At 57.4% G+C, this 70424-nt stretch overlaps 1 pseudogene; it reads left to right on the top strand.

Annotated features, from left to right (window-relative positions):
• Positions 1–15091: 15091 nt before the first annotated feature.
• Positions 15092–15210, top strand: LOC118611086 (annotated as a pseudogene).
• Positions 15211–70424: the final 55214 nt, after the last annotated feature.

Genomic DNA, 70424 nt, shown 5'->3' on the forward strand with positions numbered 1-70424 from the left:
TTCTTATGATTATAATATTGCTTCAAAGATTAATTAACAAAACATACAATTTGACGCTTTTAATGAATAGCCTGTCTCAGGGCAAACGCCGCGACAGAACCTGATGGTCGGGATGTACCACTTACGGACTATTAATTCCCCATTAACTCATCCTCTCACATGGCCTGTTGACCCACCGGCTTGACTGAGAGTAGAGACCTTCATGATCCCAAAAGATATTTTACACAACTTTAAAAAAATTTACAGGGAAAGTTGGTCCTGGGAGGAGAAAGGGAGGGGGTACAAGTTCATTAACTTCCAAGGACGGTCCTGCCCCTCACGTGATCTTCTGAACTGCGTCCTGTTCTCGATCATCCCCCTAACGTGAGGTGACACAGTGGACTCTTTTTATTATTATTATTATTATTATTATTCTTAAAAAAGTAGGGGGCATCGAACATGATTTTCCAGATCTTTGGAAAGTGTGATATCCAGCATAAATTTTAATTGGGCTTCATTTACTAAGTGCTGTATTACCTCATCCTTTAGTTTAACTATGGATTTTCCATAAATCTTCATAGGGCCAAACATGATAAACTGCTCAACATATCATGGAAGGAGGCAGGGCTTATTAGCGCTCGAGAAGTTATCGATTGCTCGTCTTGATTAATCTTTTATGGGTCTCCGCAGTATTAATTCCAGAGGAAAGACCCCCGGCTCTGCGTGGGAAGGCTCATTCATGCTTCCCACTTCAATTACAAGGTTTTTGGTGCCCACAGCCATTAGTCTAATTATGACTTTTCCAGCACAGATTTTTTTTTTGTCTCTGTGAACAATGAACATTTTAAAATTAATATTCTCGATGTGCCAACTAGATGAAAAGTGAGGCCAAAAAGTGTGTTTTATACTTAAGGGTAAAAAAAAAATTACTTATGTTTTAAAACAAATAAAGTTTGATTGTCTTGACTACATTAAAAATATATATATTTTTGGCGAATGGGTGGTCTTTAACCCAAGAAATCAGAAGTTTTTTAAATGAATAATTTGTGGGGCTTTGATGCTGACTTTTTTTTATTGTAGCATGGAAAGTCTTTTAAATTTTTTAAATTTTTATTTGTCAGTTACGGTTGACGTGCGACGTTAGTTTCAGTGCACAGCGCAGTGGATGGACATCTGCGTGACTTTGGAAGCCACCGCCTGGCTGGGTCTCCGCCCACCTGACACCGCGTGCCGACTCGCTGGCGGTCGCCGCCTGAACTAGAACCGCGATGCTCAGCACAGTCCTGGGGAGATGCGAACGTCTGGGTCAGCGGCCTCGAACGGAGCCTGAGGCTGCAGCTCCTGGTGCCGCCGGGGTGTAGGGCAAGGGGGGCCAGGACAGCCCCCTGGTTTGTGGCAAGGGCAGCGTGGGGACGTGGTCCTGAAGTTGCATCTGCAAAGCACGTGACTGAAGACTTGGGGGCCAGGGAGCCAGCAGATGCCCCCACATTCCTGCTTCCCTGTTCCCTTAGGCGTGGACAGCTGACCTCATGGGGTTGTGGCCGATGATGGGGCCTGTTCCGCCCGGGCCTGTCCATTCCCCAGAGCGGAGCGTCTTCCCAGTTCCCAGTGACGTGCACCCCTCCTGTGTGTTGAGGGGCGCACCTCAGGCCTGCGTCTGCCGTCCCAGCACTCGGCACACGTGTGGCGCTCGGTTGAGCCCACGCCGGAGTCGGATCGGTGACCATTACTGCCGCTGCAGGTCGCCTCAGGCGGAGGCCAATGCAGACGGGAGTGGTGATTTCCAGACTAAATTCTCTTTACTCGGGATGAACAGTGACCTGGGCGGGCCGGCCAGGTTCCGGAGGAGGTGAGGAATCGGGGCCCCACACCCCAGATCTGCTTCAGTCCGGGAGTGTGGGAAGGTCTCGTGAGCTGCAGGAGGTCAGAGAGGCGGGGCAGGGGCAGAGCGCCAGGGGGCACAGCAGGCGGAAAGGGCCTGGCGCGCACTGGCCGCCCCCCACCCCCGCCCCGCGTCTGACTCTGTGCTGGGCACTGGCCGCTCCCCGCAGACGCGCGGCGTGGGCGAGCGTCATTTGAGTGGAACGTGCTCTTTTCATGAGAAAGCACTTGCGAGGGAGCAGGGGAGCCGCGTCACCTGTGGACGCGTTAAACTGATTTCCACCTGAAAGGCCGGCTCGTAATTCCCACCAGCTTCGGTTGGGTTTAATGCTTTCCTGTCTTCTAATGGACAGTAATTGAAACGGATTTATTATCTAAATTATCCCTTAGTTCAGGATATCACTTAGAAAAACGGGCCCATAAAATGAGCTGTTCGCGGCCCAGAGCAATGTGGAGCGCGTGAGCGCGGAGGCCGGAGTCCTCCAGCCCACTCCTCCCCGCGGAGCTTAAAGTGGGTTTTCAAATTTGGAAAATTTATCATATTGCAAATTGGGTTTAATATCTTCCTTTACCTAATTCAGAAAGACCGTCAGGAGAAAGCGCGTCTGGCTGCAGGCGGCTTCAGACGCAAGCACTTCTGCGGAGGAGCGGGCCTCTGCGTGCGTCGTGCGGGGCGACCACAGCTCCCTGCGGTCCACGCGTCACCCCGCAGAGCCCCCGGCTCCCCGCCCCTCACCTCCCTCACGCGCCTGCCTCGGGAGAGCACCTGGGGGTCATCGGCACAGCTCCTCCCGCGGACCCGCGGGTTCGAAGCCCCTTCGGCCCTCGCCACCCCCCTTCCTGCCTGGCCTGGCACCGTCGGAAATCCCTGGGGACCCGCTGGGGTCGCCTCTGGAACGCGGTGAGTCTCGTTCTGGTTCACGCGCTGTTTGAGACGGGCCTGCAGCGGGGCGCTTAGGAAGTGGGTCTAGGTCCCAGGGGTCGCAGGTTCAATTACGGAGCCGCCCGCTGCGGGGAGCCCACTGTTCGCGGGGGGCACACAGGCCCAAGGTCACAGTCGGGTAATCGTCTTAGGGCACATGGACTCTGAGTGGGGGTCCCCGGTGGCCTGGGGGAGGAAGGTGGCTACAACAGAGAGGAAGCCATGTCACTGAAACCTGCCAGCGGAGAGAGCAAAGGGGCTTTTCCTGTGGCCCGGCTCCCTCTCTCTTGGGAGCAGCAGGTGCACGTGTGCTGCCCTCCCCCGCCCCGCCCCTGCCCCCGCCCCCGCCCCGCCCCGCCCCCTCTGCTCTGCGCTGGGGCGCGTGAATGTGGACGCTTTCTGCTGGCCTGGCTCCCAGGTCACAGACCCCGTCTGCTGTTGAGCACCGTTCGCCGTTGAGCTCATCTTTGGAGTTCTGCATTTTTCAGTTCCAAGTTTTCCAGTTGGTTGTTTTTAGCAGATTTCAAGTTTCTGATGAGATCTACTTTCCATTTTTCCCCCTCCATCTTTTCCTTGGACACATCCGTAACCATTTTAAGTGCCTTAGCGGATAATTTCGGTGTTTGCCTCGAACGTGGGTCTGTTTCTACTGGCTCGGTTTTCCTTGATTTTTCGGTCAGATGGCTCGTCCCTTTGCAAACCAGGCGTTCCCGTTCCCCGGACGCTGAATACGAGCGACTGTGACATCTCTGACGTCACCTTCTCCCAGGTGGGTTTGCGCTCTGGGAAGCCACGTGGCACGTGACAGCCTTGATCCGGTCACGGCTGGGCTGACTCGAGGCAGGCCGTGCGTCTCTAGGAGGCCCCTCTCCCAGGCGTCTGCCTGAAACCCCAGGGCGACCGCCTGTGTCCCCGCCCACTCTGCGCCCACCTCGGACGGCCGAACGTTCACCGTGTGGCCTGCACCTCCCTGCCCTTGCGCGTCCCTGGCCAGCACGTGTCCGGAGGGAGGAACTGCCAGGCCACCAGGGCCTGTCCTCGATCCTTCCTGTCTCCCTGGGACCCTGGTCCCCACGCCTCTCGTTTCTATTTCTCCAGGCATGTGCCACCACCTTGGCTGGCTTCGGCGGCTGTTAGCCGTGGCCTTCGAGCTGTCCCTTTGCTCGGGTCCATCGTCCTGCTCTGCAGCGGGACCATGAACGCCTCTCGGGGGGAGCTGCAGAGTCTCCCTCCCCTCCCGCCCTCACCCCCCACCCCCGCCATGTGCTCCCCTCCCCAAGTCCTCACTGCCTCGTGGCTCTCCAGTGCTTTTGAACAAAACTTTTTGGGGACTTGACCCCAAATTTTCTGTTTATTCTTGGCAGGAACATTGGTTTGCCACAAGCTCCTTTGCGATAGCTGGACGGGGAGCCTGCTGTGGGCTCTTTATTATCTTTTTTGGGGGGAGGGAGAAGATCTAATTAAGGACGTTCCTTTCTGTTTTCTACATTGTTTAGACATATAAAGGATGGCTCATTTTGTAAAGTGACGTCTCTGAATCAATTGAGGTGATCAAATGGCTTTTCTTCTGTCATCCGAGAGGCTAATTTGGCAGATCACCTGATGGAAAATTCTGATGCCGAACCACGTTCCGTCCCTAGGCTCGAGTCCACTTTGTCGTGGTGACTTATCCGCACGCGCTGCGGATGGGCTGAGGCTTCATTTGGGATTTTCGCGCTGGGCGCAGGAAGGGCTGGCCCGGGGGTGCGCCCGCCGCCCCGCGGCTCCTTCGCTGATGGTTCGCTGGCCGCCTCGGGTGAGTCACACGTCCCCAAGGCTCCTCTGCTGCTCCCTCTCCCCCCCGAGGCTGAGTCACTGCTGGCACTGTCCCTAGCCCGACTTCCGGCAAGCCGGTGGCTTCCGTCCCTCGCTCGGCTTCCCCTCTGAGCATCGCCCTTGGCGCACGGAGGGACTGAGCTGGTTCTGAACTTGATCATGTCTTTTCATTCTTGTTGTTTTTTTGCATGGCAGATCTTTTTTAATAAATAAGTTCCAGGACACAGTGCTATAACGTCGCCCGTACACTGCACTGTGTGCTCGCGCCCCAAAGTCCCGCGTCCCCCCTCGTGGAGTGTTTGACCCCGTTGTCCTCTTCACCCGTCCCCCGCCCCCCCGTACCATTGTCTGTGCCTGTGGGTTTGTTTCCTTTCTGTACTTGTCACTTTTCGTTTCATATCTGACATGCGAGTGACGTCCTATGGTTCTCGTCCTTTTCCATTCGACTGACTGCACTTAGCGTGATGCTCTCGAGAGTCCTCCGCGTCGTCGCGAACGGCAGTTTTCATCCTTGTTCATGTCCGAGCATACCTCCATCGTCCATATGCACCTCGTCCTCCTCATCCGGTCACCCGTCAGGGGTCACTTAGTGACAGTCCCTCCCTACGCAGCATCGCGGTACCCGGAGGTGACCGTCGCGCTGTGGGCGGTCGAGGAAGGCTTGTGTCTTTGAACGTCACGCGGCACGAAGCGTGGTACTTAACGACGACACACGTGCTCTGTGTTTCGACAGCGACTGGAATAAAGACGACTCAGGAACTGTAAATACTACAGCGTTTCTGCAGCTCCTGGCAGCCGTCAGGCCTTATTCTCTGGGCGAGCAGGCCGCCCAGCGGGCGGGTTGGTGGCGGCCGGAGCCGGCGGGGAGCTGAGAGCAGCCCACGTGCCCCGTGCACCGAGCCACTCTCCGCATCGCCAACGCGCTCCGGGGCTTTAGCGCGCATGGCATGGGTGCTGAGCCGAGTCGCCCCGCCCCGGGTCTCTGCCGAGCGGCGGGGCTGCCGGACGTCACTCTGTGTGGCGCGGAGAGCGCTCGCGGGGCGCGGTAATGCCTGTAATGCGCTGCATCTTTAGCCCAGGGTGAACCCCTCAGACAGCCGGTGCGAGACATAAATCAGAGCGGATTCCTGGGGAACCTCGGGTGCAATAAATCAAGGTTCTTTTTTCAGTCAGCTCTCCAATCATTCTTCCCAGTCACCTAGAAAATACGGCCCGCGCTGTATTTACAGTTCGATGGTAAGGAGATGTTTAACATCAAAGTAGGAGATTAAAAATGACAAGTTATATGGTGAAGAGTGTGAAAAGGTGTTTACAGTGACATGTAATATGTGGGTTGATCTACAACTCCATAACAGACCCCATCAATCTAATGCCCGTGAGACCGCGCGCCGGAGAAGCCAGCACTGCGGGTCGCCCCACGCGCAAGGCAGGTGTCCCCGAGCAGCAAGACGGCGCGGCGGCCGGCCTGGCGGGGTGTGACGGGCGCGACTGCCCGTCCTGCTCCAGGGGTCGGCGCCCCGTCTCCCCTCCCCGCCCAAGCCGGAGTGAGCCGACGAGAATGAGCGCACAGCCTGTGGACCGACACCCACGGTCGTCTGCGCTGTATGTGTGCGCGCACACGCACGCACGCGCACGCACGTGCACACATGTGTGCACACACACACTGGTCACGCTCTCTGGTTCACCTGTGTTACAGGTGGACGGTTTTCGAATTGCGATGGGAAATGGGCCGACGCCAGTCTATCCACACCCGGGACCCCGCTGCTCAGCGCCGCCGGGCGGCCCCCCGCTGGCAGTTCTGCGCATTGCATCTCGCTGCACCGCGGCCGCCTCCCCGCTAACCCGCTGGTTCAGGAGGGACAGCGCCAGCCCCACCCAGCCGACCAGCCAGCAGCCCCGCAGGCCCCAGGCGCGCTCCCCTGTGATTCCTGTGGATGGGACGCAGAGGCTGTGTGCTTCGCAGGGCGGGCGCGGAGGTGACCATCCCCGCAGCGGTGGACGTGGGCAGCCGGAAGCCCCGGGCCAGCTGAGGGGGCGCAGGGAAGAGGGTCACCAAGAGGGAGACGCAGCGGGGAGGATCGGCCACGGGAAGGGACAGGAGGCCCCGTGCGGCTCCGGCGACCCCGCCTGAAGTAACAGTATGAGGAGGCCAAGCACAGGACCTACGTGACCGAAGCTGTCATTTTGCTGAGAGGCAGACAGAGAGGGAGACCAGTGGAGGACCAGCCTCTGCCTCGGGGCGGGCAGGTGTCTCTCCCTCCGGAATGAGCGGTCAGGGCTATGCCGCTCGGTGAAAACTGGGTTTAGAGCCTCTTCTTTGTTGTTTTTTGAATTGACAAAGTTCTTTTGAAGTTCAGAATAAACGTAATAAGCAACAATACAAAAAATAACAACCAACCTTTCTTTAGCGGACCGCGCCCCACAGATCTCAGTTCTGGGGACGCAGGCGGCTGCCACGCCCTGCGGCCGCCACCTGCCTCAGCTTCGGGGCACCCCTCGGGGCCGCTCCCAGCAGGTGCCTGCGGCGGGCGTGGACACCCGGGCCTGGTCGCTTCTGCCCACCGAGCTGCGGCCCCGTGGGCCGTCTGCGCCGGTAGGGCCTCAGCCGCCCTCCACCTCTCCTCCCCGGGGTGTTGGCCCGCATGCGCCTCGGCCCAAGGGCTGCCCCTGCCTCCTCCGCTTGGCAGGAGGCCGTCCCAGGGGAGCAGCCCCGGTCTCTGTGGTGTATGATGAGGTGCAACACCATGGTGCTCGGTCCCATCTTACAGCTGAGAACATCGAGGCAGGAGGAAGGAAGTGACCCGCGCATGCCGGCCCCCTCCCATGCTCTGTCCACTAGGGGACGCTGCCCTGTCACCCGCTCAGAGTAGACGGTCTCCGAGGATGACACACCTAAGAAAAAGAATCAAGCATCCTGGCCGAGGGCAAACACCCAGGGGTTCGGGGTGCCGGGCAGTTCCCTGGGGCGGCCCGGCCTCCCTGCTGACAAGGCGGTTCTGGGGTGCCTGCCGCCGTGCTGGGTGGGTCTCTGCTGGGAACACAGGGTGGGGAGCCGGGGAGTCCTCGGCTCCGGGTGAAGGTAAGGGGCTCCCCGAGTGGCCTAGGCACAGTTGAGCACGTGGAGCCTGGTCCGGCATTGTTGATCCGCGGAGGCTTGCAGGAGAATCAGGTGCCCAGAACGCATCGCCTTAATGAAAACCTCCTTCCCTGCCGCATAAACAGCAGGAGAGGGTCCCCTCCCGGCGACCGCTGGCGCCCAGAGGTGGTGGCTCCCGTCTCCTGCCTGTCGTCAGGTAGGCTTGGTTTTTAAATGCTTTCGTCCCCTCTTCATTGTGTCGCAGCTGGCTCTCTCCTCGTCCCTAGGCTTTTGCGGGACAGGTTTTGGGGAGGGTGCCGGCCGTGCACATCCCATGACTTCGGTTTTGAGTCCGCAGTCACATGACATCAGAGTCACTGTGCTGGGTCGGCCAAGTGACGGGAGCGCGTCCCCGGGTGGCGTAGCCTCGGGCTGGCGCGAGGTCGATGTGGGCGTGTGTGGCCCCGTGCCTGTGTGGCAGGGACCCCCTCGTCAGGGCGTCTCAGCGGGCAGGTGGGGCGGAGGAGCAGTGTGAGCGAGGAGGAGGGTGTGGCGCCCGCAGGGGCCCTGCCCAGCTCCACGCGCCCCCGGCGTGGCCTCGGCAGGGGCTGGTGGTGTCACTGGGTGAGGTCCCCCTGCACCGAGGGACCTGGAGCTGAGCGGGACTTGAGCGGGGGCCGTGGGCAGGTCCAAGGTTACAACCGAAAGCGGGAGCAAGAAGGGGAGGCGGAGGCCGCGGCCAGAGGCCAAGGCCGGCCAGCGGCCCGCTCCGGGCGGTGTTTGCCTTGGCGCGCCCTCTGAGGACTCTGAAATGTCACGCTCAGGCGCATGCCTGTGTCTGGCTCCGAGCTGCTTCCTCGAGGCGGCGGCGACACAGCTCAGAGCGGGACCCAGCAGGGAGAGTCCGCCTTGCTCTGTCCGGACGCAGGGAGAATTGTCCTTCGGTTCTTCAGCGATAGACAAATCACACGGGAACGTAGATGTGGCCATCTTCTCTCGGCCATCGCGGGAAGCTCTGTTAATGGCATTAGATCTCTCAGCTCTGCTCTTGCAGTTTATGCATGATGGCACCTGGAGGATGTGTGCGGATTGAGCATTATTGATGGGATACTTTGTTTGTTTGTTTGTTTTCAATTTATCATGAAAAGCTTCAGGCACAAAGAAAGACCCGCAGGGGAGCGGCGCGCGCGCTTCCGGCCTCAAAGCGCTGCCTGGCGCTTCTGCCACGGCGCCGTAAACGGCAGGTGTCCGCGGCGGCGGGGCGCGGCGGCCCCCGAGCTTCCGCGCACGGCTGTCGCTTCCAGACAAGGGCATCGTCCCAGGTAGACACGAGGCCATCATCACAGCCGCGACGGCCGCCACCTAATGCTCGGTCCACGGTCGTGTCTCGCTGACCGCGCCCTCAGAGGTCGCTCCGGGTCTGCCTCCGGCAGCGTGGCCTCGCGTCTGTCCCCTTCGGTCACTGAATGGTGACATGATACCCGCATTTCTCGTTTCGCCGGAACATTCTGAGGATATGAAACAGCGGCCGTGGAGTTGCTTTGAAAACCGAAAGCGCGTTTAACTTCGGGGGTTATTTTTAAAGAGGACCTGAGACTTCTCCGGGCTGAGGAAGGCCGGACTTGGCCGGACTTTGCTGTCACTCCAGCAGAGAGGATGTGGATTCGACAGACGCCTTCGTGTTTGGGGGCCACCGGGACAGGAAGCCCCCGTCGCCAGCCCCGGCATAGGACGGGCACGAAGCGGAACCCGAGGGGAAAACGCACGCCCCACGGTCGGCGGCTGCGGGGCAGTCTGGGGACCGGTGACCCAGGCGAGCCGCCGGGCCTGGGGGCCCCCATGGGACAGCGTGTGTGGGGGGCACCCCAGGGGGACAGCGTGTGTGGGGGGGGCGCCCCCGCTGGCGCGGTTTCGGAGGAGGGGGCCTGGCCGGGCCGGAGGCCCCGCACAGCGCCAGGGTCCCCCGGTCTCAGCGCGGCCGCAGCCCCGCGGACCAGCGCGCGGACCCGGAGGCGCCGGCCCCGCCTCGGCGCCTCCTCCCGACGCTCCCGGCCCGCGCGGCTCCTCGCTCAGCATCGATCGCGGTGCCGCGCATTAAACCCGAGGACGGTCTCCCTGCGCATGCGGTGAAGGGCCCGCGTGGGCTGGGACCTCGGTGGCCACCTTGTCGCCGTGGGCGGTCCCACGCCGTGTCTGGCACGCGGGGATGACGACGGCGCCTCCGTTCACGTGGCGCGGGGCACGCGGCCAGCGCGCACTGGACGGTGGCGGTCCCCAGGGCCAACACGCGGGCGATTCGTCCCAGGCCTCCGGGGCCTCGCTGTATCCAGAGCCTCCTCATGCCTGTTCGGTCCCACGCTCAGACCCATCATAAATAGAGGTGATGACGGGGGTGTAAGGCGCACTGGGCGAGGGCGGGACCGGGAAGCCGCAGACCTGATTGCGGTCCTGGCGCCACCGCGCGTCCCTGGGTCCCGGTGCCCCTCCCCCACAGTGTAGAGGGGTTCGTCGTGAGCGGCCCCTGTCACCTCCCATAGGACAACAGCCTGCGACGTGCTCTGTGGGGCAAGGGCCTCAGGGGCACACACACCTGGGAACAAACCTTTGTCTTTAAAAAAAGAAAATTCGGAAACCTGGTTGATGTGGTTAAACTCAAGATTTCCTGAGATTATTCATCTATTGATCCTTCCCTCTTTCGAATTTGTATGATACCCTTTAACCTCGTGCGAACATAACATTTCACAAACCAGTCTTTAGAAAAGTGTTGGATTAGGTGATCCTTCAAGTCTCTTTGAAAAGTCTATTTTTAGGTACTACACACAATTAACACTTTCTCCCTTTCTCCGTTCTAATCCCTTTTCTGATTTCCTCACGCTTGAATATCCTTCTCAGTTCTCTTCTCTCTCTGAGACCTCAGATCAAGCTGTGCTTCTAGAAAGGTCAGTCGCACCAACCTTCATTCAGTCTACCGTTTAGATTTTGCAAAAGTATGAGTATGATCAGGATATAATAAAATAGAATTACAAGGCAATCATTATAGAAATGGAATTATTAATATTCCGTGATGGAGGAGAAGTCAGGACCACAAAATTAGCCCCCGTCAGCTTGGCTCGTGGTTTGAAAACCCACTGGCAAAGCCTGGTACGTGGCCATCTAGAGCAATGACTTGAAATAATTACAATAGTACTTATTTTGCTCTTAAGAGTCAGAATTTCAAGGAGAAAAGCAGAGGATCTATTTATAACTTCCTTTGACTGGAGACACAGTTATTAATGTTAAGATTTAACTAGTAAGCTCATTTAATCATCTTTTAGAATCCATGGGCCAGCAGAGCCTATTGGAGATGAAAATTATTTTAATTTTCCCCACATGTGAAGAGAGGGAAACTGGCGTCGGTTACAGGGGTCAGTAGGAGCAACTGTGTTGCCGTGAAATTCTATTTACCTAGAACTCGGGGACTGTTCCCGCTCAGGCATCTGCTGGTAATCCCAGGACCGATTTGGAACCCCGTTATTTTCCCTCCCCAGTCACGGAGGTTCTTGTCAAAAGTGTGAACTCTGACATTGTTTTTGTTATAGGAAGTAATAGCCAGTGAACAAAATCCAGTCGTTCCTGTGCATTTTCTGCGTTATTTCGTGATTATCTGGCTGCGGGCGTGTGCACTCCTGGAGGCCGGGCACCTGCGTTGTGCGCGGGCGTGCTCAGCGCCCCCTGCAGGACGGATGCTGACCGGCGTTTGCTAAAGGATGCGCCAAGGCGTTCTACTCGCCTCAAGGTCGCCACGTGAAGGTTGGATGAGATGCTACGTGTGGAGGCTTTTAAAATGTTCAGTGTTCGGATGACTGACGTTCGTTGAGCGCGTCCCTGTGCCGGACACTGTCCCAAGCGCTGTGCGTTGTTCATCCAGTCGCATGAGCAAAGCAAACGGATTCAGGGAGTAATTCTCGTTTCTTTGGAATCCTAATTTTCTATAGGTGTCATGGTGGGAAGTAAGCAATCATCGCCACTCAAACTCTACTGGGGTCTAGTAAATTCCTGAAAGAGTCGATCCAACTTTTTTATTATAATAGATATGTTGCATATTTATTAATTTCTCTGTTTACAGTGTCTTTTCTTTCACAGTATTTATTTCTCCCAAAAAGGATTTTTATTTGAAAATCTCTAAAGCAATGAATTTCTTCGTGAACGCCTTCCCATCTTTATTTCTAGAGAGAAAAATATACTGAATTCTTCATGGTCGCTGGCTTCTTTGAAAGTCAGTGCTGTTGAGAAGATAAGGCGTCTCGTCAGGTACCAGGTGGGAGAGACACAGAGTTAACATCCGAAGGCCCCCAGGTAAAAGAGACATTCCAGGAAGGATCCCAGAGGCTCAGTTTGCCTCTCTATCCCTGTTCCTTGATAAGCCGTCTTGAAGGGATGGGAGAAGTACCAGCACAGAGGATGAAATCCTACTTCCCAACACAGTGATTTACTGGTGTCATTGTATTTTACAAGGGCACAGAATTACTTTTATTTATAACTCCATCATCTGGCAGACAATAAACACTCCTGATGTATTTCTCCTATGAGATTGACATCTTTGTTTTCAGCTAGGATAGGAAAGATCGAGTTTATCTAAAGATAGGATTGTATTAGCCACACGTCTTTGCATTTTCTTCCAATATAGTCTGTTCAATATTTAGTAGCTTTGTGTCTGACATCAGGGTTTTCTTTAGTGACACCATTTGGCCAGTAATCAGAGAAATATTAGCTGTGATTTTTTTAAGGGTGATGATAATGAAGACTTTGGTTTTGAACATAAGGTCAAAAAATGTCAAGTACAGATCATCAAATTAAAAGTAACTAAATCAATAGCATTAGGAGGCTAAAAATACCTCTACTCAGCCCCAGAAAACTAATATGCCTCTGCAGGCCTACGATTAAAAGAAGCGTTAAGGTAATGGAACAAATTTCAAATAATTCAGAGCACAGACGAGAAGGAGAAGGAGAAAGGAAGAGGTAAATCTTGCATTTAAGGTGGAAGCCAAATAAGCTAAATGGACAGAAACATCCCGGCTCGGTGACAATGCGAGGACATTCCCCGGCGAAGGCCGTTGAGGTGGAGGGGAGCTTTCTCCCTGTGAGGTGGAGGGGAGCTTTCTCCCTGTCATCCGCGTCCTCGCCCGAGGCCACGGGGGTCTGTACCTGCCCGGGCGGCGCCGTGGAGCTCCATGAAGGGAGCGGCAGGGATCGGGGAGAGTGTCGCGGTGGGACGACAGACGAGATCGCTCGGGGAGTGCTTGTCAATTGCAGGTCGTCGTGACCAGTGTTATTTGGACTGTGATGGTCATCGACATAGCAGCCCCTCTGCAAGGGAGATGTAAGGCATTTCCACAAAACCGGAACAGGTGGTCTCAGGGAAGGCGGATGGAGCCAGCGGGGACCGGTGGGGTTCAGATGAGGGAAGTACCGCTCTAGCTCGGGGAGCACCAGCTGGAGAGGGAGGAAGGGGAGAGGGGGGGGACCAGAAACGAACCCGGCAGGAGGCGAGGTGAGCTGGGCCTTGATAGATGATCACCAGGATTCGAGTGTCCACAGAGGGCGGAATGGGATTTTGAGAAGCTGGATCCGAGGGCTAATAACGGGGGTTGAAGACGATAAGACGTGCCGGATTACCAAGGAGCAGGCGTGTGAAGGACGGTAATGCGCGAGAGGCATCGGAGAGGGCCAGGTGTGGAGGCCCCGGGTAGCCGTGCAGGTGGACTCGACTGAGCAAGCAGTGCGGGGCTACGCGTGAGCACGCGCGCACACACACACACACACACACGCACACACACTAGCTTATTGATGCATGATTTACGTACACCACTCACTCATTTGAAATGCGCTGTTCATTGCGTTTTGATAAAAGTCTTCATGCAACTATAATTTTAGAATACTTCCATTGCCCCCAAATTCCTCATGTCCCTTTGCAGTCACCACCAGCCCCACCCCAGCCCCTGGCACCGACTGAGTTCCACGTGGTCCCGCCTTTCCTGGGACCTGGCGGAAGCGGGTCGCACAGTTTGCAGAAACTGTGTCTGGCTCCCTCGGCAGCATGATGTTTTCGAGGAGCATGACCTTTTCGAGGTTCACCCGCGCTGCGGCATGTGTGGGCGGTTGATTCATTTTGTTGCTGAAGGTTTCATTGCACGAATAGACTACATTTTGTTTATCTGGTCACCAGCCGATGGACTCTTTGTTCCTTTCCAAGTTTCGGCTCTCGCAGATACTGCTATGGTGAGTGTTCACGTGAAAGTTTCCATGAGGACGTATTTCTTCACTTTTCTTGGGAAGGTGCCTAAAAGTGGGCTTGATGGGCCCGCTGGCAAGTGCATGTTTGTTTTAATAAGAAACCGCCAACCCTTTTCCCATCTTCTATACCCAGCAGGAACGTGTGTATATTATTTCATAAGGTTAGCTAAGGGTTTAAACGCTTTATTGACATTTTCAAAGAGCCGTCTCTTGGTTGCATTGATTTTCGTCTATTGCTGGACTATATTCTGTTTCATTGATTGCTGCACGATCTTAATGTTTCTTTCCTTCTCACTTTGGGTTTAATTTGTCCTTATTTTTATGGCCTCCTGAAGTGGAATTTTATACCGTTGGTTACAGACTTTCTACTTTTCTGATACAGGTTTTGAGTGATGAATTTTCCTCTAAGCGTGGCTTTGGCTGCATCCCGCAGATTCTCCTATGCTGTGTTTTCATTTTCATTTATTTTCCTGTGATTTCTCCTTTGACTTGTTGGTTGTTTGTAAGTATCTCGTATACTTTCCACATTTTTGGGAATTTACTGGAATATTTTTTTTCCCTGGCCTTAATTTAAAATCGAATTCTGCTGTGGCCATAGAACATGCTCTCTATGTTTTCGGTTTGTTAAATTTATGGAGACTTGTGTTACGGCCCAGCGTACGGTCTGTCATGGTGAATGTTCCGTGTGCTTTTGAAAGACTATTTTGCTGTTAGATGCTGAATATTTTGCATATTTTGCTGTTGTTGGGCAGAGAGTTTTATTGATATCAGTCGTTCGATAGTGGTGTTTAAATCTCTATATCCTTACTGGTTGTCTGTGTACTTGATCTATGAATTATGGAAAAAAGAGTAGCAAAATCTCCAGCTATACTTATTTGTCCGTCTCGTCTTTCATTTCTCTCGGTTTTTGCTTCCTGTATTTCGGAGTTCTATTGTTATGTGCATGTATGTTTATATAGTTCTGCTATTTCGAGCATCTCATCATTATGAAATGTACTTCTTTATCTTGAGTATTAATTATTTCTTAGCTTAAAAACTGTGCACTTGATATTAATATATCCACTCCGGCTCCCTCATGTGTAGAGTTTGCATATCCTTTCACTTTTACTACCTTTGTATTTTTTAATTTAAAGTGTGCACGTGAGGGTTACCGCCACGCCACCCTGAACCAGCCCGATACCATCTGATCTCGGAAGCTAAGCAGGGTTGGACCTGGTTAGTACTTGGATGGGAGATCACCTAAGAAGACCAGGTGCTGTAGGTGTAAAAAATAAAAAAATAAGGGATTGTAAACTGACGAGGTCCTTGCAATCTGTGAGGTCAACCAAGGGTTGCCTTGCCTAAAATACATTTATATATAAAAAAAATAAAGCATGCAGTGAACAGCATCTAGTTAGACCTTGCTTTCAGCTCTAGTCTGACAGCCTCTGCCTTTTGTGAAATTGCATTCGGGCCAGCTCCACTTCAAACGGGGAAGGCGTCTTAGGCCTGGAGGACTCACGAAGGCGGAAGGCGGGAAGTGAGACCCCGTGGCGTCTCACGTGGTTGGCAGCGGGACTCCAGCCGTCAGAGGCTGAAACGCCCGCTGCCGTCGTTGGTCTCGGCTGCATGCGTGTCGTTTCGTAGACTCGCTTCCTCTGCCCACACGGGTCCGGTCTGGCCCCCCGGCCCAGCCGGCGGCTCCCCGAGCTCCAGAGGCCTGCGCTCGCAACCCGACTTGCTCTGTCTCTCCTCTGAATTTCTGAGAATTCCTCTAGCCATCCAAGCCCAGCCGGGTTTGGAAGAGTCTTGGTGGCAGGTGACCCTGTAATAGCTGGGCCAGGGAGGTGGGGTGGCGGGATCTGTGGCCCCTCCCGACTAGAAGGAGGGTCCCCCACGCGCGGACTGGAGAGCACATTAAGAACTGCTGTGCACAAACACTGCAGAAACAATCCCCGGATCTGGGAAGACTCCCCATGGCCTGGCCCACTGTGACCCGCTAACCCCAGAGACTGTTTTCCCCTCCCCGCCCCCCTCCTCTGGGCGCTCTGCCTAGTGACCCTGGCCTCTCTGCTCTCCCAGCATGCCATGCGGGGCGCATTTCACCTCAGGGCGCCGGCCCTGCATGTCTCCGGCTCAGGACGCTCCCCTCCATCGTGCGTGTCCCTCTCCGGTGCGAGGCCTCTCCGGGCATCCTCCCCGCAGAATCCGTGAGACGAGGGGCACGTGAGAACAAGCTCGCGCACCCCGTTGTGGGATGTCTGGTGATCCCCAAATCGCCGAGGCCCAGGAAGCCTGGATTGGGGGGCGGGGCTGAGGCCCCGGTACGAGCCGCGGGAGGCTGAGGAGTGGGGACAGCTCCGCGCCCCCCAGTTCGGTCCCGGGGACTGGCGCCTGCGGGGTCATCGGCGCGCAGCCAGCACCCGGCGGACGGGCGCGCGACGCCCGCGTTGCTGGATGCGGTGTCGAGGCCCCGGCGCCCGCCCGACCCGCGTCCGTCCCTCCTCGGTCCGCGCGGTCAGCTCCTTCAACCTCCGGGTCAGGTGCCGCGGCCGAAGGAGGCTGCCCCTCGCCCCCAAACAGAAGCGGTTTTCGTTTCCCAGGGCTCCCCCGGAGCCCCATCTCCAGGCTCCATGGCGACCGCCGGCGTCACGTGAGCGCTTCTGCTTTGTGATGTCCTTCGCTGCGCTGTGGCCCTCTCGAGCCCGGCGGTGGCCTGCCCGCGTGTTTCTGTTTCCCGCGACGGGACGCGTGGCACAAACTCGGCACACGGCTGGTGGAAGGCTAAAGCCGACGGATGGCGGACCACAAGCAGAAAGGCCGGGAACGTGGGCGACAGAGGCTCCGGCACTAGTTAATTACCGCGTGGCTTTTGGGGAGAAAAGGCCAAGGTCAAGTGCGCAAGCGGTCTGTATGGATGTTGCACATTCAAAATAAATAGTGGATGTGTGTCGAGGACCGAAGAACCTAAGTCAGCATTTTAGAAAGAGGGCGCGAATGTAGCCGGTTCCTGGGTCTTGACGGAGGAGGCCAGCGGGGGTGACTAGGGGAAGATATCGAAGGAGCCTGGCACGGCGGGGATCTGGCCTTGAGGTCACCGGGCTTTCTGTCAAAGGCCGTAAAGCGCGCGTAAGGAGCAGAGGCGCGGGGTCGAGGCCGAAGCCGCCCCGGCGAGTGCCGCGCGGGGGTCGGTGTTCGCGGGTGGCGGCCCCGGGCAGGTCTCTGCAGCTCCGGGAGTGACGCGCGGCCTGGCACTGCCTCGTCACGATCGCTGTCCCAGGGCTCAGGAGAGGGGACATTCCTCGTGCCCAGCCATGTGGAGAACGGAAAGCAAACTCAGACGGAGGGAGCGGCGGGCCAGTCAAGCTGATCTCGTCGAGTTTGCAAACCGAGCTGAGCCTGGGAGCCAGGCCGCTAGCGTGCTGGTCGCAGGAGGCTCCCTCGCTGGGCCTCGCTACTGGGAGCTCAGGGGGAGGGACGGCCAACCTGCACATGCCCGGGACAGGCCAGCCCCACCGGAGGGAGGCCGGGCAGACGTTCCCTGAAGCTGAATCTGGAGAAGCATTGCACGGCTGCAGCAGCCGGAATTACTGAGAAATCGTGAACTTCGGACCGAGGGTCTGGGCTGCTGCGGACGGAGCCGGCGCGGGCGGGCCTGACCCCTGCCTCCGAAATGCCAGCCCCGTGCAGCCCCACCTTCCCGGGTCACGGCCTGCACCCACGGGCGCCCTGCACCCAGCTGGGGCTTGGAGGTGCTCAGGGCGATTTTCGAATGAGGGGCCTGGGAAGTGGGAAGGAGGGGGAGAAGCGAACTGTGGGGCGGCTGGTGACGTGACTTCCGCTCGGCGTCTCTTACCTAGGAAGCACCTGCGGAGCGTCAGTGCCTGCGACATAGTTGTTGATGTTCGTTCTCGCCCCCGTCCCCCCGGAAGTCCAAGTTCGCTGGGCAGCGTAACCCAAGGGAAGTGTCGGAAGCAGGTTCGACTAAGTCAGATTCAAGGTCAGCTGGAGTCAGGGCTGCCAGAGAAAGTCCCAGACGCCCAGCTTAACGTGAATTTTAGATAATAACGGGTGACTCTGAGAAAGAAGATACCTACCAAGGAGGGCTCCTGGTGGCTAAGTGGGCTCACGTTTAAAAACAGCCCAGCAGGCGTTGCTAAGGGGGCATCTCCCGCGAACCGCACTTCAGGGAGAAGCCCGCACTAAGCTGCCTGCCTCCCGCCTGCGCCGCGTTCCTGCTCTCCCAGCGGCCCTGACAAAGGAGTTTCTGAAATTGTATTTCAACCAACAGGACGGAGGCTTTCCCCATCAAGTCCGGGTTGCTCAGCTACATCCGTATTAGCATCTGCACTGACCAATCAGAGCATCTGCATTCTGACCAATCAGGACAGCGCCTTTTGGACCAATCAGAGTATGAAGATTTGGAGTCCTTATCCGCATGAGGATGGACCCATCAGGGAGGGGGGCAGGACAGGACTTCTCTCTGTGTGAGTCAGCTCCCTCGGGCTCGGGGAGCACCCCTCCCTGTCCTGGCCAGGGCAGCGTGAGGAGAGCTGTCCAGCCAGAGGTGGGCCTCGCCCGGGGGCCACCTCCCAGCCATGCTGCCTCGCGACTGAGCTGTACACTATCACGCCGCCGCACAGCTGTGCTGTATCACAGTGGAGCTGTTTGCCCGAATCGTTTCTTTCCTCGCTACACCCCAAATCTAGGATTCCTGTTGGTGTTGAATTGGCACCAACGACCATCAGTTGACACAACAAATAACTTCTTTGGTACAAGTATGTTTATGAAATGTTTGGAGCGCACTACTTATTGTTAGGCTGGAATTAATATTTAGCCAGTTGTCATGTTTTTCTTTATTCCTTAGCCCAGTCTCTGCTCAGCCTTGTAGCTCTAGCTCATGAGCGTGGACTGCGGCTGGCCCCGCGTGTGGTAGCTGGTGGCCCGTGGACAGAAACCTTTCCATGGTTACACACCCACACCCTCCCCTTCCGCTAGTCTTCCCGCAAGCACTTGCTCTTGGAAACTGGTTATGAGAACCTGGGGACACGCCAGTCCCTTCGGAAGAGCAATCAGGTCACGACGACGGTGCTGGTGACAGAAGACAAAAGATTACCAGGGACAGGCCCAAACCGCTATGGGCCTCAGTTCCCGCCGGTTCCCGTGTCCTCCGTTCCAGGCATCGCGGCTCCGTGTGGCTCTGCTCAGGACGTATAAAGTTCTGGTTCTGACCTGAGACCCTGTTGAGAATTGTCGGAGAGTGACACTCGTGATTCAGACCCCTCCTTACAAACCGTAAGTTGTTAATGCTGAGAAGAAATGTTGTGAAGTCCTTTTTTTCCCCCACAGATGGGCCATCAAAGAGGAGATGGTTGAAGAGAGAACTGAGTTCAGACTCTCCTGCTGCTCCTCACCCCCACTCACCTGCCCCCCCCCCCCCCCCCCCGCTTCGAAGACCAGCCGGTGGCTGAAAGCTTGGCGCTTTCCCTGGGCTTGTAAACGTCCCTATGGCAAGGTACAGGGCAGTGTGAGCAATGAGAGAAAGCCAGGCGACATCTGTAGCTCTAGTTGACTTTCGCAAAAAGAATTTGTTATAACATGAAGTGTCACTCACTGTTGCCTTGAACGACAGAGGACAAAAGGAATTAGCTACCTGGAAGTCGCCAAGTCAACCAAATGTGAAGAAATGAATTAGGCTCTGACCTTCCCACTTTCCCAAACCGGATAAAGTTTTGTAAACTCTCCTGGTTGGCAGGGACCGGAAAGCTTGGTCCAGCTTCTCATCTGATCTCGGGCAACGAAACGCCCTCGTTGATCAGATACTTTCTTTCCCAAGTCTCTGACGTTTGTCCCCAGACTCTAGTGGAAGTTTTGCTGAGTTCTGTTCACGTGTAACTTACTCGTTACTGGGAAGTCAGGTGACCCACATACCTGGGGGAGAAAAAATGTCAGTTACCTGATACCTTCTTCATTCACACTTCGTTTGAGCTGGCAAATTATACGTGTTTCTTTTTGTTGGGAGTTAAGCATTTATTTCCTCTCTGCAGGAAGCCAGACTGGCATGTCTGTGACATACTCCATGAGATTTGACCAGGAAAACCCGTTTAGTTGAACTTTTCTCACGTTCGTATTCTTTTTCGTATTTTAAAACAGGAGTTAGGAGTGCAGGAGCAGCGTGAACCTGGACCAGATGCAGGATTGTTTGGTTGGAAATGCGGAATTGCTGAGATTAAAGGCTGTGTCATTTTGGATACATTGGTTTTATTTGTTTTAAGGAAAAAAGTATGTTCAGCATGCTGCTGTTCGCACGTTCATTTCCTTGACAAAATACAAGGGTCTTGGAAACAGGCGTCTTTGGATCGCTGGTCACTTAGCTTAGGGAGGTTGGGGACCCACAGGCTCTGACCATGGATTCAGATCAGCCACTTCCACTTAACGCGATGTGCTGGGTGTGACTCAGGAGGGGTCACTGTCCTGGGGTGGACAGAAAGGTGAGTGAGACCTTGGCTCCGAGAACCTCGTAGTTGGGCACGGAGCAAGGGGCATAAGACAATTGCCAGAAATAACAGAAATAACAAAGCATGGCTGATGGGTTCCACGGGAGATGCGGAAAAGGTGAAACATTCCCGAAGTTTTGACTCTGACCTTGGAGAGCAGCATGAGGCCAGAATATACCCAATAGCCACGATTCTCTGCTGTCTTCATTGATCGTGAGATTTTTTAAAAGTATTATCTGGGAGGAGACACTTTCCAGAGGCCAGAAAGCAGCCATCCTCTCTGCCGGCCTAATGCATTATCACCATTAGCTTCCAAGTGAGGGAAAGCAAGCTCGCATTGATTCTTGCTATCGATTTACAAAAATGAAAGCTGTCACATGCACCTGGAACTTTAGAAGCTCCCAAACAGTCCTGACACAGGAGGGGATCTGTGCTTTGCCTCTTCTTCCCGAACGATCTTCAGAAGACAATTCCGATTCGAGCTTCATCGCACACGAGGTTAATCACACTCATTACGTTTCATTTATTCGTTCTGGTGCAAAGTTTCTCTGAGAGTTTAATTGAGATGTGTTACTGGCAGCACACAGACGCGAAGCCTGCATTATCGAGGGTCGGTTCCCTTTTTTACAGTAAACTCCTTAAAAACCGGTAAGTGTTGCTAAAAACGTAGTCTCCTGAGTGTGCTGCGCGGGGGTGCACTGGGGCGGCCACCTGCTGTGGGCTTCCTCCCGTCTCTGAGAAGGACACGGGAAGTTTGCTGGAGGGGGGCCGAGGCCGTGGTCGGGGACAGCGCCACGACGAGCTGCGGAACACAGCTTGTCCGGCAGGGCGGCCACCAGACACTCTCCAATGAGGAAACAATTCTGCAAGTTGACAATGACAACATAGTCCCGTGACGCTGTGCCGTAATTGCCTTTTTCAGAACCGCTGAGCTCTTCAGAGTGAGGAGACCTCACCATGGGGAGACGGGTCCCGGGAAACGGGTCCGGTATGGGAGTTCTGGGCGGATGCCCCTCTGCCTTCCCCAAAGACCTTACCAAGTAGTTGCACTTACTGGAATGTGAGTGGAGGAGAAGGAACTTTATGTTTATTAATTCAGCGGAGTTTTGGATTCGGTCTGAGGGACATACTGTGCAGTGATCGACATCTGTCACCTCGCCCGGCGACACACTTTTCCCTCGTGACGGGGACTCCTCATGTCTTCTCCCTTAGCGGCTTTCAGATCTGCAGCTCCGCGTTGTTAGCTACAGGCTCGACAGAGCTTTCTGGTTGGAGGCCAAGTCTCGTGCACACACCTGTGTTGTCTGGGACAGCGCTTCCAAGAGTGGCAAGTGGCTGAATACAGGTAGAGAATGACATTTAGGGCCCAGGCGGCGCGCGTGCACCTGAGTGGGCACGCGCGTGTGTCCCCGCCGAGCAACCCGTGCGCAGGAAGCCTCGGAGAACGGGGGACGGTGGCGGCAGACTCGGCCGCGGCCGCAGCAAGCGTCCACCTGCTCCGGGCCGTCTCTGTCGGGCGAGTTCGGCTTACCGCTTCTCCTCTGAGTTTTCCTTGGCTTAATTGCAGGTGATGAGTCAAAAGCGCCTTCACCTGTTTTCGCCTTTCATCTTCGCAGACAAAGCAGGCTGGGGCTCGGGCCTTGATCTGTGGCGTGCTCAGGGCCTGGGTATTAAAGGGGCTGGATCACCCTCGGGCTTTTAAGGGGTTTTTTGGGTTAAATTGATGAGCATGTATAATAAATCGAAGCTTTGTTGTTTGGCAGATTTTTTTGTATTTGTTATTCTTTTATCAGTCGGGAGACCGGGGACTGCGCCCTCCCCCGCCCCGCGTCTCAGATTTGCCTCGAGATTTGTAATCGGCTGAGAGGGCCTTTGATACTACAAATATTTTTGTGTTTCTGTTCCTCAAATAATTGTCGTAAATCCAAGTACCCGAGTGTCTAGGCGTCTGGGGTTAGCGCCGCGGCGGCTTGTTCCAGGCCCGGTGACGGTCGTCCTCTGCGTCTCTGCGGAGCTGCGGGACCGGCCGTGGGGGTCCGCGCGGGTAGCGCCCCGGTGGTGGCGTCCTTCGGGTTCGTTCTTCTGCAAGTTTCTTTTGTGCAAAGCGGCGGTGAATGAACGCAGCGACGCTGCTATTAGGGCCGCGGCCTTTGGGGGGCGCCCCGGATGGGCCAGTCTGCGTGAGCCGTGCGGTGCGCACACGCCACGCGCGCGCGGCGAGCCTGGGGCCGCCGGGCTCCTGCGCTGTGGGGCGAGGGGTCCCCGAGAGGTTGCTGTCAAGGACACCCCGACGCTCCCACGGCGCGGCGGAACAGGGGACGGCGCGCGGACACCGACGTGTCCACTTCGGGGCGGCGGGCGGGGACGTCTCTCTGCTTCCTCTCCCCCTTCGCTGCGGCGGGCCTTGCCCAGCGGAGAGTGGAAAGGCGACCGCGCACGCACAGGGCCGGGCCGCTTTGTTCTCCGCCCGCCTTGTTTTGCGCGGGTCCCGCCGATTGAACTCTGCCCGTACTTGCTGGGAGGCCCGGCTCCCTCCGCTTAAGTCTCTGTAAATAACACCGAGCTCCCGCTCCCCGCGCCGCGGCTTATTTCTCGTCTTATTCACTGCTGCAATCCCGTTTAATCGTATCTCTTGGAAATAATATGAGAAAGTTATGCTGTTTTACTCCATCAGATTTAATAAGTTTGGAGGCTTTCCAAGTGCCAGGCATTAATCACACTTAAACCCGGGCCCTGACAGCTCACCCACCGGAGCATTCATGTCGGACGCATAAAACAGCCTGCTCTAATGCCCACAGCCCTCTGCGCACCGGGCGCTCGCCCGCTGTCAATAAAACTCGCTTTGTATTGCGGGGCCGGGCGAGGACGGGGTGCGGCTTTTACGACATGTTCAGCGTCTCATGGATGACCCTCCCTCCCCTGTGCTGAAGCTTTGCAGAATCACACGGGGAAAGTGGGACGCGGTGAGCTGGGACTCGGGAGGTGGTGCCCGGAGTCTGGGGGGCAGCGCCGGCGGGTGGCAGCGGGGGCCTGCGGTGGGGCAGCGCCCCCTGGTCTCCGGCTCCTCTCTGGGGTGACAGGCACCGCTGTTGCCCGCCTTCCGGTAGGGGTGCGTAAGAGGTGCACGGACCCCGCAGCCTGTGGGGCCGCAGGGAACGGACGAGGAGGAAGGTGCCAACGCGCTTTGTCGCCCGCCGCCCGGCCGCTCCGGAGGCGGGTGCCGTGTCCCCCAGCGCTGGTTCACTGCCTCCCCTCCTCCCACGGGGAGCGTGTTTCCTGAAACGTTCCGCTTCACGTAGCAGAGTTCTGGTAACGTTTAAGCCCGTGTTCCGGGCGTTGGCATTTACAGGACACCCGGGGGCCGGTCTTCGTGAAGCGACTCCTCGTGGGAACGTCCTCGCCTGCGTGGGTGTAGGCCGTTGAGAGCATGCGGGTGTTTCGCCGTGTTGTACGGGGGTAATGTGTAGGAGAATGTTCCAGAAGGGCAGTAAGAGCAAAGGCCCTGAGGTGGAAGGGATCTTGGCGCGCAGTAAACGTCGGGAAGGCGCCTGGTCGTGTTCCTACCGCGACATTCTGCGCAGGGCTCTCTCCCGGAGCTAGACCCGGAATGAGCCGGGTCCAGCTGAGTGGCGGAACAGGACGCCGCACACGTGGGGCGGGATTTCTCAGCCCCGAGGAAATGCGGCGCGGGGTGGCGGGGGCAGGGGGGGTGGCGGGGGGGGGGGCGGGGCGGGGCAAGCGGTACCGGGAGAGGCAGGCAGCGGCTTCTGTTCCTTCGTGAGTTTCTGGAACTGCAGCCCCTGCGACAAGGATCTGGAGCAGAGGCTTGTTGGGGAGCACCCGTAGGCCTCCTGAGGGGGCACCCCTAAGCCCCGTGAGCGCCATCATTTATTTGCAGGGTCCAGTGCAAAATACAAATGCAGAACCCCTTTTCAAAAGGGACCAACAATTGAAGACCATCCCAGCAGAGCAGTAAGCCGGGCGTGGTGACCCCTGAGTGCGGGGCTGAGGGTGACCAGAGGCACAGAGGGCGAGCCCACGAGAGGCTGGCCCTGCGGAGGGGGTTGTGTTCAGGGCCAGGCGTTCGCTGCGGGCAGCTGGGGCTTGCTGCCGGCTGGGACCCTGCGTGGAGGCGTCCGCGGGCCGGTCCCCTGGCGGAGGGGTTTCATTCACACGGCTCCTGTTCCCGCTCTGAGGTCCTGAGGGCCCTTCGCCCGCTTGCCTTTGCAGCCTGTCCGCCCCGTGCGTCCTGTGCATCCTGTGCGCCTTGCGCACCTTGTGCGCAAAGGCCCGCACGCTCCAGGGGCTGAAGGCGTCTCCAATGGCAGACCGGGAGTGACCTTCTCCGTGTGCCCTCCCGATGTCTCCGGGCCGCAGGTTGGGCGCCGAGGCACCTCCTGTGTGTGTGTGTGTGTGTGTGTGTGTGTGTGTGTGTGTGTGCGCGCGTGCGCGCACGCGCATGCATGCGTGCCGGTCTGACCAGCGCCCGCAAGGCCACTCACGTGAGGGTGCTCAGCGAGACAAAGGCGCCACCGGCCTCGTGGCCCGGCCAGGCCCGAGGGCTGCAGCAGGCAGGGTGCGGGGCAGCATGGGTCCTGCTGGGGTCCGTGCAGAGGAGCGGGACCTCACCTTCCAGCGTGATGGCCACCGAGCGTGCGTGCTGACCCGGGGCTCCCACGCATCCTGGCCCGTGGGGAAGGCCCTTGAGCAGAACCTGGTGTGGACCGAGCGAGCTGGAAAGTGTGAGAAGTCGCAGCCCCGTCGTGGGTAAAAGTGCTCCCCCAGTTTCATTTAGCAGGAAACTACCATTTAGTAGCATTCAAGTCGCAGGGACAAGTTCCTGACGCAGCATCCTGTGCCTCCGAGGTCTGCTCGGGACAGTGTCCACTGCCTCAGTTCGCGGGCTTCCTCAGAGAATGCCACTGTCCCCTTCCTCTCCTGGGCCGGAAGCGCTGCGTGGCCACCAGCGTCCACCCGCTGTCCCCGGGCCCCCAGGAAAGGGGCATTTCCAAGTTTGCCTCATTAGGTTGGAGCTGCACGTCGCGTGAACCCGGGCAGGGGCGGTGCGTCCCCTCTTTTAAGAGGCGCTGTGTCCACCGTTCCCTTCCGCACTCCCGAACCCTTCCATGACATCCCCAGGCGGGAGCCATGTCATTCAGGCCGCTGGGCACCTCGTATCCAAACCACACCATATGTCTTTATCAATATGAAACCCTCACACACTCTACATTCACCCGACAAACACCCGGCAGCCCCAGGGCCAGGCGCCGCGCAGGTGGTGGGGATTCCGGGGTGAGCAGGACGGACGGCCCAGCTCTCTCAGAGCTCGTGGTCCAGTGGGGAGACAGACAGTCAGGAACCCAAAGGCAAACCGATGACCCCGCGCAGCAGTGCCGGGGAGGAGCCGAGAGCAGCGCTGGGGGCACAGCGAGGGTCACGTGGGCTGCAGGGCGGGCGCCGCCCCTCGGAGCAGCCGGCACTGATCACCGATCCATGGGATGGAAGGTGTGAGCCCCGGACAGTGGGGCGGGGCGGGGCGGGGCGGTTCTGCTGCAGCATTTGCATGTCTGGAGGAGGGGACAGGGCCAGCTCCTCTGCCGGTGTGGAGGGAGGGGCTTCAGGGGTGATCCGGGGCTGTCCGCATGGGCCGTCGGCGGGCGCAGTGCCCGCTAGGCATGGAGACACCGAGGGACCGGCGGTTCCCTCAGGAGAAAGCGGGGGTAGCGGGGGTGGGGGTGGGGAGGTGGTGACTCCTGTGGAATCGCCGCTCTGACCAGTCCGCCTTGTAGCCCCAGGAGGTGAAGAGCAGGACATGGTCCTATTTCTAGGACCCACCGGATGGCTATGGAAGTGCGTGGCTGACCCGCGGTTAGGAAACAATGGAAAGAAAGTCTGCCCCTGGGGAGGGAAGGGTTTATGCTCTCGCAGGCCCAAATCCTATACTCGAGTAACATCCAAGTTAGTTTTTATGTCTAAAGATGTAGGAAAACTATTTTCTGGGAGACGACTGTGTGGCTGGTGTATGATAAGTTTGCGATCGCGAGATTAATGGAAAAGTTACATGCTACAAGTTGTTACTTTAAAATATAGCCCGTAACTATTATCTAGCAAGGCATACTGCTTCGCTTCAATGCAAATTTATAACTCTGGTGAGTGTACTTAATAAAATGGCATTTTTTTTAAAAAAAAAATCTGTACATGAAAATATATTATAGCTTGAAAATGCAATACTCTTCATATTAATCTTGGCCAGAGTCAGATCTTCCCAGCGAGCTGCCTATGCTCAGCAAGGATGTTAAAACGAGACTAGGAAAACCAGACGGTAACCAATCCATGGCCTAGAGCAAGGCGCTGGCCACCAGGCAGGCCACACGAAGGACTGGAACCCGTCTGAGAGCCGTTCCTTCCCGTGTGCGCTCAGCTCCGGCGGGAGAAGAGATTGTGGGGGGTGCTGCTTCCTCTGAAGAACAATGAAGCTCGGAGACGGGGAGGCGTCTACCCCACGATTCACACTCAGCAGCCGAGACTCCCTAGGATAACTTGACTTACGGCCCTTGCCCGTTTCACCGTCATGCCCGGGCTCCCAAATTGTGGAGGACGCCTTGGCTTGTCTGTCCTTCACAACCCTTCTTGGGTCATTTCTCTCTCTGATCACTTTCCTTTCTAATTCCTGGTTCTAATTGTGAAAGACCAATTGCTTCAACTAATAGAAGAAATCTGTCAAGAATCTTTCAAGACATTTCATGGAATTTATGTATTCACCATCAACCTTTGACTCGATAGACAGAAATTGTTAATTGAGCAATTTGAATGATCTTAATATTGATTTAAGCTTTTAAATGGTCTTTTAGATGTTTTACCCTAATGCCATCATGCGAATCGGGAGGGCAAAGATGATTTTCTAATTTATCAAACCCCCATATTAAATGGTGTAAACCAGCGTTGAGACCTAGCCCCTTTTATATTTAACTTGTACCTTAACATTTGTACACTTAAAAAGACAGATTGGGTGCTTTTCTTGTGTGCTGATGATCAGGCTGCATTCATATTTCTGAAATGGTATCAAGAAACCCTCGGTATGACCAGAGTATGACCGGGAATGTCACCTAAATTGTAACTCAAAATTATCATTTTTGATGGTTTTCCTTTGGCACTTAGATGGAAGATATTAAATACCTCTATTAGAATAAACAAATGGACTTATGCAGTGGTTCATTTTGTATATGCTCTATTGGCACATATAATACAAGAAGGACATTAACGTTTTCTATTGGAATGGGTGGAATTTGGCAATAACCAGGACAAATAGGCTAAATCCTGGCTTGTTCGGTACAGAACCCAGTGGCTTCCGGAAATTACATATGCAGCCACAAATACTACACCTGCCTTAGGCAACTCCTACTTCTCACCTCCCTCAGCTGCAGCCAGCACACAAATTAGGCTCCGCTGCCTTTTCCGTGAGACAGCCTTTGTCATCTACGTGGCTAAAATTCTCTTCGTTTCAGTAGGTTTCCTTATGTCTCTGTGGAAGCGTGACAGAAACGATGACGTGTGAAGTGTACTTGAGGGAAGTGCTGGTCATCCACACCGTTCCGCATCGTCCTCTCCATTTTTTAAGACGGATACAGCTATGTGACCTGAATCATATCAGTTGGACCCTCAGAGAAGTAAATGTGCATAGTAATGCTTCATCAGTATGCCCAGAAGGCCAATAAAGAAACAGTCACATGTTGCTTAAATTAGCATTTTAAATAAAATTCCATTGATGGCATTATTCAGAATCACGTCACTCAGCTTCTCTCTTTTAGCTCAGAACCAGGGAAGGCACTGTCTTTATGTGAGCTGGTGTGCTTGCTTCAGATAAGGATGATGTAACTCAGCTCTGACTTGAGTGCCAGAGAGTCCGTCTGTCCATCTGCTCGACCATCCACCCACCCATCCATCCATCCATCATCCATCCATCCATCCATCCATCCACCCATCCATCCATCCATCCATCCATCCGTTTATCCATCCATCCATGTAGGTATAGATATACAGTGACTACCTTTACACCTCCTGCCAATTTTTTACTTCTTGAGTTTCATCGTTTCTCAGTGTTGGTTGATTTGGGTTTAATTATGTCTAGACTGCTGTAAGCCATCTGAAATCACATCTGGATAGAGCCTATATGTGACAGAGAACTCATTTGTGCTGTGTGGAAGGTTGATAATGGCATCGTGTGCTAATACGCTCTATAAAAATATATTTGAATTTTAGTGTAGGTCTTTAATGTGTTAAATTCAAGTGGATGACTAGAGTTGAGGATTCTGCGCACTGATAGTGAATCGTGGGGCGCTTACTTCAGAGTAGGGGGAGGGTCTCTGCCCATCTGTAGACAACTTACTTTAAATGCGGCCCGTGGTGTGTGCTCGTTGGTCATGCATGATTTCAGTTAAATAGGTATAACTAGATAAAACTGAGCCCTCCATGTAACTTCCCGAGCCCCTGCTAGGAGAGCTTCTAAATTAAATCCAAAACGTCCCCCACCGTTAGCTTTTGTGAGCCTGTTGTACGATGCTTCACTCTTGCTGCTGTTCCACCGACCTGACAGGTGCAGGGCCCACAGGTGCGTCATTCGTTTCTATTCAGACAATATTTATTGATCACTACCGTCTGCTCACAAACCTCCGGTCGAGTGATCGAGATAAAGCGTCATTGCGATAAAGCGTCATTGCGATGGTCACGGAGAAGAAAGAGTGCCACGTGGAAGCATCAGGTGTCACCTCAGGTCACGTGGGAGGCCTGCTGGGCAGGCTGCGACCTGAGCAGATGACAGCTGGGCGGTGAGCAGGCGTCTGGAAGGGGGCTGTGCAGCGCCTGGACTCGGGCGGGTTAGGGCTGTGGTCGGGGGCGCCCTGGTGTGTGCAGCGCCCTTTGCCCTCGCTCCCACCTCAGCCCAGCCCTCCCTCAGGACCCAGCTGCTCCTGTGTCCTGGACGCCTCTGCCGACCCCCTCTGGCACCGGACCCCGGGTGTGGGTCCGCCGTGGGCTCCCCCATCGATGGCACCTGGCAGCGTTTTCTCTTCAAGAAGAGAGTTATTTGCTTCACACCTAAGAACAGGGCTCTAAAATATTCCACATACGGTTATTTTTTTAAAAAACTCGTGTCGTTTGAAAACTAATGGTACTTAAGTAGTGCATGTTCGTGGTAGAAAATACAGATGAACAAATAAGAGAAAATGAAATTCACCTGTAACGCCACTAGCAGGAGGTAAGTACTTTAACATTTAGGCGTAAAAAACCCTAAATGACCTTCAGGCTTTTGTCTCTCGAGTAACCATAACGTGTATATGTGTATATATATGCGTGTGGATGTGCATATCCATATATACATATTTATAAAGTACAAATTATTATTTTGTAAATTTTGCTTAATAATATATTATTTGTCTCTTTCCATGCTAATGCATATTTTCTACGACATTGTTGAGTTTCTTTCTTTTGATTATAACCATGAAAATTATTACAAAGATGCGGAAGTTTTAAGAAGGAAAGAACATTTATTACTTGACCATTCAGACATAATTTTTAATGTCTAAATAGTGTTTATGCCGCCTCAGGACTAGACTACAATTTAGCTAAACAATTACCTATTGTTGGACGTCAAAATTGTTTTCCTTTATTTCTATTAAAAATAATGCTGCACATGGGCTCTGTGTGTTTTATGTTTTATCGATTTAATGTGTTCCAGCGAATCTGGTTGTAATGCGAATTTTGGGAAAAGAAACCTCTAATATTTTCTTATTATGAAACTCAACAGGTGTAACTGCAAGAGATAGTACCTGCTCAGCCGAGGCGACACTCTTTGGTAAATTAAGAGGTTAAAAGTAGTGGCATTTAAATATTTTTGCTGTGCTCTGAGAACTTCGATGCTTGTCCTACATCTGTGATCTTTCGTTATCACCTGTCTCTCGTTTTTCTCAGTCACAGAGCCGTCTCTCAGTTAAGTGCCTCTGGACAGACAGCGAAAGCCCCGTATTTGCCTTCGTGCCTTTTATCTGTGTGTTTACACAGACTGAAGTCACAGTAGATGGAAGACATCAAGGCCTAGCGAGGCCAAGGAACGTGTCCAAGTTTATAAATCCGCCAATTTTGTTTCCTGGGAGCAGATATAATAAAGTTCGAAATTGGACTGAAATGAGGTTCGTGGATTGTCTGCGGACTCGGTTGTCTGCGTGTGCTCTCTCTCACCAAGGGGCTGGCGTGCTGTGGCTCTGCATAATAAAGGGTCATTTGGAACTGGGCTGGACCTAGAGCAAAAATGAGTAGCACAACAATGAATTTTATGTTTTTTACGGATCAAAATCTAATGATGGATTTTGGCGTCACCATAACAACATGCTATTTCTAGTTCATTATTATTGCTTAATTTTTTTTTGCCCTAGTTTTAAGCCTTGGTTTGGAGAAGGAAGTCGATAAATGAGAAATTTTAGGCCGGAGAGAAGAAACTCGAACGAGACAGAACAGTGATTTACAAGTAGTTACTTAAGTCGCCTGCGGGACGGGCGGGGTTGGGGGGGACTCAGCAACATAGCAACAGGGCCGGAAGCGGAAGCGACTCCTGACTTCGCAGACGGAGCGTCTGTCCCTGCCGCTCTGACCGGGGCACCCCGAGAAGCCACAGGACAGCGTCAGACATTCACCAGGCGCTCACAGGCTCCGCCCATCTCGGCTTTGCCCCGCCCCCCGGGGCGCTCTGCGCCCTCGCAGGGTTTGAACGCGCTGGATGTGTGCGTGGCTCCGGCCCTTGTGTGTACCGTCTCCAGGCCGTTCCCAGAGTAGAGATGTTTTCTTCTATTCCTGACTATATCAGATGTGTTTTCTCTGTGTCAAGACAACCATATGATGTTATTCTTTTCTAAAAATAATATTCCTTTTTGATCTGATGAAACTATAAATGAAGTTTATGCATTTCTGAAATAAATCAAACTTGGCCACAATGTATTATATATTTCTTATTCACTGTTGGGTCTGGTTTACTACTGTTTAATTTCATTTCACTCCCTAGAAGAATAATATCGCTGAAGAATGGAGTGACCTGATTCCTCAAAATTTGGTACGACTCACTTATAAAGCCACCAGGTTTTGTGCTGTGTTTCTGGAAAAAGTCCTTAACTACGACCACTGCATCTTTTTTTAAATAGTAAAAAGAGTCTTCAGAAATATTTATTTTCGAGTTCTAATAAAAGACTATCCATTTGTCCAAGTTTTCACATTTCTGGTGTTATTTTAATGACTATATCTGGATTATGTCCCTTTATTCATGAGTCATATTACTTAGTGTGTCTTTTTCTTTTTTCTTTATCGGTTTCTCCAGAACACGCCTATTACTCTTTTAGCTTTTGCCGATGGGCTTCGATAAGGGGAGAGCACGTGACTTCGGGAGCCGAGTCCCGTGAGCGAGAGAAGCCACAGCGTACGGGGCCCGCTGGGCGTTCATCCAGGGGCAGAGCGCGCCCCTGCGCTGCGCAGGTTTAGCTGGACAGTGGGAGACGATGCTGCGGTCACGCGCGCTGTGTCCCGCCTGGTCGGGAGCAGCTCTCGGGGACATCTGCGCCGATCACAGAACTGAAGCGCGAGGTTCCTCAGCCGGGGCGCGGCCGGGACCCGTGCACGGAGCTCGGGAAGCGTCTTCACGGCGTGACACGGCTGGAGGTGCGCGCGGGCGCCCAGAGGTCGCGGCGGTCAGTGCGCGGGAGATGTCTGCGGATGGCACGAGCGGCGGCGCGGAGCGCGCGGCGGATCCCGAAGGCCGACGTGGGCTGGCCATCAGTGTTTCTCGTAGCATGTTCTCGAAGGCAGAGGCAGGGCGGAGACGGGCCACGTTGTGCGCGGCGTGGCATTTCGCCTTTTCCCCGAGCTCAGGGGCGCGCACGAAGCGCTCACTCCCCCGAGCGCTTTCTCCGCGGCCGCGGCGTCAGATGGGCTGGGACCGGTGTCCCCAGAGTCCAGACAGCGGGGGGGCCTGGGCCTGGGCCTGCGTGTGCGCGGTCGGCAATGTCGTCGTCTATGCGCTACGCAGAACCCAGTTTTGTTTAAAAAGTCTCCCGTCATTTCATTCTCGAAGGTAGGAAACTTCGGAACTCCCAGGTAAATGACAGAAGAGATTTTGGGGGACGGGATCTCAGGGAGGAAAGTGGTCCAGGACACCCTTCGTCCTCCAGGGACATCGCTAGGGCGTCCGAAGACGCTGTTTCTCCCGTGATCTCTCTTCTCCTGCAGGTTCGCCTGTAGCTTGCTATATAATTATTAAGAAGAATAAGTTCACCTTTCCCAGACCCTCACGTGTCCCGGAACAGGTTGTGCTGGCTGTACTTCGAGTTCGGGGTCTCCCTTCGGAGCGACTCTCTGTGCCTGACAACTTCAGAGTCACACCCTCCAGACACACGCGCGCGCGCACACACGTGCGCACGCAGTTCCACGTTCGTTACTGTGACAGCGGAAGTGCTCGGTATCTGCCCACGTGTTCAGTGACCTAAGAGTTTCCGGTGCCCAGTGCTCTCGTCCTCTGTCTTTCCTTTCTTTCCCTCCCTCCTTCCTGTCTTTTTCCTTCTTCCCCCCTGTGTCTCCCTCTCTCTGTCTCTTTTCTAAGCAGACCGGCCCCTGTGCCTGTACTTGCCCTAGACAGTCATTTAAAACACCGCCCGTGGTGGCCGCGCTGTATTACTTAATCTCGGGCAATGTTGCTAAACTTCGCTTCAAGGAGAATGTTAACTGATGTTATAATGTTAATGACACAGGCCTGCCTCTCTTAAAAATAATTATAGATCAATAAATTATGGGGTGAATTATAAAATAATTATGAAATAATGCACTACGGTGTTTCTTAAATATTGATATGACAGTTGACTTGATGTAATAAGACTTTTTTCGTGACTATGGGGTAAGAGACAGTGGCGGTCATGACGGCCAGCGGCGTGTTGTTTGGCGGGCACCCGCGTCACTCGCCCGTGGGTCCTCGCTCGGTGCGCCCTGCGCGCCAGCCACCACGCCCCACAGCCCCTGTGCGGGGGGGGGGCACGTGTGTCCGTCTGTCTTTCTGACGCCCTCGCCCTTATCGCCCTGGCGATCACCTTCAGACCGTGCAGACACACAGGCAGCAGAATGGAGGAGACAGGGACATGGAGACCGCGTCACCTTCACAGGGCGCGGGGGACGCGTGGGGGACGTCTGGAGCCAGAGCTCGCCCGGAGGACGGGGGTCGGCGCCCGCGGCCCCTTCTGGGAACACAGTCTCCTTTTAGAGGGCGTCGCGCCTCCTCTTCGGAGAAGCCAATGGCTTTCTCGCCCAGGGTTTAGCTCAGTGGCCTCTGGCGAAGTGGGGACAGGTGTAGGACTAAAGACACAGAACTCAAACGGCAAGCCACGGACCCAGGCAGAAGATTCTTATGGTCACCCTGTAACTTTTGGAAGAAGTCAGAAGTGGCCGAGACGGGATCAGAAGGTCGACTTCCAGACCGATTCAGAGTCAGGTCGAAACCAGCAATGGAGCCCCCACTCTGCTGCGGGGCTGCTCAGCTTCTAGAGGGTGAGGGAAGGTGGAGCTCAGCTCGCAGGGGAGGCGGGGCCGGCACTGGGCCACCAGGCCCGATTCAGGGCATGGTCTCCGGTGCAACGCCCCCCTCGGACCCGCGGGGAGGCCCAGCACTGGGTGTGACTTTAAATTGTGGAGAATCACAGGCCATGCCCCCGAAGTTAGAAACAGGGTGACCTTAGCGTAATGGTGCCCCTTGCTCTCGCCTCCCGTTTTCCTGAGCAGTGGCAGAGGGAGAAATGGCATCTGTGGGAAGGGCGTGGGCCCCACAGCCCGCTGGGCCGAATGGGGGGCCTCTGCCGAGGGCGCAGACTTGGGGTCAGAATCTCATCCCTCACCACCTCCCCCAGCCGCCTGCCACATCCCTCCCCGCTCTTCCTCCTGGGCTCCCGCCCCCGCGCGTCCCCAACTCTCATCACCCCACAGCAGCAGGGGTTTGGGAGGAGCGCCTGGACCCTGGACGCGCCGGTGACTAGACGTGGCGTCGGTGGAGAACGGAGCCGCGGGGGCATCACGAAGGCCCGGGGCGCCGCCCGGGGCCGAGGCTTCCCGCGTGGGCGTGAATCTCTTGGGTGTGGGGGTGACGGAGGGGACAGGCGTTCCGGGAGGACGATGTCCATGGGGTCAGGGAAGGCCGGGCAACATCCCCATGGGGTCGGGTCTATTTTCCCCAAAGGTGGTGGCCAGAGACAGCTGGGCTTGCAAGCGCGGAGGGCAGCGACCCAGCGTGCCCCGCGTGCCCCGCGTGCCTGTGTACCCTGCGTGCCGCGTGTGCCCCACGTGCCCCGCCAAAGGCGAGCAGTGCGAGCCGTGTCCAGGGACAGCGTCCGCGAAGGCGCCCGGCCTGGTGCGCAGACTCACAGCCGCCGTTTCTGGCGCCTTCGCGAAGCTTCTCGCGCACGAAATCCTGTAACGTGCCCGGCGTGTTTCCGCCGATCCTCGCCGCAGCCCTGCGGAGCAGGCCCCGCATTCCTCGTGGCTGCGCGCGGCGCTGCCCTGGTCCCGCGCGGGGCGTTGGACTCCGCCCCTCCCCCTCCCCGCCGCCAGGCTGGACGCAGGTGGCCGCAGTCTCGCCGGCGTCACCGCGCGTGGTGTGTGCGGTTGAAGGCCCGGCCTGGAGGCGGACAGACCTGGGCCTGTCGCGTCCTTGACGTCCGGTGGCCTTGCGTCCCCGCCTCAGTTTCCCCCGCTGCGGGACGAAGGGAATGAGGACGTCTGCCTCACGGAGCGTCACGTCGACCGCTGAGAACACGTTGACGGCGGCTCAGCCGGCAGCAGACGCTGGTGGACGCTGCGTGAAGCGTTTAGTTTATAAATCGCTCCGACGGCTCGGGATTCAAAGAGCCCGCCGTCCAGTGCGCACAACGACAGGCCATTCACAACACAAACGCAAATACACACTCTTTGTGGGAATTCCCGGATGAGCGGGGTGGGGGACCCCGCATTTGGGAGGCGGGCGGGGAGCGCACCACACCTGGAGAGGAGCCTGGAACAGGAGGGGGGGCATTGGATTGGGGGTGCGGGTGGGAGACAATATTCTGGAAAGGAAGGATGTGAGGAGCGAATGTGCCTGGGTGGGGTGTTCACGGTGGGTGAGGAGCCGCCTCGGGGCGGGGCTGGCGAGGAGCGTGAGGGGTGAGCTGCTGAGAGGGACCGTGGACCGGAGGGGGGCGGGAGTCACCCCCTCCACGCAGCCCTCTGCGGTGGCGCCTCAGCAGCTGTCTGGGGTAGACTGGCCCCGGCAGACTACACGCTCTGTTTAACCCTGAACTCGTAAGTGCAGCGGGGACGTTCCCGGCGGTCGGCTCGGGAGGCACGTGACCTGGCCTGTGTCTCCAGGGACACGCAGCCTGGGTGACCTTGAGGTGGGGCTCGCGGGGACCGCCCTTCCCCAGGCTTGTCTCCCGGGAGGTGCAGGCATGAAAGGTGCTTACGTCTTGGGAGAGCAACGCGCCTCGACGCAAATCTTCGCGCTTTTATTTTCCTAATTATTCTGACTTTCTGAGTCAAGTTTAGGCCCACGACTTTAAATTTACCTGCTAGGAGTAGCACCCTGTTCTCTCGGGGGCAGTGTTTGGGGAAGCCCCAGTGTGCGCTCTGCATTTCGATGACAGAAATCTCAGTAGCGTCTCCACTTGGAAAATGCTTTTATCACAAAAACACGTGTGTGCAGGGAGAGTTAGGGGAAGTCGGCGTTGCAAGAAGTCGGTGTTGATACTACAGAGCTTAACGGACTCCCTCTCAAAATAAGCTCATCGTTGGCTTAACTGTGGATAATTTCAGAGTTTATTTTCAGACCGTATTTGTTTTTAGTAGCACTTTATGATTAAATGTGATGAAAGACGACGTTCGTGTGTTTTGAATTTGCCGGCTTCAGCTAGTAGAGGGAGCGAGGACCGCAGGTCTGGCTGAGCCTGCTTTCTCCGTGCGGCCACCAGATGGCGCCATGTCGCAGGGTCTCCGAGCATTAATTTACTATTTCGAAGATGAATTCGGGAATTATGGCTGCTGGTGTTCTGGGTTCACTGGATTCTGCTTAGTGTTTCAAACCACGGATGAGAGATTTAGAGACTGTGTTTAACGCATTACTCCAGTCTCCATTCTCGCCGGCTGTCGCATTAGGCTCTCCTCCCTCCCACATCTTGATTTTCAGGGCAGGTGGGGGATTTTCACGGGGCTGTCCTAGGCAACCTGTGGGTGCCTTCGCCCCGCGGATTTGCCATTTTCGTTTGTCCTGTTCTTCTCTTTCACCTGCAGAAAAGCGATTTAGTAAGAATAACTCGAACTGAAACGTTAGTGACCATTTCACTAGAGAGCAGCTGCAAAGAGCGGTGTTGGGAGGAGAGGATTCGATTGCTCATGGATTTCTGGCTCTCGGGGACAAACCGGTTCGGGAAATGCGTTTAGGATTTACGTTTGCTTTTCACCTCTAACCTTATCGGCATTCTGTTTGTCTGGAGAAATAAAAACATACATCGTTTGGTATTATAAGTACATTTTGCTCAAGGCAAATTTGTTTTTTGTTGTTGTTTTCACAGGAATATGACAACTGAGAATGGCTGCCGTGGGTTTACAATTAACAAAAAAAATATTTTTGGAGCGTCGATCTGAAGCCTGAGAAGAACCGGGTAAAAAAAAATGGAACAGGAAAAGACGTCTGAATATCCAGGAACAGTATAATTGATGTATTTGAATCTTAAAACACTGTTTATCTTGATAGTTAATGCAGAATAATATGTGCTGCCGATGCTTCAAACGAGTAGGTAAATTCCATTGTTGAAATTACAGCTTCTAATGTACATTCTTTCAGCTTATCCTTTATTTTCATAAAAATATTCCTCCTGCTGAACATATATTTTGAGATTAAGAAGTGCCGTTTCTTTTTCAGGGGAGAATCTTTCTCACCCCTCAGCCGTTAAAACAACAGGGCTTTAGAAAGAGGGTTCGGGCGCAGGGCGCAGGGTGGGGGGACCCAGGGGAGCCGCTAGAACCGGAGGAAGTGTTCTCCACTTGGCCATTCTTTCAGAGAATAATTAATGAGCACCTACTGTGTGTCGAGCGTCGTCCCAGCGGTGGGGACACAGTAGGCGGTGAGGAGAGAGGAACTAACTCACGAGGTGCCGCACCTCGGGGGAGCCGGGGTGCAGATTCAAGGGCCATTTTGGAAATGGGACCCACGAGCGCGATGGTGTTGGAGGCAGCGGGCAGAGACGGCCGGGTGCTGGTGCCCTGGGTTCTCCCTCCCCGGCTTCGACACACTGGCACAGGGCGGCCAGGGCAGGGGTGGGGATCTCCGTGTTTCCCCGTCTCAGCTCCGGGCCCCCCGGACTCAGAGGAGCGTTTCTAGAACGCCCCGTGCCCACGTCATCTCGTCTCGCAGTTACTTAAGGGTCGGGTCGATGTTAATCGTGTTTGAACTGCAGGCAGCCACGGGCGTGCACAGCCGTAAACGGCCGCACGCGACGGGACCGGCTCCGCCGTGGGCGCCCGGCTCACACTCGCACGCTGGTCAGGGCCACGCGGAGGCCGCGCGTGCCCCACGGCGGAGCCCGCGGCCTGGCTGCCCGTGCCGCGGCCCCCAGTCCCGGGGTGAGGGGGGACATGCCTGTGGTTTCGCAGGGGGGAAGGGAGCGAGGCCTTCGGTACAGTGTCAGGTGGCGTCCGACTCACTCGCCCGCCCCACGAGCACCGGCGGAGCGCGGCCCGTGCCTGCCCCGGCCCGGGCTCCTGCCGCGCTGCTCGGCCTCTGCCCTGGGAACCTGCCAGGCCAGCCGCTGTCCGGCGGCCTCACCGTGGGGACCGCCGACCCCGGCGTTTCCACCTGCACAGGCGGGGCATGCGAAGAGCTGGGAGCAGCTCTCGCCCACAGTGGGAACTCGTCGTTAGCATCCTTCGTTCGTCAGCGGCTCACAGGCCGCTCCCTGGGGCAAAAGACCAACATGCCCGCGAGGCCAGCACTTGGTCGCCCGTCGGCGACAGCCGCCCCCGGGATGGGGCCCAGGGCAGGCGCCAGCGGCTTTTCCGCTTCGGCCTTGTTCTCGGGCCTTTGAGGACACGGCTGTCGGTTTGCAAAGCCTCTGACAGCGAGGGCCACAGGGCTCGTCCTGGTTCCACGATGGGCAGTGGCGAGTGCTGGCCGCCGAGGGCTGGCCCTTGCTCGGTTAGGCGCAGAGGTGCGGCGAGAGGGAGACGTGGCCCCGCGTCGCAGGGGGAGGTTGGTCCGTCGGGCGTTTACCGTGCTCCCGGCCGGGGTTTTCTTCGGCTCCCCGTCTGTCATTCCCTCCCGTGCTCCTCCCACCGCCTGCTCCGCCGCTGATCACCCACCGAAGTGTCAAGAATGAATCTCGGAGAAACGCACTGCTGGGCTGACGTCCAGTTCAAACACGTGGTCTGGTGACCCTCCGGGCGACAGAGATCGTGCACTTCGGCTCAGGTGTCGAGTCCTGTTTACCGTCCATCCCCGGCGGGCAGCTGGTGGGAACGGAGCGAGTGAGGACGCGGGGTCCCCCCGCCGAGGTCCCCTTCCTTTTCAGAAGTGGGGAGCGGGGCAGAGCGCTGTGGCCCCGGGCAGCAAGCGCTGTGGGATTTCCGGGGGGCCGTCCAGTGGCACCTGGGGCCGGCGGAGGGCCTCGTGGACGGCGTGGGCATTGAGCAGGACGCGTGGAGGGGGCCCGGGTGACTTGCTGGCAGCGCCCGGGTGACTTGCCGGCAGCGCCCGGGGAAGGCCCGGGTCTGTGGTGGCTTTTGCTATAGGCCACACTGGTGTCACCTTGTCAGAGGCGCCCCCTCCCAGAGCGCACGGCACGGGGAGCCCCCGAGAGCCTCTCAGCGCGCACCTCCCTGGGGGCGCCTCTCGACGCGCCTCCCACGCGTGTGGTACGAGGACATGGTGGCCGGGCCACGGCGAGGGAGGCCGCGTGTCTCGGACGCCGCGTCGCCTGCGGTCACTAGCCGAGCGTGGCGTGTTTCTGATCGGCTGGTGGCCCCCTGGGCTCTGCAGTGTGGGCCCAGAGCGTCAGACACCCCCGTGGGGAAAGGCGTGGGGAGCGGGGTCCCCGCACCCCCCGCGTCTCCGCTAGATGGTCCAAGCACAATGCCCCGTCCTCGCCCGGGAGACTCACCTTTAAGAGCGGCTCTCTATTTGTCCCCGTAGCTCTTTCTCTGTCCCCTTTGTGAGCGGGTCGGGGCAGCAGCGCTGACCCCTGGGTGCTGAGTTTTGCAATTCTTCTATTCTGCCGTCACCGGCCTCTCCCCAGCCTCCCGGCACTCGATGCATTCCAGGCGTTCCGGCAGGGGAAGCCCACTTCAGCTCCTAAGCTGCCGGCAACAAAGACGCACACAAAGCCGCCCTCGCTCGCTCGGGAGGACAGGCCTTTGTGCGAGGCCCTCCTTCCTCTCCTCTGGGTGCGAAGCGGCTCGCTTCAATGACTCATCCAGCGCAGGAACGCGGGGACCCATCTGCTTCGCCCCGCGTCCCGTGGGCAAGGCAGCCACGGTGTGCCTGTCATGGCAGAATGCCGTGACGGGGGGACCTGCGGGACTGTTTTTCATGTGGGGACCTAGTCCGTATAGTGACCCTCCTTGTGAGTGGGCCTGGACGACACGGCAGAGGACCGGCTTTGTCTCGGCGACCGTGGGGACAATGGAACGTGGTCACCACTAAATTATGTCGTGGACTGGAGTAGATTTTTACCATTAATTGGATCCAGGCCCTCTGACCTTTTCACAGGAAGCAAACTAAAGGCATAATAATTTTTATAAAGATGAGCTTTCTAGACTTCCAGTAATTTTTTTCTAAAACACTGAAATAATTTCTGGACCATGAAAGAACTCTGACTCTACTGGTCTCGAGATAAACAGGGCTTTGATTTTCAAGGTTGTCACATTCGTTTTCTCTTTCTACATCACTGCCCCTCTGCACGACCCAGGCACGGGTGAGACAGGTGAGTAAACCCAGAGGTAGCCCACATTCAGGAACGAAAATCCAATGGAATCAAAGTTAGTTTTCTGCCAATATGGTTTTTTCTTCTGAGGCTGAATACTTTATGTAAAATTGGTATGACTAAAACTAGGATATTTAAAGCAGGTGACAATAGTGACAGCTCCTAACCGGCTTTCGGGGGAGCATAGCCCGGATAAGCAGGTAGGAGTCACTCACAGGTAATGGGTCTAAGTTCGTTTATTTTCGTTCTTTCGCATTTTGTCTGTTTTGCGTGGAATTCTCTCCGCACGTCCCTGGGGCACTATTATTCTTACCTGCTGTATTAAACAGTGTGGGTTGGTGCAACAATTTTTTTTTTTATCATTTTCTGCGTGGTTTGTAAGTTAGCTGGCTTCAGCCGCCGTTAACGGGGCACAAGGCCTGGGCTGGCTTCTCTGTGTTTAAAGCGCGGCGAACGAGCCAAGGGCTGGGTGCGTAAGGAGTGCTTAGTGAACACCGAGCGGCGTTTCAACACCGGAGAGGACACGGGAGGGGAAGGGCTGTGCGCGGGTGGCCTTGCAGGTCTCCTCTTCCGCCCCCGGTGACGTCCGACGGTCCCTACCCTTCTGCCTCTCCCAGAGTGCCGGCCACTCCGGGGTGGGGTGTATGAGGAGCGGTCGCTTTCAGGGTCCCATAAGCCGCATCCTACACTATGCGGAGTGGGAACAGCCTGACAAAACCCATCGGATGATTGTTATCTTTTAGTAGCCATATGTTGAAATGAAGTAAGCGAACAATTTGACTGTTAGACGTGGTCATTGTCTCGGGATAACGGCACAGACTCCCGTTTAGGATGGGAGCGTGAGCAGTTGGACGTAATCAATTCGTGGTGCAACTAACACGATACAAAAGCAGACGCGTCTCTGTGCACACATTTCTATACGTGTATTTCTGTGAAGTAATTTCAAGATACAGATGTATCTTTTTACAAGCCTGACTTGTGTGGTCCCGGAAGGATAATTAACAACAGATACAAAGTATTGTGTTAGCGAAGACACGAGGTCAGCAATCATCCGTGCTTCTGCTGCACGGGCAGAGGCTGCGGGGTCAACGAGATGCCGCCCGCACGGTGGAATGCTGCACGCGAAGGGAGGCTGTGTGACCTCTGAGCGAAGTTATTACCGATGTCACAAAAGTCTTGAGAAGCGCTCGTTTCGGTGAGAAACGCTAGTCGAAGCCTGCGCTAACGAGTTTGCTGCCGCGACACAGCTTTGGGGGTCATCGCGTTGGGAGGCGGGGTGCCCAGTGCAACGATAAACGCAGGAAAAGGAGTCGCCACGTTCGTGTCCCTGGGCTTCGGCGGCCGGAACCTAATCGCGTCGGGGCGGCCCAGAGCTGGGGCTTTTCCTGGTTAGTGTGGAGCTTGCTTTTCCTAGTTGTGCATTTAGTCAAAATAGATACGGACTGTGCTAGCGGATCCTCGAGAGAGTTCATCTGATGCTAAATCTCGTTCCCGCCGCCACGATGGAGGCGACCTCACGAGAAAAGGTGGTCACGTGTGGCCCAGCGGCCCGGACCCAGCAGAGCGGGCGCTGGCCCCGTCCGCAGGTGAGGGAGGGGGCGCATGGGGCCAGCAGTTTACTCCGTGACCCTAAACGGTGCTCCAGCTGCCGCATCTCCCCAGGTAAATGAATTCTGGGTGGATCGCAGGCTAAGCGCCCACCCCCTACACAGGGAGGAAGCCTTGGGGGGGGAGGGGCGGGGGCAGCAACGCAGTCCTGGGTGGAGGGGGGCGGAGGGCGTCGGCCAGCGCGGGGACCTGCGGGGGTCTGTCCCAGCCCCCGAGGCCGACCTCAGGACGGCCCGTGGCCCCTCTGCCTCAGTGTCCCCAGCATACCCGGAGCCCCAGCTGGCCGGGCCTCCTGCCCCGTCTGGGCCACCAGCGCCCGACTACAGGGTGAGCGGCTCGAAAGTCCGAACTGCGCTTGCTCCGAAAACCACGCGATCGCATCTCGTACGTTCATGTGCTCGTGCGAAAGCCGACGCGCGTGGCCCAGGCGGCTCACCTCCGCCTGAGTCCTTACCCCTTCTCCTGGCACTTCGAGCACTTTGAGACTCACCCTGCCAGCACCCCCCCGGGGCCAGCGGGGCGACGGAGCAGTTCAGTTTCCGATTCCCAACCGCCCCTTGGCCCTTGTCTAACTAACTGTCCGTTTCTCTGCGGCTCTAGCCTCTCGGCCTTCGCTGCTAATTGCGATGCAATTTCGTGACATGGAAAAACATATCCATTAAAAACAGAATCGAGAGCGTGAAGCCATTTAAGCTAATAACACGTTGTGCTGAGGGCCTTGCCCTCCGGCCACGAACTGGTGGAGGTTTCACAGTCCTGAACTGGAGGTCTGAGCCGGAGTGTGTCACCGTGGCCTCTGGCCACAGGCGCCGACCGCGGGGGCATCCGGATTCCGGAAGGGAAAGTTCCCGATGCGAAGTCGTCGGAGGCGGCGCACCCCGCCGCCAGGCGCTGCGGGTTTCAGGGCCCCGTCTCAGCTCCATTTAGATGGCGGGGCAGCTGCTGCCCCCCCCAGGGCCCCGCCGACGGGCCTGTCCTGTGTGCGGACGCCGGGCAGAGGGCACGGGCCTTTCCCACGGTGGCCCGCGCGGCGGCCAGAGCTGGACGGCCGGGCAGGACCCTTCCCTGCCCACGCGCGGTTGCGCAGTGGTGCGGAGGCTCGCGTGGGCCGGGGGTGCCCAGACACGCCCGCGGCCCCTCCGCGGGGAGCTGCGGTCCACCCAGTCACACAGCACGTGCCCGTGGCCCCCAGTGTGTGGCAGGCAGCACGCGGCCTCCTCCGCTTTGCTCGTTCGGTGGCCGGGGCCAGGGGGCGAGGGGGTGATCGCCGGTGGCCTCGCCCCTGGCACCCCGCGGGCGGCGGAGACGGTGGCGCTGAGCGCGGCGGGAACGAGGCGGCAGTTACGCCCCGCACGGTGAGGCGCGTTCCCGCGTCCGGCCGGGTCCGTGCTGACAGGGAGCGAGAGGGCCACGGGCAGGCCCGTCGGAGACGCGCCGGGGGTCTGGGCCGAAGCTCGGTCCCCAGCTTGCTCTTTGCCCTTCAAAAGTCGCTTCGCTGCCCCAAGCCCCAGCTTGCGCACCTGCGCAGTGGGGAAAACGCGAGGACCCGTCCGAGGGGTCCGTGAGAACCAGTCAGGTGCGTGCGCAACAGAGTCCGGGCCGGGCCCTGAGGAGCCTGGACCTGCGGGGCGCGGGGCCGGGGCGCGGGGCCGGGGCGCGGGCGTTTGCCGCCGGGCCCACAGACTGGCTCGGGACGCCCCTTCCTTGTACAGCACGACCCCCAAGCGCGCGCCAACCCCGCCCCGCCCTTCCCCGCCCCGCCGGAGGCTTGGGGGACTTTCAAGGGCGGTTGCACTTGTCAATTCTTTCACGTTTTTCATCCCTGACGTTTGAACTCAGAGCCTCTGAAGGCGTGTTTCTGGATCCACAGGTTCCGGATTACGGTGGGTTCATTTTGGGATTTCCGAAACGATTTTCACAGCTCTAGAGAGTTCTGACTCACAGTCTGCAGGCAGGAACGGCTCCTGCAGACCGAGCCTGACTCATCCGCCGATAAGCAAAAGCCCGGGAAAGCCCTGGCTGCTGGCGCAGCCCGTTCTGAAGGAGGGACCCCTCCATGCGGCACCGGCCCCCACCCAGGCGGTCCCCTGAGAGCGAAGCGGGGGCTCCACACCACGAGAGGAAGTGGGCTTGGAAAGAGTCGACGTGGGACCAAGCATCCTAGTTGCTGTCGCAAGAACCATCAGAACCCCTTGAACTTTATACCCGTTTTTTGAAAGAATGGCGATTTGGTTGAATTACGTATATGGGGGAGCAGCGGTCTTTGGGGGAGCCAAAGGCGTCCGAGGCCTCCATTAGGCCTCGATTTAACACCCTACAGGGAGCAGAGAAGGTCTCTGCACTCACGCCCTGTTGGGAGGATTGACCCCTCGTTAGTAAATAAGCAGCCACTTTGCATGGCTATGCCGCGTGGGGGGGCGTGGCCAGGAGGGGCTGGGTGATGAGGAGGGGGGGCGGGGCGGGGGGGGGGGAGCCACTGCCAGGACCACGTACGTGAAGACCAGGCGGAGGGACTGGCTCAAGGACGCTCTGTGGGAACGCAGAGGAAACAGCCCTGTGGCCCACTGTGTGGAGCCCTGGGAGTTGGGTCAGTTCATCCTCAGGGCTCAGGACGGTGCGTCCCTCGCGTGGGCCGGGGGTGCTGTGATGCCAACGAAAATTCCAGCTGTGCCCCTGGGCTAGAGAAGAATCACGTGACTGCCTTAGTAAGTGCAGAAGACATGTTCGCTGAAGTTCAGCATTTACTTATGAAGACGTTTCTCAGAAGCGAAGACTACAAAGAAATTTCCTTAACTTTATGAGGTCCGTACAACCAAAAGGGAGCAGGAAGTAAAAGCAGTTTATGGAGAAACTTTAGATTATTTATGGTTAAGATCAAGACGCGGGTCACTGCTTCCCGCATTCACCTTTGACGTGTGTCCTGGTCAGAGAAATAGGACAAGAAAAACAAATACAAGGATATACGGTATTAAAGTATTCAGAGGGACAAAATTGTCATTTCCCATACAATATGGTTATCTGTATGGAAAACTTAGTGAGACCATCGGATAAATTATTAAAGCTGAGAGAGTCTAGTAAAGAAGCTGGATTCAAAATGAACCTACAGTCTCTGTCGCGTTTTTTCTCAGCGAGAGCAGACAGCCGGATTATAGAATGCACTTAAGGCCCGTCCGAAACAGGAGCACAGCTACTCGGTGTCCGGAGCTTAGCCTGGCAAAGAATGCACAAGACCTTTATGAGAAAATTAAATAACTTTATTACGGAACATAAAAGAGGATTTTTAATTTATAGGGAGATAGCCTGCTTTCATGGGTGCAAAAATTTGACGTTGGAAACAAGTCAACTCGTCCCAAATGAATCGATAATTTCAGTGTGATGCCAATGAAAATTCCAGCAGGATTTCTTTCAGGAACCCAAGAAATGCGTTTATTTGGGAAAATAAAGGTCTGTGAATAACCCAGAAATCTTTGCAAAAGAAGGTGAAAACGAGAAGAATTCACTGCCACGCGTGAAGGGGTGTGGGAGGCGACGGCAAAGTCGTGCGTGTGGGGGGGGGCGCCCCTCAGCCTAAAGGAGGAAACACTGCCGTTCGCGACGCCGCGGGTGGATCTCTCCAGCATCGTGCGAGGGAGACGTCACGGGAAAGGACACGAACCGTGTGACCTCACTCACCTGCGGGCTGTGAAACGAAACGAAGCAACCAACGAAAGAACAAAACGAACACGCTCACACGGACGACAGCAGGGGAAAGGCGACCGGGGGCCGCGGCGAGCCGAGGCTCGGGCGGTCTCGCCGCTCGTGGGTGGTAGCAGTGGCCAGGGCCCTGGCGGAGCCCGCGATCGCGGCAAGACCTCGGGGAGCAGGGGCAGGTCGGGGGCGCTCGTGGCAAGCGGGGAGCATGCACGGGCAGTCTGTCATGGGCCGGATCCCCTGGCTCCGGGTTGGCCGCTGCCCGGGCGCTGGTGCGTTTGAGTGTGAAGTCCCAGGGGACGGTGGGCTCGAAGGTCCCGGGAGGGAGGGACCCCGCCCCGGGAACGCCCGGCTGGCGGCTCGCTGCGGCCCGACCGGGTGCCCCGAGCCCCGGCTGAGCCGCCTCGCGCTGCAGCCCCTCACGCGGGGGCCAGCATGGGAAAGCCGAGGCTCTCGCCCCATCGCCCCCTCCGCCCCCAGCCGCTGCCCTTCGAGCGCACGAAGGTGCTGCCCGCGCCTTCACGGTGTCCGGCGGAGAGGCGCGGCACCCGTGCAGCCAGGGACCCCTCCCGCAGGCCCCGGACGTCGGCCTGACGCCGTGGCTCCTCTGGTTCTCGCTAGGCCTCGCGCCGGGCGGCGCGCCACGGACACGCAGAGGCCAGTCGCGGGCAGACTCTCGGAGACCTCGCGGCGCGCGGAAACGCCACCGCTCCGCTGAGACGCGGCCTGCTCCCCAGCCGCACGCGCGGCCGCAGGCGCAGGGCTCGGAGCTCCGAGGCCTCACTGCCTCGTGCGGGCTCACTGCTTTCTCGTCATCGCCCCAGCACGGTCCAGGCGGGGTTCCCACCCGGAGCGGGACAGCTCCGGACACAGGGGGAAACGCACCCATTCCCTCTCCGCGCCCAGGCCCGGTGTTCCCGCCCCTCCTTCCCGGACACTGCCCTTCGCGCCCTCCCGGGGCCCCCAGGACCTCACAGCAGGGCGGTCTTTCTGTGTAGTGCGTGACCCGAGGCCAGAAGGAGGGAGGGCAGCTGTTCCGCCACCGTCCGGTCCCCCCACCGCACGGCGCGGGCGCGGCTTGCGTGTCGCGTGTGCGTTTCCAGCGCAGTGATTGCGTGAGGCTCTGGACATGGTCCAGCGGTACGAGATGGACACACACCTGCCTCTCCAGCTTGCACGCCCGAGACCGCGGGCGAGCAGGGCGTCGCACGCACATACCACGGGTCCCCGGACGCTTGGCGCACGGCGCGTTTTACTGGCCGGCGTCCAGATGAGCGCGCTTCGCGGCCGGAGCACCCCCGATCACGTGACTGCGACGGCGCCCACTGACCCCCCGTGTGACCACACCGCGTTTCCCTTGGCGGCCCTGGAGGCCGATGGGTCTGGGTTCGCTACTCAGCGGCAGGTGGCTCGGTTCGGCGTTTCGTTAAGGCCGGGGCTCGTTCCCCGGGTTTGCTGGGATCACTGCGTTTCCTCTGTCCGGGGTTCCGTTTCTGCTGACCCCGCACACCAAGATTTTGGGGTCCGGCTGGTTGGCGGAGGGGTAGTGGTGCAGAAACCCCGACCGTTTCAGAATGAGGAACAGCATGAGGACTACACGCTCTGGTGGGTGAGACGCGCACATGCTGAGCCGGGCAGGGCAAGCCGGGCGCAGGCGCAGAGGCAGAGGCGGGAAGCCGGCGCTGCGCCCTCCCCGGGCTGCGCTCCGCCCTGGGGTGTGGGGGGGCGGGGGGCGGGGTCCAGAGAGGAATCTGGAGATAGGATCTGGCCTTAAAGGGGCTTGCCGTATAATGAATGAGCGAGGCCATAATTACACTTATAATGCAAGTTAAAACTGGCGAGTTTCGTGGAAGAGATAACAGTGAAGTACAGTGGGAGCCTGGGGGGGGAGGGGCGAGCGCTTCTGCGGGGGGGTTGGGAAGCCGCCGGCAAGAGGCGTTTGGCTCCCGCTTGCTACTTCCAGGAGCCAGCAAATGTTACAATCTTAATTCTGCAGCTGGTTTCAAAGCGCGGCGCACAGACCACTTCCTCAGAGTTTAACTTGAAAAGCAGTTAGCACATCACGATTTGAATGCTTAGTTTTAAGTGCGCGCACTCAGCCTGGCAGTGGCGGGGCTCAGAAGAGGCCACGCCTTCCTTTCTTCACAAGACAATTAGGCGGGGGGAAAACAAAATAATAATAATAATAATTTCAGCCTTGGGTTGCTATAATAAATTCTCTTTTTAACTGTCTGACCTTCGTAACCCCTGCGGATACGGCTACAGAGGACACACAGATGACACCAGGATGTAGTAAAAGGGGAGAGAAAGAGAGGGAGAAGGAGAGAGAGAAAAGACGAGAAGAAGAAAGGAAGGGGAAAAAACGCAAGCGCGCTAACAGCCGTGTCAGAAATGAGATCATCTTTTCATCTGTGCAGTTTAATGATTCCTCTCGTTTGAAGCAATGTAAAAGCGAGTAATTATTGTTATTCCTAATATCCTAATGCCAAATTGCAAACCGCGGGCGCTGGGGCGCTGCACGGGCTGAGCCCACGTGAGCGAGATCGCGGCCGATAAGACACAAGCGCGTCCCATGGCTCGATCGGGTGGGCAGGATGCGGCCGGCGGCCTCGCTCGCACCCCTGCGTCTGCTTTGCTTGGTGCCGAGTTCCTCGCCCTGGAAAATAAAAGCAATTTGCAGGCGCACAGAGGGCTCCGGGGCGGCCCCCGGGAGCCCCTGGGGCGATCTGGAAGGCTCCGCCGTCACAGGAGCGAGTGTCAGAGTCTCCCCCTGCAGCCGGGGCGGCTGTGCCCCTGCCCCACAGCCCCGGAAGTGCTAAGCAGGTAATTACCCACTCACAAGGCACAGGTGTGCCAGGTGAAGTTTGGTAAATTGCTTTTGATCTAAATTGAGATGCTTTGGAGATTTAACTTCTTAGACAAAAAGGGCATAAATAAATAATCAGGATTTTAAAGTTGGAACTTGCAAGCCAGCCCTAAAACGTCTTAATGTGCTTGAGGAGGGTTGTGGGGAGAGGGCCGGAGGCCAGGCCCGGGCCCGCCGGGCGCTGTACTGTCAGCCAGCATCCCAGGGCCGCGGCCTGGCCACACGTCCCCGAGTCTGGGAACAGGATGTTTGCAAGGAGCATGAGTTGCTCTCAAATGTCTTTCAATTTGTTTCTCATCCATGAGACAGACAGAGGGAGGGGAGTGAGCTCCTCAGTGGTTGGCCACGCTGGCCGGCTGGCCCAGGGAGGGGTGCGCCAGCCGGGTGCCCCCGGCACCTCCGGCACCTGTGCACCAGGCCTGCCCCGCACAGCTGCCCCGCACGTGCCACCCAAGCCAGGCCTGCAGGGGGGGGGACCTGAGTTCTCGCAGTGGCCTCTCCCGCCATGGGTCTGCTCCTCCCACAGCGCGGATGATGCAGGGCCCCCGATGCTCCCTCTGGCCTTGTGGGCCTTCCAGGCCTTCCAGACCCTTCATGGTCATCCTCGGCCCTGTCCTGGACCGTGTCCTGGACCCTGGGGGCCAATCTCTGTGGCTCTGTCATCCGGGGCCTCTGACCCGCAGTGGGTCTGGTTGGCTAAGAGCCCAGAAGCAGAGGCTGCGTCCCAGCCAGGCCATGTCCAATGGCTCAGTCCTCTCCCCCGGCAGCATCACCTCGCCACGTGCTGGGCAGGGGACGGCGCTGCGGTGGCTCTGCGGGCGCTGTCTCTGCTCCGGGGCGCCGTGGCCCTCCGCGGGTCCACGGGGACTCTGCGCACCGGCCCTCAGCCGCGTCGGACGCCTTCGCTGGCTCTGCAGCCGACACCCTGGGCTCAAGGCTGCCGGGGCCGCACGGAGTGCCCCGGGCCACTTTCCCGAGGGGCTTCGCTGGCACAGGAGACGCGGCCCGCGGGAGGAGCCAGCCGCCTGCTGCCTTGGTTCGACGTCGCACAGAGGCGCGGACGCAGCAGTGGTTTCTGTTGGCTCGTGTGTCTGCTGGTCCGTCGGCGGGAGGTGAACCACTTGGCACAGAGGACACCGAGGTGTGGAAAGAGGCGTCCGTGCCCGTGAACGGACGTGGCGCAGCGACCCTGGCCGGCCGCCAGCGCAGCCCGCGTGTCACAGCGTGTGCTGGGTCGTGGGGTTGCGGGGAGCAGCGTCGGCGGGGGGACGTTTGGGGAGGGGCGGCGTTTCCGCATGGGATGGAGGGAAGTGGTGGACAGCACCTGGGTGCGGAGGCCCTGAGGCGAGAGGCGGCCCCAGCATCCGGGCGCCGAGCGGCGGGGGCGCGGGCTGTGGGGCGCGCGCGGGGCGGGAGCCGCGGTCCCGGAGTCCGCAGGGTGCGCAGGCGCGGCGGGCGGCCGGGCGCACGGGCTTGGGGGAGGGCGGCCGTCCAGCCCGAGTGGCCGCTTGGTGGCGTCAGCGGACTGTGACATTGATGGTGGCGTTTCAGCGGACTGTGACATTGATGGTGGCGTTTCTGCGGGCGCGGCAGCCGTGGGCCCAGGGTCTCATCATCACGTTTTTGCTCATGAGGATTTTCGAGTGTGGCAGAACTGGGAGCACATGAGCACCCCCTGCTCCCCCCGCCGAGGAGGGCGCCCCGGGGGCGTCGGCAGGACACAGGCCGGGGGCCCTGCTGGCCGGGGCAGCCCCTCCTCCGGCGGCCAGGCCCCCTCCCGGGGACTCCGCGCCAGCGGGCCTGCGGGCCTCAGCCGAGCGCGGTCCGCGGGGGCCGCGGGGTGGCCCCGGGTGACGTCCGCCGAGGGGGCCGTCGGAGGTGGCGCGGGCTTTCCCCAGTGTGCCGGGCAGGCCCGGGGAGGGCGGGGGAAGCCCCCGGGCCGAGGGCAGGCGCCACCCGCGGCTCCACGGCCACGACAGCGTCTGCGTTCCCGGCGTCTCCGCCCCGCGTCCACGCACAGCATCGCCGCCTTTGAAAAGGCCGCCGTCTGTCCGCCTGTCGCTGAAGGGGCCACCGTACACAGCCACGTCCCCTGGGACCCGGGAGCAGCCCGGGCAGACGTGCCACAGAGCAACGGTGACTCGCATTTCTGTCACGCGGCCGATCGCCCTGCCGCCCGCACCTGCCCAGAGGCGGTGTGATGCTGGCCGCTCCCGGCCTCGGCGTCTCTGCTGCAGCCTCATCCTCCGGGCTCTGTCGGGAAGTCACTGCTTTACTTCACTGCTCTTGGGAGCTGAATGTTCAGAAGGACGTTCCAGCAATCCCTCTGTTGACCTAAACATAGAAGGCCAAAGTTCAGAGGCAACACGCATTTATTTGAGACGGAAAAGAAGAGCTCTTTGGGAGGCGCCGGTGCAGGCCGAAGCCCAGGAGTGTTCCGAGGGGGAGACCGAGGCGGGGGGTGTTTTTGAGGAAGGGGAGGGGACGGGGACATGCGTGGGAGGAAGGCGTTGCTATCAGTGCAGAAAAGGTCACACGGTGACGCTGGTTCTCAGCGCCGTGTTCACCTTCCCGTCCCGCGGGTGTTGGTCTGGTGGAAACCGTTCTTCGGGACAGTGTTGCTTCAGGCCGAGTCCGAAGGCCGCTCTGTCCTGTCCTAACATCCGGAAGGTCGGAGGCGGGACGCGTGCGAGCCAGGCCCTCGGCGATGGCAGCTCTGGTGCCGTTTTGAAGTGGCTCTGTTTGTTTGTTTGTTTTCTTGCCCTTAAAGTAAAGAATCCTTCTGTAAAATGAACAGTCCTCCTGTTCAGCATTTCCCTGGTTGTGTGACTTGTCTTCCGAGGATGTTACATAGTACGTTTATCACTTACATAGTCCTGTGGTGTATGTTTTATGTAACTTGACATATGCCTTGACTCTAAGCAGACGTGGTTATATTGTTATGATTTTCGAGCAAATAGCACACTGAGCTGGGACAAAGCCGCATTTCCGCCTTAGAGCACACACCCGAGACGGGCGAGAGGTTCCTCCTTGGCTCACCCACGCGGCCTGGCGTCTAAGGCTCGGGTGATGCCCGTGCCCCTCTCAGGGCTGGCCCCCTTGCATTTTGTTTTAGGCTCCAGTGTGCTCTCCCCAGACCCTAAAGTGTCCCCCTTCGGGGGGTTTTGTCCCGGGAACCTCACTGCACCCCACCTTTCCGTGTCGTGGTGTGCTGGAGATGGTGGGTTTGGGCGGGGCTCACGCGCCCCAGACAGCGGGTCACACAGCGAGCCCGGTGGTGTGTGGCGGGCCTTGGTGGTCCCCGCCCCAGACATGGCCGAGCCCCCTGCTCCCCGCCCCTTCGCTGATCGGTGACCGGCCGGGCCTGTCCACGTCCACTGGTGATAGGCCCTTGAAGCGGGTCACCGTCCCCCACTCCGGCCTCGGCCGAGGGGGGCCCGCCGCCCAGTGTGGGCAGGCGTCGGCTGAGCAGGCGTGGGGCCAGCCGGGCCGACTCCAGCGCAGCCCGGGACCCGGCTCGGTGTGCCTGTCCCGCGCACACGTTTGCAACGAGCTTCCTCGCTCAGCTTGGGTTTGCAGCTTGGCCCAGCAGCTGCGAACACATAGCTGCCTGAGCATGTTCTTCACACACGTGTGTATGTATTTATAAAATGTAAAATAGATTCCTGCGACATTTCCTGCACGATGAGACATGCGCACGTGACGCGGGTTTCCACCGACGAGGCCCTGTTCCAGCCGCGGCCGAGGGGCGTGGCCGCGAGCCTCCTGGAAGCGCTCCGAGCTCCTCGTTCAAGGTCAGCACGATGGCAAGAAAGGCCAGCAGCTGCCGCCACGAAGAAGCAGCTGTCCCCAAAGGTGTGGAGGAAGCCTCCTCTGCCCCAGGAACAGCTTCCCTTCATTTCCATCGCACCGGCTTCTTCTCCACCTGCGAGACCCGGTGGCCCCCTGTGCTCTGAGGGGCTTCATGAGTATTCGAGACACAGTAGAGATCAAAAAAACACCACCGAGCCGCCCTCGGATCTCTCCGAGCTCCGCCTTCCGCGGGAGCCCAGGGGTCAGGACGAAGGGGCGCCACACGCTGGGCCTGTAATAAATGGGGCGGGACTTCTCTGAGCTTCACCGTTTATTTGTATCTCCGAGGCAGAAAGCAGTGATCCTAGTGTCGAGCGTAACCGGCTGTCCCATGACGTAAGACAAGGGAAGACGGGGACAGACAGCTCGGGGCCGCAAGGCCCACCTCAGAAGGAGAGAGTTTCAGGCGGTCCCCTATTCCCTGGAGACACGAAACGGTGGCCACGTCCAGCCGAGGACTGCGGGAAGAGCAGACGATGGAGGTTCCCAGGGGTTCCTCACCCCATGTGTCCACCCTTTTAGGGTGAACAAAACTGGCGGGGTGCTACTGTGGTGGGAAGGGGACATCCAGGGGTCAGCAAGCCTGGCTGTGCCCGGCTCTGCTGCGGCCAGCGGCCACCTCGGCGAGGCCCTGTCATCTGGCGCTCGGTCTCTGCCACCCTTCCCTCCCGTAAGAGCCGTGCGGGAGGTGGGGACCCCCGCGGGTCCCCGTACACTCCTGTGCCCTGAGGTCTCGCCGGCGGAGCCTCCGTGCTCCGGAGACGGTGACCCGGAGCGGGCGTCTGGGCCATGCTGTCGGATGTTTTCCGTCTTTTCTACAAAGTGGCACCCAGCCTGTAATCAGTAAAGGGGCTTTGATGACTCAAGAAAAAACAAAACAAAACAAAACAAAAATGAAGGGCGGAGCTAGAAACTGAATTTGTTTTCTCCCCGTTTCGAAAATGTAATTTCCTTAGGCACTGGCGACAGTCTTTCCATGACTTGTGACTTTGTGATCTTGAGTAAGTGACATGTCTTCTCACTCTCAGTGTCCTCGCCCGCAAGGGGGGTGACAGCGATAGCCGGTTTCCTGGTGGCCGTGGGGACTCGGCTGTTCTGTCCGAGGCACAGCCGCCAAGCACAGCTCATGATGGATGCACAAGCACGATCCCTGTTACTTCTGTCGTGAGGGTAATCTAAAGAGAAGCTGAGGTCTCTAACTTCTCCCTCAATCGTTTTTGCAAGACAGTGACAGAGATGACTGGATTTCGAAGGCGGTCGTCACAAAGTATCCCCGTGGCGCGGAGCGCTGCGTTTCATCCAGCCCGGCTTTCCCCTGCTCCGCTGGGGTGGGGGGGTGGGGCGCCCCTGGCTGTTCGTTTCCGACGGCGTTTTTCTGAGACGGTTTTCTTCTGCCCCTGAGCATGGTTTTAAGTTTGCACTGGGCTCTGCTAGGCCACTGCCGCTCTTAATCCTAGGCACGCAACAAAATAATTTTAGGCACAAGGTGGCTCCAGATTGTGCGCGCACGTGTGTGTGCATGTGTGTGCCTGCGTGCGCGTGCGCACGTGTGTGTGCGTGTGTGCGCATGTGTGCCTGCGTGCGTGTATGCACGTGTGAGTGCGTGCGTGTGTTTGCCCGCGTGTGTGCGCGTGCGTGTTTGCACGTGTGTGTGCGTGTGTGTGCGCCTGCGTGCGTGCGTGCGTGTGTGTGCGTGTGCGTGCGTGTCTGCCATGCAGGGATGATTGTGAGGGCCGCGGCCACTCCGTTTCTACCTTCCCGTGCTTGTTTCTGTCCCCCGCACTCCCTGTGGCTGCCTTGCCCACGGGCCTTGGCCTGGGCCGTCCTCTCTGCCAGGGGGACCCCACCTGCCGCCGGCCCCGAACGTCATCGTGTTAACGCTTCCTCAGATCTTGGGTCTCCCTCACGCCGCAGTGGCCCGGGGGGCCCTCTAGATCCCCCCAGACCGCAGTCTCGGCTGTTCACGTGCAGTGTCTTCCAGCCAGACACCGTCTTCATCGCGACTCACCCTGCGCCGCCTCGTGCTTGTCCACGTCCAGATCGTCAGTGTGACCAGCGACCCGCCCCCGGCCAGGGCCGCAGCCAGCGAGCCCCTGTGTGGCCTCACGCGGTTGCCTTCCCTTCCCCGTGGGACACTCGGTCACCGGCCCAAACCGACCTTGGGTTTTTATACTGTTCCGTCCACCAGGAATGACCCGTCCCCCTGCTCCGCCTCCTGCCGGCCATGTCTGCCGACCTGTTTCTCCTCCTGGAAGGCCCAGTTCGGACGCCGCCTCCTGCGTGGGACTGTCCTGCGGCCCCACGACCAGGCCTCTGCTTTGGCGCCCGCATCTGACTTGGCTTGTCCCTTCTCAGTGACACGCACCCTCTGCTTCTCTCATTTGGCCTCCAGGACACTGCCCGGCTTGAGAGAAGCGCTGGCCTTGCTCATCGCCAGGTGACGAACTCCGCCCATAGCGAGTTTCTGAATGTGGTGCACCTTTTTCTGTTTATTTCCCGCTTAGTTACTCTTTGGAGCCACTTTGTTGGAGTGTTTCTCTGTCGCACAAGGAGCGTTCATCTGGTTCCTCCGTCGCTTTGCATCCAAGCCCACCTACCCTCAGCTGTGAGTTCCAGGCCACGGGGAGCAATGATTTAAGGGCCAGTGGGATTGTCCCTCCTGCCCACGTGGGTCATTCCTGCCAGCCGGCTCACTGCTGAGAGTCCCGTAGGAGCCACCCTTTGGGTCCGGGTACCAAGCGTTTAGCTTAACCCTGTGAAGCACAGGGTTCCCCAAAGGGCGACGTGTTAAACCCCCCATCTCCATCTCAGCAATTAACCTGGGTTATTGATCGGTCCACTAATCGTCACCTCAGTGGTCTGCGTACTTTCTTAGCGATAGTGGGGGAGGGGGGAGTGGCCTGGAGCAAGCACAGGCCTCTGGGAGCCCAGGGACAGCCCGGAGTGCTGGCTGGGGGAGGGGCTCTGCGGGAGGGAGGGCCACACGGAGTCTGGGAGGGGGCGTTTGAGAGCTACCCTGCTGGCCTGGGCGGGTCCCCAGCATGGAGGTGGCTTGGAACACGGTGAGTTTGTCAGTGTGAGCTTAATCAACGTGCCATTTATGCTCACTCTGGCCCCTGACAAGGATTTGGGCTGTGGCTTGAAGGGGGTGTCGGATGTGGGGACAGAGGGTCCTGCGGTGTGTCAGGGGTTCTCCAGAGAAATGGAACTGATCAGAGATCAGATATGTATGACATTGATAGTGGAAGTCAAGAAGTGCCAGGATCTGGTGTGGACGAGCAGAGGCCCAGGAGACCCCAGTGTCCAGTGTGAGTCTGAAGGCAGGAAAGAGCTGATGTCCCGGCTCAAAGCCCCGCAGGCAGGAGAATTCTCCTACTTGGGGGAGGCTCAGCCTTTTCGGTCCGATCATCAGGCCGGCAACTGATTGGGCGAGGCCCACCGCACCGGAGGGCCGTCCGCGCTGCTCAGCATCCTCACCCGAAGGTTCACCTCACCGGAAACGCCCTCAGAGACGTGCCGAATGGCGCTGCCTGCACGTTGGGGTGCCCCGCGGCCCAGTCGAGTCCACGAGCACGTTACCCATCAGGAAGGGCACCTCGAGGAACCCCGTTCCCACAGGCTGAGGCGGAGCAGAGCGGGACAGGTGGCCAGGGGGCTCGGGAGCTGGGCCTGGGCTTGGAGAGGGGACGGGCGGGAGGTGATTCTTGTTTTAGAAGGATCCCTCGGGCTGTGGATTGGAGAGCCCAGGCCCCTGCTGGGCGGGCAGCAAAGGGGGCTCGGCGGGGCGTGGCCACAAGGGGCCAGGTCTGTGAGCCGAGCGGTGGAAGGGGGGCCGTGCCAGCAGCCAGCTCACTGCTGCTCGCGGCAAGCTCGCCCTTCCTCGCGTGGCCTGCAGAAGTGGCTGCCGGCCGTGATGTCCTGCTCCTCGGCCGGCTGGCAGAGGCCCAGTGTCGTCGGCACTGCGGAGACTCTGCGGGGCGGGGGAGCTGACGTCCTGGCCCTGGTGTGCTCGGGAGGTCTCCCGTGTGTCCTCCTGGGACGCGGGTGGCCTCCCGGTGCCCGGCTGTGGCCGTGGACAGCGTCCTGCAGCGTGGGGCGTGACCTCCAGCACTGACTTCTGCAGAGCATGTGACTTCGCCGTGCCTGGCCCCTGCAGGCAGGTGGCCCGCAGCCTCGCTGGGCAGCCGCCGGGGTGGGTTTTGTGACAGAGCTCCTCCAGCAAGTCGCCTTTCTGCGAAGGGTTTCTGGCGAGTTCCGCCCACGTGATACCACAGTGGCGTCTCTCAAAAGCCTGCATGTCGGTGCTGGGCGGGGGGCTGCCCTGTGCGCCCACAGTGTTCGCAGGTAAATTTCTCCTTACTTCTTACCGCAGACCCCTTGTCTGATTCCCTCTTAAAGTGTGGAAATTGCAGTTCATGTGCACGAGGGGGGCCGGGGCCGACAGCGGCCACGTCACTTGTCAAGAAGACCTTTTAGCGAACCTCAGATTTCACCGTGGTCAAAAAAACAGCATTACCTCCGACCTCAGCCGGTAAATTCCTTTGCAGGCGATGGCTTCAAACTCATGCTCCGTTATCATTGATTAGTCTAAGTACTAATACAATATTAATGACTGTTCCTTCTGCCGAGCAGCTGCCCAGGTGCCAAGAACTACGGACCCTGTCTCCCTGACCCATGTCACGCGGTCCCCTTCTGTGCCGGGGCCATCCTGGGCCTCAGGTGGGGGCCCGAGGTCGCCCGGCTGGCGGTGGCCCAGCCAGCAGTCACACCCGGGGTCTGAGGCGAGTCCTCCGCTCCCTCGACTTCTGTCCGAGGCGGGGCCGGCGCGTCTGTCATCTCTGTGGCCCCGCAAGCACTTGGGGATGCTCCCCCCCAACAAAGCCGCTCTTCTCTGCTCCTCTTCTCCGAGGGGGCATCTAGTGCCTCGCCCTCTGAGTAGCCCTTTCTGGCAAATTCTAGCCGTCGCGACTCTTGCTCCACGGCGCCCAGACTGGACAGCGCTCCAGGGTGACCCGGCCCTGGGGGGTTGTGGACACCGCGCTTCGGGGCGCGTGCGCGTGGCGAGCTGGAGCCTCGGCTCGTTCCCGGCGTGTGGAGGGTAGTGCGGGCGACGTGGGGCCCCGGACCGGGGGCGCCTTCCCTTCCTGTGGGTGGCCGTCCTCGTTCCGTGGTGGTGACAGAAATGCCACAGACGGGCGTGTTTCCCGCGGGCGCTGGGGGAGGGGTGGGCGGGCGCCTGGCTCGGACCGTCTCGCCGAGTCCCGGCCGCGTCCCCGCCAGCGCGGGGACAGGAGCTCCGTGTCTCCTCCTGGAGCGCCCCAGGTGTCCCCGGGGGCTCCACCCTCGTGACCCATTCACCCCCAAGGCCCACCTCCCGAGCTGCCACCTCCTCACAGGGTGCCCAGAGACTTGTAATTCGTCATTTGAAACTCGACGACAACGACAACAATAACAATACAACCCACGTCGTGGGAGGCGGCAGGCAGGGGCCGGTGGTCAGGATATCTTGGGCAGTCGCAGCCTGAGTAGAAAACCTGTCCTTCCAGGGGGCAGGGTTAAAATTGCAGGTGGCCGGTCACATTACTGGGACCCAGGAATCAGGAGACTAGACACGCCGGCGCCCCGCCTCCTGGGGTGGCCGCCGGGCCCTGGATCGATGGTCGCACAGAGGGGCAACCCCCTGGGTGTGAGCGCCGGTAGGGCCCCTGCGCGGCCGCGGCTCTGTGGCCGGAGGGCGGCGTTGGCTTCCCTTATGCGTCCGCGTGAGGCCCGAGTGTCTGGACAGCCGCCCGCGGGCGAGGGCTTCTGCCGGGCAGGGCGCGCATTCGGGGCAGGTCACCTTTAGCCGCCAGTCATTCGTGGATGCCTCCCCCGCGTCGGTGGGGCTCACAGCCAACTGACCTTCTGTCGTCATGGGGGCCTGGGCCTCTTACACTTCAATTCTTGACTGACCAGGCCGCTTAGCTCGCTCGTCCATCCCGCGCTGCAGCGGCTCAGGGTCTGCAAGCTGAAACGAATCCTCACGAGCCGCCGAGGGAACGAGATCGAGATCGATGAGGAGAAGCGGCGAGCCCCCGGGCTACGCCGGCTGCGTCTGGGGAGCAGGTGGTCACGGGGTGCCAGGCACGGCGCGCCCCGCGAACCTCGGACACCTCCCGCACGAGGCGTCTGGCTTCTTGACCCAGAGTTGCTTAGGGGGTCGGGGCGGCATCGCGAAGCGAGCACAGCCTGCTTTTTCAGAGGTCGGGTCCAGTCGTAGGTCCACCCAGGCGTCACTCGTAGCCTGTATGGCCGATTCCTCTGTTTGTAAATCAAGTATATACATGAAGGGTGTGGATACAAACCCCTACGTGTGCGTGTGCGTGTGCGTGTGCGTGTGTATGTTGGTGTATATGACGGTCTCTGTACTCCGCTCATGCTAAACCGGCCCGAGGCAGCTTGAAACGGGCAGGAAAACCCCATTAATGAGCAGCAACGGTGGGACACGGGGGGGGGGAGGGATGCGGCAGCAGGGGAAGGACGCGGCGGCCCCAGACACGGGGGGCGGGGGGAGGGCGGCAGCAGGGGAAGGACGCGGCGGCCCCAGAGGCCGGAGACGACGACATGCAGCCTCCTGTTCGACTCCGAGCTCCGCGGAATGCAAGATAAAAAAATAAATAAATGGTAAGAATCCACACTCTCCTCGTCGGAAAGGAGCAACATGCTCGTTCTTGGGAAGAGGCCTTTTCTGAGCGCTGGACTCGAACGGCGTCTCCTTTGGACTGTTTACCTCAGGCCCCGAGGGTTAGCGCGCAGCGTCTCCGACTCGCTGGAAATTTTTCAATTATTTATATCCGGGCTCGTTCCGTGAAGGATTCGGAGTGACAGTTTTCATAAAGTGGTTTCTTATCGAGGCCCTTAATAAAACAAACGGCTCCAGGAGCTGGATCTGAGAGTCGCCCAGTGACGGGGCGCCATCTCCGGGGGGCCCCCCGGTTCACGCTCGTGGCCAGGGTGCTGTCGAGGCTGCGTGGTCACTGTTATTACGAAACCGGAACTGGCACGGCAGGGACAAGCCCAGGGCGAGCGGCTTTCTGACGCAGACCCCGCCTCGGATCCCAGAAAGCTGTTGACATACAATACCAAACACCTGTGATTGATATTATTATTTCCTAATTTCGCATGAATACAACTGTACAATTTTAATGTCTCTGTAAATATACGAGAAAGACTATCTTATAAGTATGGAAATTTTGAACTCGTGCTTGTAAGAACCATTTAAATCCTTCGAGTGACTCTTCGGGCGACAGATAATTGGCCGTTGGCCTAACTTCTCCGTGTCGGTTTAGCTCGGTGCCAGTGGCCACAGGTGCCACAGGTGCGCCGTCTCCCCCAGACTTGCGAGCGCCGGAGCTTGGCAGCGACTGCGGGCCGTTGCGCAAGGGAGGCGGCTCTGCCGGCAGGTGTAGCCTCCGGTCTTTTCGGTGGTTGTGTTTGAAACCTTTGTAGGAGTCAGACGCGCTTCTGAGTTATGTCTCTACCCAACTGCTGCGGGAAAACCCGGGGACGGGGGACCCGGCTGCGTGTGTGTGTGAGTGCGCGAGTGCTGGCTCTGTGTCGAACGTGTGTTGGTTGTGTGTGTGTTGTATGTGTTGGGTGCGTGTGTAGGTTGTGTGTGTTATGTGTTGAGTGTGTATTGTGTGTGTCGCATGTGTGTGTCGTATGTCTCAGATGTGTGGGCAGGTTGTGTGTGCATGTGTGTCACATGGGTGCTGTATGTGTGTTGTGTGTCACACACACGTATTGTGTAGGGTTGCCACGTGTGCTGCATGTGTGTGCTGTGTGCACGTGTGCCACATGTGTGTTGTGTGTGCTGTATGTGTTGAATGTGTGTTGATTATGTGTGTGCTGTGTCTCTGTGTTGTATGTGTCGGGTGCATGTGTAGGTTGTGCGTGCATGTGTGTTACACGTGCATTGTGTGTTGCGTGTTGTGTGTGCGGATGTGCGTTGCATGTGCACACATGTGTTGCATGTGTGTGCGTGTGTGTTGTATGTGTGCACGTGCATGTTGCGAGTCGAAGCCGCTTTGCTCACAGAGCTGCAGCACACGTCGGGGGGAAGCCCCGGCCAGGCGGGAGGCCACGTTCTGGTGGCAGCTGTCACCCTGGGCATGTCCTCTTGCCCCGCAGTCGGCCTCCTGGGATCCCCGTGCCCTCCGCAGCGGCGGGCGTTAAAGGCGAGGGGGCTCTCACAGCCTGCGCCCGCGGTCAGTGTTCCGAGGACAGCCCTTCCCGGGGGGATTACTGGTTTGGTGGCTCAGGGCCGACGGCGCCGTGAGAGTGGGAAGCGCCTCCTCGGCAGCCGCGCGCTCCAGCGCGGGTCCAGCGCCTCCTCGCGGCCGGTCGCTCAGGCGTCCCCTCCAGGGCCCCAGGGCCCTCCTCGTCCACACCTCGCGTAGCGCTGCCCTCTGCACCGCAGCCTTTTGCAGCCCTAGATGGACAGACGCCGCCAGGCGGAGGGAGCGTTTCTGCTCCATCGCGCTCTTACCGGACCGTCCCGTGAGCCGCGCATCCTTGACTGTATTGTTGTTAGGAGGGACCTGACCGTGGATCGCCTGCCATCAACAGTCAAGACCAGAAGACAGTGGGAGACATCCTCAAAGGGCTGCAGCGACAAAGCCTGCCAACCTAGAACTCGGTACCTGCGGAGCTGGCCGGTCATCACCGCGAAGGCGGAGGGACCTCCCGGGCTGTGCCGTCCCGTGCTTCGGCGCTGGTGACGGTCGCTGAGCGCTTAGACGTGGCTCGTCCGAATGGAGGTATAAGTGCAAAATACACACTGACGTTCAGAGATTTGGTTTGAATAAAATTAGGTAAACTCCCTCGGAATTAATTCTTTTATATCGATTGCCTGTTGAAATGGCTGTATTTTTGATATGTTGGGTTAAATAGAAAGAATATGTTAATACAATTGTAAAAATGAACGTGGAAGACATTTCAGATTAGCAAGCACCGAGGCGGTTCCTGCCTGCAGACCCCATGCTGGGAAACGCTGTGGGAAGATCTTCGGGCGGGAGCTCGACCTGGACGGTCCAGCGAAGATCACGGATGTGTGAGTAAATGCTCTAGCGATGCTTTCCTTCTCCACCTTTTTAAAGAAAACAAGCCTTTTTTAAACTACAAATTATAAAACTGTATTTCTCACGTATATAAATACAAAATACACGAAAGTGGTATCGCAAGGCGGGTGGACCCTAGTGTTGTAAGACCTCTGTGTTTACGCGAAGCAACGCGATCTTAAATGTAAACAGACTGTAATGAATTATAGATGACATGGCAGTTCCTAGAGCAACCGCTAAAAAATTTTAAAAGGTATGGCTAAAAAAGTCAATACAGGGATTAAAATAGAACGCTGGAAAAACCTTTGGTTAACGCAAAAGAAGGCAAGAAAAGAGAACCTGAGAAACAGAAGCAGGTGAGGGAAAAAGACGACGAATGTTAAAATGGTAGACCTGGATTCAACCACGTTGAGAGCGGGAGGTCATGTAAACAGACCAGACACCGATCAAAAGACAGAGCCTGTCAGACCCGCGAGAGAGCAAGGTCATCCGTGTGTCGTCTTGAGAGATGCACTTTTTAATTCAGTGACACAACGAACAAAATTAAAATATATATATAACATATAAATCCTTTTACTCTCTCTATATGGCATAGTATTCTAATATTGATATGGAAGCACAGAAATATGGACTAGATAAAAAATATGCACACACGCACTAAAAACAGTGATTGTTAAAATCTGGACTGGCTAGAGCGATACCAGACAAAGCGGACTCTGAGGCAAAGCACGTCATCAGAGATAAAGCAGAACATTTCGTAATGATGAAAGGCTACATCGGCAAGACATAAAAATAAAAATTGATACAAGCTTAGTTACAGAGATTCAAAAATCATGGGCCAAAAAATGAGGGCAGAGATGAATACAATACCACAGTAAAACTCTTGATAATCTATAAGAAGACTAGGCAAAAAATCAGTAAGATAGAGAACCTGAATTATAAATTATGATTATAAATCTATATATTTATAAATCTGTACGTTTAAATTATAAATCTAAATTATAGGAGCTAAATGATTTAATTGACATTTATGGAAACTTCAACCAACTCTGCAGAATCCACATTATTTTCAAGTGTACGTGGAATGCTTATCATGATAATTCATATTCTGGGCCATAAAACAACACTTAATCAATTTCAAAAGATTGAAATATTACAGTGTGTCCTATGGCCACAATGGAATTGCACTTGAAATCAATAAGAATAAGAGCTCTAGAAAAGCCCCAAATATTTTTATGTTAAATGATGAACTTTAAAAAACCCCATACATCAAAGAAGAAATCACAATGGAAGAGAGAAATAATTCAAATGGAATGAAAATGAAAATACTACATATCAAATTTTATGGAATGTAGTTAAAGCAGTGCTTACAGGGAAATTTATAACTCCAAAATGCTTATTTTAGAAAGGAAGTGAATTAAATCAATGATCTAATTTTCTACTTTAAGAAACTAGAAAAAAGTGAGCATGTCAAACCCAAGGTAACTAGGAAGAAGGGAATGATGGGGATTAGAACAGAAATAAATGAAACAGTAACAGACAAAAACAATTGAGGACATAATAATGCCCAACTGGGTCTTTTGAAATATTAATAAAATTTATAAACCCCTTGCAAGGAAAAAGTGAGAGGACATAAATTAGTACCAGTAAGGAAAGAGGAGACATCATTCAGAACCTACAGGCATCAAATTTTTAATAAGGAAATATTATAAACAACTTTATCCCAGTAAATTTGATAAATTTATTGACAGTTTGTCAATAAGTGACTGAAATGGACACATTCCTCAAAAAATACAACTTATAAGTTGATGGGAAAAAAATCTGAATAGATCTATATCACAGACCCTAAACTTTCTATCAAAACAATTTTTCTACAAAGAGAACTCTAGTCCCAGATGGTTTCATTGGTGAATTCTTTCCAACATCTAAGGGAAAAATATTATCAATCGCACAGTAAATATTCTTTCAGGAAACAGAGAAAGACGCTTTTTCAGCTCATTCTCTGAGTGCAACACCACGACCTGACAAAGGCGTCACAGACAAAGACAAGGATAGACCAGCATCTCTTGAGAAGACATCTCGATCCGGAACAAACTGTTGGCACGTCGAGCCCAGCCATACAAGGTAGGGCCGCGTTGTGAGCGCGTGGGCTCGGTCCTCTGAAGGCGAAGTCGGTTCGCTGTTTGAAATCCATATGATGGATCGAAGTCGATGCAGAAAAAGCATCTGATAAAAGTGGAAACTTACCGAAGAGAAAAGCTTTTCTCGGGACATTAGTGATAGAAGGGAATGTCCTCAGTCTGAGAAAAGGCACCTGCAGGAAACCTTCACGTCACGGGACACTCGACGTGGAAGGGCGATGGTTCCGTCTGCCGTGGGGAGGCTCGCGAGCCGCCCCACCCCGCCCGGCTGTGCTGCAGGCCCCGACTGGCGTACGCGGTTAGAGCCAGAGATTAAGGGCATACGTCTTAGAAGTGAGAGAGTGAGCCCGTCTCCTTCACAGACAGCGTGATCGCTTACACAGAAAATCTAAATTATTTACAACCACGATGACGGCACCGGCAATAACAGCTTATTTGGACAAATATGTGCATTTAACAGGCTCCGATGAAAGCCAATATTCGAAAATAAAAATTGGATTTCTACATACTGGCAGTGGTCGAAAACTAAAATAAAAAATCTACGTGCAGTAGTATCGAAAGGCATAAAATATTTAGAAATAAAGTTAACACAGGACATGAAACACGGGTACACTGAAAACTACACAACTTTGCTTAGAGAAAATAAGGAACGCCTCAATGAATGAGGAGGTGCGTGCCACGTTCCCGAACGGCCGGAAAGCTCGTTGCTGTCCGAGGGTCAGTCGCCCGTCACGTGACCTATATCTTCAGCACAATCTCAATCTCAATCCCACAGAAGGTTGATTCTGGCATTTACGTGGAGGCCCAAGGAATGGCAACGAGGCAAGAAATCGTGAGCGCGCTTAGCGCGCCTGAGCGCCTGACCTGCGGGGAGGCCCCGGACCGGAGCGGTGCGGTTCCGGGTGGCGTGGGCAGCATGGAGGAGAATCACAGCAGTTTGGAGCCGAGACTGCCCTGGCCAGTCGACGTTTAATCCAGGCATCTGAGAAGCCTGGGAAAAGTTAAGTCCTTTCGACAGATACTGCCAGAATAACTGAATACCCATGTCGGAAAAGAAGAAGAAAAAGAGGCATCCTAAACAAAAATTAATCTGAAAGCCAGAGCGGCGCGGCGCCGAGAAGGAAGCGTTGGAGCGTCTCCCTGAGCAGAGTGGGCCAAGGGCCGAGTGCAGGAGATGAAACTCACAAGAGAAAATTTCGATCAGACTTAAAAAAAAGAAGAAGAAGAAAAAAAACCCTTTCCACTCATTAAAAATACAGTTTGAAAAAGAGAATGAGCGAACCCAGGCTGGTGGAAAACCTTCCCAGTTCATACAGGTGGCAAAGGACTTGTATCGTGAATATAATTCCTATATTCGGTAACAAAGAAGGAAGCACCTTGTATTTTTTTTTTTTAAACGGGCAAAGGACTTGAGCGGTCACTTAGCCGGGACGGTGTGCGCATGGCCAGCTGGGCACCTGAGGCAGAGCCCACCCTCCGGGTGCCAGGCGCTGGGCCGCACGTGCCCGGAGCGGCCGGGCCTCACAGAAAAGCAGCTGCATGGGGTGGTGGGGGGCGCGGGGACGAGAGCCTCAACTGTGGGCGCGGCTGGCCCTGAGCCCCTGACGGAGAGGCTGGCTCCGCCAGGACGGGGCCAGCCCACCGAGAGGGACTCACTGTGACGGCGTGGACCCAGGAACACACAGGACTCGATGCGTGTGTGCAGAGAAGGGCAGGGGTCCTCGCCCGTGGCTTCCTGGAGCTGGTGGCATTTCAGGGGTCCCCTTCCAGCTACCCCCATGTGCAGTCCACGCAGAGGAGACGGCTGAAGCGCATGGGGTGCCTCGGCCCAGGTGAGCCCAGTCGTGGTCCGTGGAAGTCCGCGTCCTCACCCCCCTGTGACCTGGCAGGTCACGGGAACCCCACACACCTTAGAAATCCTGCACGTTCTCCCCAGAGAGGCCATCGAAATGGGACGACGCCCTGGGCTGTTGGAGGTGCGCGCCCCCCCCTGCCCCGGCCCAGGCCATGGGCGTAGTGCCCGCCTGCCGTGGCCAGAGGAGGAGCAGGCCTGTGGGGGACGCAGTGGCTGAGCGTCACGCTCACCTGCTGGCTGTGCCACCTCTGGTCCCCCGCTTAGGGGTGCAGGTGGCACATGCCCGTCATACTCTGCTGCGCAGATATTTACTGGGCAGCGCACGGCGCTCACCAGAAAACGGTCTCACGGACTCGCTCTGACCACTGTCTGCCTCTGCCCAGCACGGGGACATGGTTCCGAGGCGCGGCGCTCCCTGGATTTTGTTGGCGACTGGCAGGCATCACGTGCTCGGTTTCTGTTAGTGGGTTGGCACGACAGCGCGGCAGCAGCCGCTCCGCGTGGCCGAGGGTCCCCTCGGCTGAGACCCGTCCCCACTGGCACCTGCCACTGTCTCGCGGCTGTGGCCCACGAGACGATCGTGGTTTGTGTTTCTTCCACACGCGTAATGAAGCGTCGCTAGGGCCTGGCTTACGTGAGGCTTGGGCGTTGGAGCTGCTCGTATTCCGGAGCCCGTCTCTGGGACGAGCTGCGGCTGCAGCGTTAGATCTGGGAGTCGCATTATCTGACTCGGGAGAGGCCGTTTCGGTGACGGTCTTTCCTGTGCTTCCCTCCTCCCGCTGGACAGGAGACCGTGCCGCCTGCCGAATGACCACCCCGAGCTCGAAGGTCAGAGCCACTTCGGGGCGGCAGCGCTGTGACTAAGAACACAAACGGGCTTGCGCGGGGCTCTGCGCTCACAACTCGTGTCTGACGCAGCCGTCTGTTCCTTGGCCCCTGCTCACGAGGGGAAGGACAGGCGGTGGGCCTCCCGGCCGCCCCCTGCTCCCCGCAGAGGCGCCTCGGCCCTGCCCGGTCAAGTTCACGTTCGCCACCAACCGGCCAGACCGCTGGGCAGCTAGCCCGCCCCGCATGGCGCCTGCCCGGCCCGCACAGCGCCCGCCCCGCACGGCGCCCGCTCACGGCCGTGGCGCAGGAGGGGTCTGCCATGGCGCCAGTCACCCCGCGGTGCGTGTGCTCACGAGCAGCTCGAGATGCACCGTGCCGCTGCTTTTAAGTCATAAACCTTCAGAAAATGAGACAAAAAACATGTGAAATTTGTTCCCTAGACTAAAAATTGTAGTTTTAAAAGCGTATTTGCAGCGCTGCCCAGATGATGATAGATTTGTCACATAAACCCGGGATTGGCAAACACTGTCAGCCGCGGAACTGCTCGGGTCCATCAAAGCCGCAGAGACCCGTCGCCGCCCACAGGAGGGGCCCGTGTGCACGTAGCAGCCTCTGCCACCTGCTAAAATGAAAGATTCTTGGAATATCACACAGTGCAAGACTTGTTTACGATGCGAACAGGAAGATGCCCTTTCGTCTCGTCTCATCAGAGCTTTGATGTTGTGATGTGGACCCTCTGGGGCCGGCCCTCCCAGACTCGCACCCAGATGCTATCGGCTTCCCACCCCTGGGTGCCCAGCGTTGGCACGCAGGGGCCGGGGACGAGGTGCTCTGCCCCCAGTGCTTTCGATGAGGGATTCGGCCACTTCTGAGCTAGTGGGAAGATGAGAGGAGGTTGTGGCCATGTTTCTTTCTAAGGTTCGGCATTCTAGTCTATCTCAAGCATCAGGGTGAGAGAGGGCAGCTGTTGAGTCAGCCCGGAATGCATGCTGTCCATCTGAGCGGTGGGCCGGGTCCTGGACGCACGGGAACGGCAGCTGGAGACCCCCCGATGGCCCTGCCCCAAGGGGGTGCAGCTGCCTTCACACACGGGAAAGCGAATGCCCTTCCCTCCCCTTTAGATGAGACAGACAGTTCCCATCCGAATACATATTTCATTAAGAAACATGGTTTTTCTCTCTCCCACAGCCTTGGGTTTTAACTTCGGTTATAATCTCCCGAAATTTCCTACATGGGGCTGCCTGCCACCCCCCCCCCCCAGCCCATTCAAACTGGAAATGGAATCTGAGGCCTTCGAAAAGCTTGGGGGGTCACCCTAACGGGGGACCAGGGCGGACAGCCACAGATCCACTGAATCACATTTTGTCATAATGTTATTTTATTCGTTTAAAGACATGCTCACTATTTGAATACTTCTGAGGATATTTGCATGAAGGAACCTAAATGACCCAGGCTGGAAAAATCAGGGACAATAGATGATATATTCTTTTTCGTTCAGTAGAGAGCCTTTGAATAATAGCTGCATAAATATACTGAGACTGAGCTTTAGCTACTTTAATTTCTGTTAAAGTGCCCTATAACACTTTAAAGTGTGACCAAAAGTAGAATTTTTAAAGAGTGAATATTGCAAGGCAGACACAGTTCTGAGACAACATTCACACTCCCTGGAAATTTTCTCTCAAACTTTCTCCTCATTCGTCTTAAGATCTAGAAATCATGTTCTTTAAATTACACTTTGTTCACAATTAAAGTGGCCAGAACATTCATGTAACTGCAGGCTGGGTTATTGACAATGAGGCAGATCCCAGGCCCTCGAAGATGGGGGTTTCGTGGATGTGTTGCGGTGTTTGTGGGGCCGCAGACCCTCCCACCGCACGGGCCGAGAGGGGGCGTCTCCCCACGATGCAATTACAGCGTGTTTGGTATAATTTAGGTGCTAAGCAGCTCTTATTATCCGTGGTTGGGTGAGGGCTGGTCTTCGCGCATCCAGGCTTTTCACTGACCGGGGTGTTTGATTAATGAGAAGCCCCCTCGCCGTCACGCATAATGAGCGCTACCGGGCGGCTCTGTCTGGCCGCCCGGGAGCGGGGAGAGCCGCCGTGGGCGACGAGTACCTGAGGCTGCTGATTGTGGCGCTGAGTGCCTCACAATACCCCATCAGCCGTGATGGGGCGCAGACAAGCTAATTGGCCCACTTGAAGGGTGCAGCTCCCCAAAGAGGGCTGTCTTTCAGGCTCGAGTTCCATTAATCAACAGATACTCGTCGAGCCCCCGCTGGGCGCCTCGCATGGCGCTGGAGACGGCGGGGTGCAGCGCGTGAATCAGGGCGCATGTCCCGGCCTCTTCTGATTTCGTCCGAGAACAAGACAAGCACACGCGACACTTCTAGTCAAACATATTGTATTTATGAAAATGATCCCATTATACACTCGTGACAGAAAGCGCTCGCTCGCACAGGGCGGCCCGGGGATAAAGGAATAGGAATGAGGCGGCCGCGCGCCCCAGGCCCGCGGGGCGCAGCCGAGCGGCGTGCGCGCCGCGGACAGGGTGTGCTCGCGCGTGTCACCCAGTGTCCTGGGTCCCAGGCGGGAGAGACGCCGGGCCAACGTCCGCCCCCGGGGAGGGACATCGTCCTGCCGAGTCGGGCCGGCCCTCGCCTGCGCTTTCCGTGCGCCCCGCGGATGCAGTCCGGGCGCGGGGTCCCCTCGCAAGGCCAGGCGCCCGGCGCCAGGACGGGCAGCGCGGCCCGCAGGTGCCGCCGCCGCCGCCGTTCGCGTGACCGTGCCGGGCGGGCTGCCCGGTCGCCCTCGCGGGCTGGCGTCCTGCTGTTTTGTTCCCTAGAGGTGCGCGGCCCACGTCGAAAGCGTGTCCCCTGTCCGGCTCACAGTGTCACCGTGTGACGAGAGCCTGCTTCCCGACGCCGGGGCGGGCGGCGCGCACAGTGTGCCCGGGGGGTTGTGGGCGCTGCCGCGCTCCCCCGCGCCGGGGAGGGGGCTCGTCCCCCTCCGTGCACACCCCGCTGTGATCCGGAAGCCTCGCGAAGCCGGAGGCCTGGCCGGACCGCAGAGGCGGCGCGTGGCGGACGGGGCGGCGCGTCCCCCGACGGCCCGGGCGGCTTTCGCTTTCGCGTGGGCGTCGCCGGCGGTGCGCGGCCGCTTCTCGCGTTTCGCCCTCGTCCGGCATTATGCGACGACCCGGTGCCCATCACGGCTCCTGCGGCCAGCGCTCTCGGAGTCTCTCCGCCTCGCCCTTGTCATCCTGTATTCCCATGGGGACACTAATTCATCCTGTACTCCCGGAGTGGCCACTAAAGACGTGCCCGCGGGCGCTGACATCGCGGCGGGCGAGACCCGGGTGGGCCCGGGCCGCCGGGCAGGCCTCTGCGTCCGGCGTCCGCGTCCCCAGCTCGTGCCCCGTGCGGGGTGCTCCGGGGCCCCGCGCGCCGCCTCCTGCGCGCCGTGTAGAGGTTGCGTGCGATCCGTCGGTCCCGTTTGCCTGCTGAGGCGAACGCTGCGTCCCACGAAGAAGCCATCACAGGCTCACGGGGACAGACCTCCTCGGCCGTGACGGATGGGAGCGAGCCGCGCGGCCAGAGGGGCTGCCGGGGGTCAGCGGCAGCAGCGTTAGTACTGGGAACGACCGCGTCCCCCCAGTCGTCACTGGGCGGGGTGGGGGCGGGGGGGACTGACTCGCATAAGGACAAACGCCACTGTGTGTTCGTCGCTGCTGGATGTGGCGCCTCTGCGCGCCTCTCGACTCACTCTCTGCGTTGCGGGGCGCGGGGGGGGGGTGCGGGGGGCTGGCGCGGAACCGGCTGGAGCGCCCTCTGATCGATGCAGTAAGGGTGGGCGGGATGCCGCTCGGCCCAGCGCGGCCCGGCTGGTTCGCACGCGCGGCCTCACGCAGCCGTGGGCTCCTCCGCCCCGCGCCCTCCGCGAGCGGCTTTCCCGGCGTCGGCCGCGGGCGGCTGCCCTCTGCCCTCCGCCGCCGCCCCGGAGTGTGGCGTGACAGCAGCGTGAGCCGCCAGGCCCCAGGGACCCCCGCGA

The sequence above is a fragment of the Rousettus aegyptiacus genome, unplaced genomic scaffold (assembly GCF_014176215.1).
Source record: "Rousettus aegyptiacus isolate mRouAeg1 unplaced genomic scaffold, mRouAeg1.p scaffold_m13_p_13, whole genome shotgun sequence".
Lineage (NCBI taxonomy): Eukaryota > Metazoa > Chordata > Mammalia > Chiroptera > Pteropodidae > Rousettus > Rousettus aegyptiacus.